General features: G+C 45.3%; 2 protein-coding genes across 2 annotated transcripts; one reads left to right on the top strand and one right to left on the bottom strand.

The window, feature by feature from the left end:
• Nucleotides 1–24,843: 24,843 nt before the first annotated feature.
• Nucleotides 24,844–34,617, bottom strand: LOC137437650 (microfibrillar-associated protein 3-like). Its single transcript, XM_068132130.2, has 2 exons — nt 34,154–34,617; nt 24,844–26,331 (listed from the first exon to the last, which is right to left on the bottom strand). Exons 1-2 carry the CDS (start codon nt 34,431–34,433, stop codon nt 25,469–25,471), a joined length of 1,143 nt encoding a protein of 380 aa, XP_067988231.2. The 5' UTR covers nt 34,434–34,617; the 3' UTR covers nt 24,844–25,468.
• Nucleotides 34,618–35,164: 547 nt separating this feature from the next.
• Nucleotides 35,165–55,182, top strand: LOC137437656 (trafficking protein particle complex subunit 2B). The gene is made up of 4 exons (XM_078766110.1): nt 35,165–35,408; nt 41,136–41,280; nt 54,146–54,231; nt 54,911–55,182. Exons 1-4 carry the CDS (start codon nt 35,319–35,321, stop codon nt 55,007–55,009), a joined length of 420 nt encoding a protein of 139 aa, XP_078622236.1. The 5' UTR covers nt 35,165–35,318; the 3' UTR covers nt 55,010–55,182.
• Nucleotides 55,183–72,089: the final 16,907 nt, after the last annotated feature.

Here is a 72,089-nt window from a genome sequence, read left to right as displayed (position 1 = left end):
TCCGTCCGTCTGTTCGAAGGTACCGTAAAAACTGCTGAACCGATCGCAAAGATATTTTGGGTGGGTAATCCTGGGATCTCCAGGAGTAAAATAGGCTATTTAGTTTTCCAAATTTCAGCTTTGGTCTCTTGTATTCTCAGGTTTGGACTCCCGCATAACATTCGCGTTCACATAACGTTCATTGTGACGATGTTCTCATTGTGACGATGTATGTGTTCACGGTAGTGTTTGACGTGACTGTGTGAACGTAGTTTCGTAATGTTTTTCGTTTCGTAATCCTTTAATGAACGTTTAATGCCCTTCGATGTCCGGGGCCGCACGCGCGCTGCACTGGACGGGCCAGCGTGTACCTTGCCCTTCGCCGTCAGGCTCGGGTAAACCGCTGAGCCCCATCCGTGATGGGGACTGGGGCTTGAGACAGTGTCCCATGAATGAGGAATTCACAGTAAGCGCGAGTCATCAGCTCACGTTGATTAAGTCCCTGCCCTTTGTACACACCGCCCGTCGCTACTACCGATCGGACGGTTTGATGAGATCCTCGGATCAGCCCCTGCACGGGCCGTTCACGGCTCGAGCCGGTGCGCCGAAAAGATGAGCGAACTTGACTGTCTTGAGGAAGTAAAAGTCGTAACAAGGTTTCCGTCGGTGAACCTGCGGAAGTATCATTATCGGGACAACATGAGAGCGAGCGAGACGCGAGACGTACGTGGTACGTGATCGTCCATGTACTGTTTAGATTTTGATGATTTGCGTGTGAAATGATTCAACGGATGTTTATATGAATCGTTGAAAAAAAAAAAAAAGCCTTCAATTTCTGATATTTTACCTTTTCATTTGGGCTTCCCAATTGAAGCCCCGCCCATAAGGCGGGTACTGTTGCTAGTATTTTAAATTATATTTTTATGTGTGCCCTTGATACTTTTCACTTTCACAATTGTAAAATATTTCTTTAAACAATAAGTAAAAGAATACAATATCACTATTCACAAGTTATTTCGATGTTTGAATTTGAATTTAGAAAAATCAATATTTTTGTGTGCCCTTGTTACTTTTCACTTTCACAATTTCTGTACATGCTCAGTTTCAGAGACCAGACACCATATCGGCACCACCTTATGATGAGCCTCTCTGTGCATGTGGATGTGGAGCCAACTGGAGGCCCCAGTGTTAGTGGTGCCAGCAGTTCCAGTGGTATTGGTGTCAGTGGCAAGGGCAAAGGTGTAGGTAAGGGCAAGTCCTCATCTTCAGTGGTGGCAGGGTCCAGTGAGATGCAGAGTCTGAAGAGCACACTAGACCAGGTAAATGTTTGTGCAATGATATAAATGTTTACTTAAAATGCTGTGTTTACATGGAAGTTTTGGACTCTTTGAAACTTGCAGTTTTTTTTTTTTCCATTGTAGAGAAAGTATTAATTTTCTTGTGTACATTTGAATATTATTAATCTGTTATACCTCTATCATACACATGTACACAACATTTTGTCTTTTGATGACCTTTTGTCTGCTGTAGATAGACCGTGCAGACTTCAACCAGTTCATTGGGAAGAATGGTCTTTTGTCTTTTGATGACCTTTTGTCTTTGTAAACAAAGTATATTAACACTATTTTTTTTTTCCAGCTGTTGGGGAAGGCCAGTCAGGCAGAAGCATCCATGCAGCAGCAGATGGCTCCCAAGACAGGTTTCGAGAGGAAGGTGGCTGATTGTCAGTCTGCTGGAGGGAATGCTGCTGGAGATCGACCCTGCAGATTTCAACCAGTTCATCATGAAGAACCTGGCTATGGTGAGTGAGTTCCAGGAGAGGGTTGCACAGAGGAGGCAGCAGCAGTTTGGTCAGCAGCAGCAGCAGCAGCAGCAGCAGCAGCAGTTTGGTCAGCAGCAGCAGCAGCAGCAGTTTGGCCCGCAGCAGCACCCAGTACAGCAGGTAGCAGCAGTAGCAGTATGCCCCCTCCTAATCATAGTTACTTTGACCACTCTGAAGACCATGCAGCCACCAAATCCACAACTGGACAGCCCTGTAGCATCCCCTCTGGGATCACCACCACCACACGGACCTCCTCAGGGCTCCAGCACCCCCACCTCAGACTACCCACAGATGAACACCCCTCTGCTGACCACTGTGTCAGCATCACAGGCAAGTTCTGCTGGTTTCAGGGGTGCAGGTGTTGGTGATGATAGCTTGGACATTTCTCTTGGTAGTGCTATGCGGTTGTTCGATCAGAAGGAACAGAAGAACACCAATGCTTAGGATTTTACTTGGAACTTTTTCTTGCTTTTATATTTTTGTGTAATTGTAACTTGCACATTGCTTGTACTTTTGTAGTTTTCTATTGTAATATTTTCACTATGGGTGCTGCTGCTGCTGCTTATTTTGTTCATATTGTACAGTACAATACAATACTTCAGCTGATAAAAGTAAGGTAATGTAAGGTAAAGTAAGACTTTATTTATCCTGACTGATTGTACAATACACTACAACATATTGCCAATATTCATTGAAGGGTGCTTTGCTTTCAATTTTGACAACGTTTTGTATGAAAACTTTATATAATTATTACTTTTCTCAGTGCCAAGCTACGTGTGCCAAGTAGATATTGTACAGTACAGTACATCGCCAATATGAAAGGTGCTAACTGCAACAAATGTCGTATAATTTGTTTTGTTTTATGTTAATAATGTGCCATTCTATTGATTTATTATTGTGATGTTTTCTTTCTTTAGGATGTGTGTAATTGTTATACTGGTTGGACATAGTCATTTTTGTTCATGAAACTTGTAAATTTTCTTTTTCTTGTAAATATAGATATTTTGTAAATAGTTATTTGTAAATAGTTATTTTTGTTTGCTTTTGGCCAACCATGTCATGCAGGCCCATAATTAGAAGGTTTTATGACTGTAAATATTTGTAAATATTAAAGAACTAATAACTTGAGGAAAACAAAAGTTTAATGTTCAATAATATTTTCATAATGCGACGTCAAAGTATCGTGACACAAAAGGAGACACTTGAAGAATGACCCTTTTGTCTCAAAGGCAAATAAAGAAAAATAAAAAATAAAAATTGTGCAAGGAACTTGAATAAATAAAAAAAATTCAGCAAGGAACTTAAAGAAAAAGAAATATATTTCATCAAGAAAACTTGAAGATAAAAAAAATTCAAATTTTATAGAAACTTGGAAAAAAACAATCTACCTCTTGCATACCATAGTCCATAATTCAATAGGTAAAAGTATTCTAAATTTGAACCAAAAACAAGAGGGCAACTGGCCTTGAAGGATAGCCTTATGAAAAAAAAATACAATTTTTATTGATAATAGCACCAGCATTGCATTATTTTGGGAGTGTGTGGGTGGCCCTTACAAGGGCCTTTGTTTTTGGACACTCGTCTTGTCGTTTGTTGGTCTTGGTCTTCAGAGAGATGGAACTCTTCTTGGTGGGTCTAATCATCATAATCACCAAAATCATACACCCTCCTGTCTTGCCAAGATACAACACCTGCTGGGCTGTTGTAGTACTCTGCCAAGTAGTCTCTGCAGCTTTCCTGCCTTGGAAGATGTGTTGCCAGGTAGAGCCTCCAAGCCCAGCCCCTCCAGGCTGTCACTGATTCTTCATTTCTCCAGGTTCCTGGTACTACCTCGTGGTTGGCATCTTCGTTGTCAGCCTCCACAATGATCCTGCCTGGTTTTCGTAGCTGATCAGGTTGTGTAGTACACAGGCAGTCAGGACAACAGATTCCACATTCTTCATGTCGAGGCACATTGAGGTGAGTAGACATCTGAATCTGTTTGATAGGATGCCAAAAGCATTCTCCACCACTCTGAGCCCTGGAAAGCCTATAAAGTCACGTGAAAAAGTAAGTACACCCCATGTAAAGTTGACTTTTTCAACATATTTCAACATACAGCTATTTGATCTTCATTTCAACAATATCGACAGATAAAGGTGATATAATAACAAATATCATGAAGCATTAACATTTTGTAGTCAATTGTATAATTTAAATAAACATAAATGCAAATTTCGCATGTGGAAAAAGTAAGTACACCCCATGAAATGTTTTTTAAAATCTTTTTAACATATGTGGACATATCAATATTTGATCTTCATTTAAACAGTATCTACAGATAAAGGTGATATAATTGAACAAAAAACAATGAAGAATTGACTTTGCAATCATTTATTCAACAAAAAATTGTTGCACAGCATGCACAATTGCATGCACAGCTCGTTTCAAATCCCCCCACAACATCTCGATGGGATTTAGATCCGGGCTTTGACTTGGCCATTCCAGAACCCTCCATTTCTCTTTTCAGCCATTCCTTGGTGGATTTACTGGTATGTTTAGGGTCATTGTCATGTTGCAAGGTCCGCCTTCGGTTGAGCTTCAACTTTCCGACAGATGGCCTTACATTATCCTCAAGCACCCTCTGGTACAATGAAGAATTCATAGTGGATTCTATGATGGTGAGCTGCCCAGGCCCTGATGCAGCAAAGCTGCCCCAAACCATAATATTTCCACCACCATACTTTACAGTTGGTATCAGGTTTTTGTGGTCAAATGCTCTTTGGTTTTCGCCAAACATGTCTTCTGGTACTGTGGCCAAATAGCTCTACCTTTGACTCATCTGTCCAGAGCACATTGTTCCAGAAGTGCTGGTCTTTGACTAGGTGTTCATTGGCAAACTTTAGTCTTGCCCTGATGTTCTTTCTGGACAGCAAAGGTTTCCTCCTGGCACACCTCCCAAGTAGATCAAATTTGTGCAGCCTCTTTCTCATGGTCGACTCGTGCACTTTGACATCAACAGTGGCAAGAGCTACCTGTAGGTCCCGTGATGACATTCTGGGGTTCTTTGAGACTTCTTTCAGCATCTTGCGGTCTGCTCTCGGGCTAATCTTGCTGGGGCGGCCTGGCCTGAACAAGTTGGCAGTTGTTTGGAATCTTCTCCACTTGTAGATGATCTTCCGGACAGTCGAATGATTGATTTCTAATTGTTGATCTTTTTAAATCCCTTCCCAGACTCGTCGGCATCTATAACCTTCTTTCTGAAGGCCTCAGAGAGCTCTTTTGATCTAGGCATGGTGACGCCGCACACTTCAACAACAAAGAGCAAACCAAACTAAAAGTCTGAGGTTTAAATTAGACAGGTTCCTCCAAGATCCTCTCTGACGATGTTCTAATCATTTGCACCTGAGCTGGTGCACCTGATTCTAATTTTAGGTATTTGAAGTAGTGATAAATGTAGAGGTGTACTTACCTTTTTCCACATGCAAAATTTGCATTTATGTTTATTTAAATTATACAATGGACTACAAAATGTAAATGTTTCATGATATTTGTTATATTATATCACCTGTATCTGTCATTATTGTTGAAATGAAGATCAAAAAGCTGTATGTTGAAATATGTTGAAAAAGTCAAAACTTTACATGGGGTGTACTTACTTTTTCACGTGTCTGTAGTTGAAAATGCGTTGTTTCTTGTTCATGCCTCTGAAGGAGAAGGGCTTCTGCATCCAGGTCCGAAGGGCAAAGGCATCGTCTCCAATCAGGCTGAAGGGCATGGGCTTGTCATCTCCTGGCAGTGGTTCTGGTTCTGGCAGTCCTGCATATCCACCTTCTAGGGCTTCATAAAGTTCTGTGCCTCTGAAAACTCCTCCATCGGAAGTGCCTCCTTGTGCTCCCACATCCACAAGAAGAAACCTGTACTGAGAGTCCACAAGAGCCATCAGGACTATAGAGTGGAACTTCTTGACGTTGAATTAGACAGAGCCAGATCCTGGTGGACACTTCACTGCCACATGCTTGCCATCTAGTGCCCCACAAACGTTGTGCAAGTTCCATCTCTCTGAAAAGCCTTGTGCCACTTCGTCCCACTCCTCTGGTGTCTTGGGACATTTGATCACCTCTTCCATGTACTCAGCAATGATGGCCTCACGTCTCAGAGACGATCAGGCTGATGGTGTTGAGGACATCTGAACTCGTGGGCCAGGCTGTGGTAGGATATACTGGTGCCAAGGAACCTCAGGGTGATGGCCACCTTGAGACCAGGTGACAGGGCTTTCCTGAAGAATGTGTCTTGTTTCTGGATCCTTGGCCCAACTCTTCTGACTATCTCATGGTACAGGTCAGGTGACACCCTTGCAAAGGACTGGAACTCCTTGGCACTCATCTTCTAGCTCCTTCATCAAGGTGTCATAGACACCCATCTCCTGGAGATCCACCTCCTCACCCAGAGTCTCTTCTTCTTGGCTTTCCTCTGGATCTCTCTTGCCTGCATCTCCTGCAGGACAGGTCCAGCAGCATTGTACAGGGCATGCTGATATCTGAGGACAGCAATCTGCAGTCTGTCTTCTTGGTACTCATGGTGATGTTGCTTTCTTGAAGGTCAAGATGCTGAATGACTGGAAGGGGCTGAGGACCCCCTTTTTATAGGATTTTTAACGCGACACTTTTACGTGTTTCTTACGGGACACGTGGCTCCCACGTGGCACTACGTGGCCCATACGTGGCCCATACGTGGCGTATACCTGGACATTACATGGCCTTACGTGGGGGATACGGCCAATTTTTACGAGTGTCTGACGTGGCGAGTACGTGGCTATCCCGTGGCTCTACGGCAGCTACGTGGCCCCTATGAAGCCCGCGGTTTACGGGGTGTTTATGGCGCCGTAATTTTTTTTTTTTAAATTGGCCCTACGTGGCCCCGACGGCTGGCTTTACGTGATGGTGTGACCCCGGCATAACTCTAACATAAGTCACATGGTATGGCAGCCATATTGGAATAAAGGAAAAAAAAAAATGGACATCTTCTCCGAAACCGCAAAAAATGTAAACTTAGCATATACCATTAAATCCCCATGGGGTGTATAACGAGATAACAATGACATCATTGGTGAAGTTGTATTCCAGCCAGTATTGGTTGAATCTAAATCCTTATCCGAAAAATCTGAAACGTCATATTTCTGATCGACCCGATGCAAGTGAAGAATTAAATTTGACGTCATAGGTCACATGGTCTGGTGGCCATATTATATTGAATATTAAAGCATAAAAAATATATTCTCCTTAACCACTTTGCAGATCGATACGAAACTTGCATATGTTTGACTACCTATATGGAATGCAGTTTGAAATTATTTTCATATTTATCTTCATTGATGCAATTTATTCTTATGTGCATAAAAGTGGTTGCAAAATATCCTAATAATCAATAAACAAAGGTTCGGGTAATGGGAATGCTTGTGACAATGGAATGCATGGATGATATGGGTATATTGGCCATAATAGCAGCGTGTTCAGTTAACAATGGTATTTTTGTTCAGAATGAGTGTGCGAGGTGAGATTATGCACTCCACCAAGTGTCGTTCTCTTTATTTTTGTTATATGCTCTGATAACATGCGTAGGATTCCAAAATGACAGTCATTAGTTAAAAAAAACACGAACATTTGATTTAAGAAGTAAACGTGTTAAATCAGTAACAGGATAACCTAGAACTGTCACTTTATAACTGCTGGCAGTGATAACGGTGCACCACAACATCCCGCTTTGATACAAACCCACTTTGATTGGACACGTGACACATGACGTCCTCTTTTTAAAAAAAAACTGGATTCAGAATTGGAATAAAAAAATTCAATTTAAAGGATTTTAAAAAACAAGACCGAAAGTCTAACAACAGCATAGCCAGGCTTGTTTTATACTTTGGTTGAGGAGGATAGTATGATCTGAGTGGGGATAGCAGTTAGCAAATAATGTAAAAATTTTTTTTTTTGGACTTCAGGCATGGACAGCCGGTTCGTGAATGACTTGGATTTTAAAAAAACAGCGAATGGCAAAAGAACGAATACATTCCACATTTCTGTGCCACCTTAAGTCGAACGTCAGGCATTGACAGAACGTTCCCCATATTGTCATTCCAAACAGCAGTAGCCATCATTACAATCACAAATTAGTACTACTAGCAATGGTACCCGCCCTATGGGCGAGGCTTCAATTGGGAAGCCGAAATAAAAAGGCAATGGCCTCTCCAATATTGTACCCGTTTGTGACGTTTGTCACATTGTCTCCAGTACCCGTTTGTGACAGTTTTCATTGTGACGAAAATATTCGAATTTGAATTTATTTATTCGTATTTATTCGAATTGCACGAATATGTGAATTGCGATTGTCTTTCATTGTGATGTTTGTGCGGCGACGGGCGGTGTGTACAAAGGGCAGGGACTTCATCAACGCGAGCTGATGACTCGCGCTTACTGGGAATTCCTCGTTCGTGGGACACTGTCTCAAGCCCCAGTCCCCATCACGGATGGGGCTCAGCGGTTTACCCGAGCCTGACGGCGAAGGGAAAGGTACACACTGGCCCGTCCAGTGTAGCGTGCGTGCGGCCCCGGACATCGAAAGGCATTAAACATTAAACGTTCATTAAAGGATTACGAAACGAAAAACATTACGAAATTATGTTCACACCGTCACGTCAAACACTACCGTGAACACATACATCGTCACAATGAACGTTATGCGAACTCGAATGTTATGCGGGAGTCCAAACCTGAGAATGCTGGAGACCAAAGCTGAAATTGGGAAAACTAAATAGCCTATTTTACTCCTGGAGATCCCAGGATTACCCACCCAAAATATCTTTGCGATGGGTTCAGCAGTTTTTACGGTACCTTCGAACAGACAGACGGACATTTGGTGAATTATATATATAAAAAAAAAATAACCACCTTTAGAGGCCATTTTTCTCCGCAAAGCGGGGGTTGGCCTTTTTCGGGCACCGTGGTTGTTGTTGTTTTTTTGGTCCCCTTTTTGAAACAATGTTTTACGGCCGGATGCCCTTCCTGCCGCCAACCCTGTTTGTCGCCTTTTACAACAAGCAGGGAATTACCAGTGAACTGGTACTCAATTAGCCGACCTCGGAAGGATGACAGGCTGAGTCAACCCCCCTGGCGTTAATTCAGCGATCGATCGGGATTCGAACCCAGGATCCTAGGATCCTAAGCCGGCACCCTAGCCGCTAGCCCAACACCAGGGTATAAACACCAGGGTATATTTGGTGAATTATAGTGAGATGATATTAATATATCAAAATATAATGTTAAATCCCCCTGTCAAGTGACCAGATCCTCATCTCTCATTGGTGTATGTTTGTGGGGACATAGACACAAACGCTGTTCTTGCCAGCATTGCCCCTCGAGCTATGCTGTGAAAACCTCAGATTCAAACTAAGTTTTTTAAACGGCTGCCAGACCATACGACCGATAACGTTAGAATTACCAAATATATTCCAAAACACTCATTGATCATGTACGTGAAGTTTTTCACATCAATCTTTTAAGCTGTTCTGGAGAAGATAAAATTTTAAGGTTTCTTCTTCAAATAATTACACAATTCGAATTATGTCATAATAGCTGGGCAGCTTAGCTAAAAAATTCGGATCGATTGTGCCTTTTCCCTTAAAAGCATGAAACTTGGCACATGGCTAGAATACCCGAAAAGAAAGATTTTTAGTCCAGGGGGCATCCCCAATTTCACCCCATGTGGCGGCCATCTTGAAATCCAAGATGGCCGTCATACAAGACCTATTTTGATGAATATCTCCATAATTAGAACAGATATCAAAATGGTTGAAGTGCCTATACCTACATTTTTAGGGTCTAGGAATCCAGTGGCAACATAAAATATTCAATAGTATATGGCAGCCATCTTGAAATCCAAGATGGCCGCCATAACAGACCTGTTTTGATGAATATCTCCATAATTAGAACAGCTATCTAAATGGTTGCAGTGCCTATACCTACATTTTTAGGGTCTAGGAATCCAATGGTAACATAAAATATTAAGCAGTATGTGGCGGCCATATGAAAATATTAATTTTGCATAGTATCATGCAAACTGGGAAAGCACATAAATACTCTTACCAGGTTGGCATTCTTCTGTGATTTAAAGCGTCTATGAAAGTAATTATTTTTTCAACGCTGATGCCAATTTTCTGGGTCAATGATCAAATGAAAACGTAGAATATTGGTTAATGTGTGGCATCACAAGATGGCCACCATCTAGGGACCATTTTTATTAACGTCGTATTATGTAATGCATCAGAGTATTGTAAGATATTCAGGCCTAGGTTTTGGTTCAGTGGTCAAGAAATCTCTGAAGCTGCACTTTCGTGACCAAATGCAATTTGTATTTATATTGTTAAGCTCATTTCAGATGCCCTTTGATGAACCTATTTTTGTTTTCTTTTTCTCTCATTTCAGGACAATCATCTGCTTCTGAGGTAACCGTTAGAAGTCATCACCGTGTCCGCCGTTGAGGATGTCAAAGCGGATGAAACTCGTAGACCCTTCACAGCCGCTTGCTGAACGGCATCGGGAGATTCAATGGGAACTGTGCATTTTGTGCCGGGAGTCAACAGCTGAGGATGTTCAGCATCCGAAAAGGGGAAAAGGGGAAAAGGGTGAAACAGTGCTTGCTGGTTACAAAACAATGACTGCAAACCTCCGTGAGTTTAATAAAATCGGTCTACTACCAAGGACAATAAACATTGATGCGTTAAATGAAGGTGACGGTATTGAGGCAGCCCTTATTGCACATAATGGCTGTTGGCATAGGTCCTGCAGACTGACGTATAACAATACGGAACTGGAACGTGCAAGGAAACGTTCTAAAGATAGACCTGCATTGGCTGATGATGCAGGCGAGGGTCCATCTGGTGTTTCTAAGCGCACTCGTCAGTCGACTTCTGCATTGTCAATTCGTGAAGACCTCTGCTTTTTCTGCCAGAAGTCATCTGGAAAAGACCAGCTTCATGATGTTTCCACATTCAAGACTGACAGACGTGTTCGGGAGTGTGCTGCACTTGTAGAAGACGATGACTTGCTAAGACGTCTCAGCGGTGGAGATATGATTGCACTGGAATCAAAATACCATGCGAAGTGCCTAGCATCTCTATATTATCGTGCATCCACCATTCAAACAGAGCAAGCACCAGCAGACTATCGCGATAACATGCGCCACAGCACTGCATTTGCAGAACTTGTGACATTCATTGAAGAGAGCCGCTTTGAGGACCCCGCCACTGCTCCAGTATTTAAGCTAGCTGACCTTTCAAATCTGTATTCTTCACGGCTGGAACAACTGGGTATCAAGCATGAAAGCCGCATACATTCTACAAAGCTCAAGCAGAGAATTCTTTCCCGTTTTCCTGATATGAGAGCGACTAAAAAGGGCAGAGATGTTTTGTTAGTCTTTGATGAGGACATCGGGCATGCCTTAGCGAAGGTGTGTAAACAGGACAGCGATAGTGATGCAATCCACCTTGCTCGGGCAGCTGAAATCGTCCGCCGACAGTTGTTTGATAAGTGTAAGCCATTTGATGGTTCATTTAGTGAAACATGTCAGGAGGAATCTGTGCCTGATTTGCTGGTATCGCTAGTCAACATGATTCTAGAGGGTCCAAGTATTAAGGACCAGGCATTCCAACCTTCCAGTCCAGCTGCACTAAGCTTATGGTCCGAGAGCTAGGTGGATTTTATTTGACATGGAAACTACAAAAGCTTTGTCATGCTGGTGTGGTACAGGTAGCTTACCTGACCCCAGAAAGCCAATTCTTAAGTGCAGCTAGCGGTGGGTGGGGTAGGGGGCGCCACTCAAAGTACCCCCCAGATTGGTTTTATTTGACATAGAGACTACAAGACCAACTCATATGCCAAGTGGTAGGGTGATCTCCACCGACTACAAATCTGCAACTTAAGAAGAAAATTTCTGGTGGGGAGGTCACTTAAGAACAACATTAATTAGTGCTAATTAGGCCTTTATTTGACATATAAGCTACAAAACTGGAATCACATACAACATGTAGAGAATGGTCCCCTCATCAATAAACCACAACTTAAGAACAGAATATGTGGTGGTAAGGTTACTTAAGAAGAGGTCAAAGGTCACGGAATAGGGGTTTTCTGCACTTAATTACATGAGAAACTTGTAAACTGTGAAGACAATGTAAAAGCTGTAACATTTATTATAACAATTTCTGCTAAATTAGTACAGGTAAAATTTCTTCTAAATTACTACAAGTAATTTCTTAGAATTGCCTGTACAAACTATACTTCAACAATTTCCGAGAAATTATATTTGAGGAATTCCCTGTCCAGCAATTTCCTGTAAATTATAAACTCCAAGGATTCCTCATCTAACATACTCGAAAATAATTCACCAAATTCCGAGAAATAATATTTGAAGGACCCCACCCACCGCTAGCTGCACTTAAGAATTGGCTTTCTGGGGTCAGGTAAGCTGCTGTACTACACCAGCATGACTAAGCTTTTGTAGTTTCCATGCCAAATAAAATCCACCCAGATCTTGGACTATTAGACCTGTCAGACATGTCAACGATTAACGACATACCTAATCTAATTTACATTATAATGCCCTTAAAGAGAGGTTTTGCGTTTCTGATTTCCACACAATCTGATAATAGGAGCATTATAATCGACACATGCAAAAACCTTCAGAGATCCATGTTTCATTTTCTCCGTAAGAAATAACATGCCCCCAACTTTTGTTGATTTTCGAACCCACTAACATGTCATTTTTTTAAATTTCAGGTGAGGCCTATGCTTGATTATGGAGTATGCTAGCGGGGTAGCTCCTGACCCTGGCAGGAAGTGTATCCTCCATGTGGGAAAAGCAGATGAGACCACTGGCAACATCGCACCCATCACTGAAGACCATTGGTCATCCATCATCAATGTAGCAGCAAGGAGGAGACAAAAACGAAATTTTGTCACATCCAAGTACTATACGATAATTCAGTCGCTGCCAGATGAATCCGACAGTAGCCATGGCTATCACGTGAACTGTTACAAAAACTTTACTGCCGTGCCACGTGATGATACAACAGAAAAAACCCAGACACATGCATCAAGTGAGAAGACCCTGCGTTCATCATGTGATTTTGCCCCGTCAACGTCTACCTCGGGTATTTTCCCACGCATTTGCCTGTTTTGCAAGAAAGCTAGGAAGAAGAAGGGTGGTAGAGAAGAACATCTTGGTGAATGTGAAACTCTCGAAGCTGAGATAAAAATAAAAACTGCTGCAGCTGATAAAAAGGACAACAGCCTTCTTGGACTGATCTCTGGTGTAGACTTTCGATGTAAAGAGGTTCGGTACCATCACAGTTGCAGAAGTACTTACCTTTCCAATGCACAGTCTCTCCATAGGCCTACTGCTATTGCAGGTAGCATTTCTTTGTTAGGTTTATATGCTTACATCGAGAAATCAGTTATATTTGGCAAAAGGCCTGAACTTCTTACATCCATCTTCACTCGGTACCAAGAGCTTTGTGAAGACGCCGGTGAGACTCCAATTTCTACAGCCAGAAATTTGGCAACAAACTTACAGAATAAATTTGGTGACATAATTAGGGTAGAGTGTAAAGATAGGGCTAGAAAGGCACGGGCCATTGTTTATCCCACAGGTTTAGGTGAGCACCTTATCCATACAGCCTATGATTATGCAGCATCGCCTGAAGCTGTCATTCATAAGGCTGCCTTACTCTTGCGTAAAGCAATCAAACATGCACAAATCACACCTCTACCTGAACCTCCCACTCTGCAAAACCTGTATGAGGGTGAAGTTACTGTCCCAGATATGTTGATAGATTTCTTTCAGGTCTTGTACGGGGGCCCCAATCAAAACTTGTACACTCCAAAACTCAAACGTCGTGCCTTGTCCTCAAGCCAGGATGCCTTATTCGTTACTCAAAGGGTGAAAGTAAAACCAGCCAAACAGATAATTCTCGGAATGGCAATCAAGTCTATGACTGGTAGCAGGAAGCTGATTGAAATGTTGAACAGATTTGGCCATGTTGTCAATTACCACACCATTGAGACACTGGAGACATCCTTAGGAGATGCCATTCAGAGTACGGAGCAGACCTGTCCGGAGGGAACCCTTCTTGATCAGGTGTTTGGTTTGGCGTTCGACAATTTTGATGAACTGTCTGAGACATTGTCAGGAGCCGACACTCTTCACGATACAATGGGTATCTTGTATCAAAATAAAGATGTGGTAGGGACAAGCAGACCCGTTAATCAAGTTGCGCCAACAACATCACAGCCAGAAAAAGTATCAAGAAAGAGAAAACTGCATGTTCGGGAACAGCCCCTTGAGCCATACCGTAAAAAACCCCAAATGGGCACATTTGATTATGAAACCACCGATGTTGACAACCGGCCTGCTAATCGGAAGCTAGCTCTAGACAAGGACCTTGCATGGATGATATGTCATGCCTTGCAGATGGCTAACATTCCCATGTGGGTAGGATTCAATGCTTTGATATGCCCAGACACAACTCCAGAACAAAATGTCTTGTATATGAAAAACTTGAACAAGCCGATAACGTCGCTTGATGTTATACAGGATACCCTAATCACCACACAGAATTGTGCGCAAGAGTGTGGTCAGCAGTATGGTGTTGTAACCTATGACCTCAATGCTGCCAAACCTGCCATGCAGATTCAGGTTACCGAGTCGCCCAGGTTCGACAAGGTCTTCATCATGCTTGGTCCATTCCACATAGAAATGGCTTTCTTTAAAGCCCTAGGGAAACTGATCGATGCATCTGGTGGCCCAGAAATGCTGCGAGACACAGATGTCCTAGCTGCTGGATCCCTGAATGGTTTTCTGAGTGGCAAGCACTTCAACAGATGCAAACGGTTGCACCCGATACTGGCCTTGGCATTTGAACTGATACACTTCCAAGCATTCCTTGAGACATTTGAAGGCAATGATGAAGTTGAACATTTACTTTCAAGGTTACAAACAAAACAGGATGAAGAGACATGGACACAAATAGAATCATCTTCTGCGTTCACAAGATGTGTCACGTCATACAAGGAGTAAGCTGTCCAAACCCGATCAGGGACACATGGACCAACTGCCCAATTCTGGATGATTTACATCGACTTTATCCACGACTTCCACCTTCTGGAGCGAGCAATTCGAACAAACGACGTGGACCTGTTCACTCATGCACTAACACCAATCATACACTTGTTCTTCGCCACAAACCATGTCAATTACTCACGGTGGCTCACGAAGTTTCAGTTGGACTTGGTAAACGTGGACAGTACTCACCCAGGACTTCGTTCTATCTTGGAAAATGGTGTCTTTACGGTTAAAAGGACTGACAAGGCATTCAGTAGATGCCCAGTAGATCTTACACTGGAACAGACAGTAAATGCCGATTCTGCATCCAGACGGACTGGTATATCATCCATGACAAAACTTCAGTGCACGTCTTCGCTGGATGTTAACCAAGTCCACCAGAGCAGCAATTATATCAAGGGCATTAGCAATGACCGGACTATCTCAAACGGAAGACATCACAGCTGAACTCCGCCCAGCCCGCATCAGAAGGGACACAAGCGATTTGCATAAGGTTGTAAACCAGATAAAAGACTCATGCAATCCATTTAAGTACACTGAAATATCGGATAGGCTGTACAACATCAGCACTGGTAAGGCAGCGACAGATTCCATCAAGACATGTTTGCTGGCCATCCGGGAGAAAGGACAAGCCAGATACAACGAATTTGTTGATGCCTGCATTGAAGATCCAAATCGGTTTGAACGGCCAATCAAAAGGGAGAAGCTCAGAACCTTCACGGAAAATGGCACAGTAAATAAGCGTAACAGAGACAAACGTGTTGCATCACTCGTGTGCACTCGTGACCTTATGGGACGCCTGGTTGTCATTGCTTGTCAGAGAAAACTTGATTTGAAACATATCTTTTCATATCCACTGACACCGGTTCCACTGTCCATGTGCAGCACAGACGGTTGTATGGTCAAGACGGAAAAGAGTGGCCTTCTGGAGCTGTTAGAGAGCAAAGTTCCCTCTGTCACACCAAGCTCAGTTGATGCCTATGTGGTTGATGGTATGTTCCTGCTACATGTTCTTCCACCCCACATTCCAGGAACGTATGGAGCCTTGGCAGCCGGCATTTTAAGACAAGTCACCGCTCTCTCCCGTGGAAGAGTGCATCTCATCTTTGACGCATATCCAGTCCTATCAATAAAAGACTGTGAAAGAGCAAGAAGAGGTCTGGATGACACAGACAAGAAAGAATACGCCATATCTGGACCTGAACAGCACCGCCCGAGAAATATCTTGGATTGTCTAAAGTCAAGATCATTCAAAGAGCAGCTACCAAAATTCCTGGCAATGGAATGGGAGGCCCAGCAATATGCAGACATAATTCAAGGACGACTTGTGTATCTCTCGTATCTTGGAGCATGCTACCTTTTCTACGTGAAAGATGGGAAAGTCATGAAGGAAGAAGTAGAGACCTTGAAAACCAATCATGAAGAAGCTGACACCTTGATCTGCACTCATGTTAGTCACATTGACAAGGAAAATGCGAAGAACATAGCAGTCAGGGCATCAGATACAGATGTCGCCGTCATTCTGCTGTATCACTGCAGGCAGTTCAAAGCACATATTTGGATGGATGTTGGGACATCGGGAAGGAATGACAGGCGATTCATTGACATCACTGCAATTAGCAAAGTCTTGGAAACCCCACTCTGTCAAGCACTAGCTGGCTTCCATGCATTTACGGGATCAGATTACACATCTGCCTTCTTCAAAAAAGGAAAGAAACGTCCCTTCAAAATTCTTGAGGGTTATAAGGATGCTCAAGACGCATTTGCAGAGATGGCAACGGACAACTTGGGATTGGATTCAGTGGAAGTAATCATGTCTTTCACTGCAAGAATGTATGGAGCCAAGCCAATTCAAGCACTTTCACTCAATGCACACCGCTATAAAGTGTTTCAGAAGACATATGCACCAAAGGCCACAGCGAAGAATCCTCTTGAGAACCTTCGGGGCATCTATGCAACCATGATACCACCGTGTGAAGCCGAGGTCTCCCAGCAAATCAAGCATGCATCATTTGTTGCCAAAATGTGGGCGGATGCCAACAAAAAGATGATATGTCAACAGCCAACTGCAGAAAATGGCTGGGAGGTTCAAGGGCAAGCCTACGACGTCATATGGTTTGATGGACCACAGATACCTGGATCTCTTGTTCCTGATGAAGGAGAAACTGAAACTGATGCCGAGGATAATGACAACTTTGAACCCTGCTCTTCTGATGAGGACATTTTGCAATCCGATGAAGATGACGAACAGTAACTCTTAATTTCAAATCTCAGATACAATGTATGTTACACTTACAGGAGGACAAGGCACTGCAAACAGTTTCCAATACGTTTTCTAACATTCTAAACACTAGGAATTCGTCGAAGGATGCATTCAGTGTTTGGTTCTTGTGCAGGAGTGTTTTGTGCTCGAGTTTTAGGCCTACTTAATTATCCAGGTGTTATCGATGTACAGTGTACAGTAGTTGCCATTTAACTTTCCAATCAGATCGAGAGGGTTAAATGCCCTGTTCTTAAGTGACCTCCGCACCACAATTTTTTTTTCTTAACTTGTTGTTTATTGATGAGGGGGCCATTCTCTATACATTTTGAATCTGGTTTCAGTTTTGTAGCTTACATGTCAAATAAAACTAGTTCAAAGGTCATTCAGTCAAAATTGGCATTTTTGACCTGTTCTTAAGTGACCTCCCAAGCACAAATTTTATTCTTAAGGTGGTGCTCGTTGATTAGGGGACCGTACTCTACATTTTCCATGTGGTTTCAGTTTTGTAGCTTACATGTCAAATAACAGTGTAAATAGCCATGGGGGCCAAATAGGTACATTTTTAAATGTTTTCGCTGATTGAAATCAAAGGAAGTGGTAAGATTGGAAAAATTTCTGCTTCTCATGTATCTCACTTCAGGCTCCACTGATATAGGTTTCATTGACAACGCCATGTGTGTATCATGTGGCATGTTGTAATCGAACAGTAATTAAGAGCTGGAAACCCCTATTCCGTGACCTTTGACCTCTTCTTAAGTGACCTTACCACCACATATTCTGTTCTTAAGTTGTTGTTTATTGATGAGGGGACCATTCTCTACATGTTGTATGTGATTTCAGTTTTGTAGCTTATATGTCAAATAAAGGCCTAATTAGCACTAATTAATGTTGTTCTTAAGTGACCTCCCCACCAGAAATTTTCTTCTTAAGTTGCAGATTTGTAGTCAGTGGAGATCACCCTACCACTTGGCATATGAGTTGGTCTTGTAGTCTCTATGTCAAATAAAACCAATCTGGGGGGTACTTTGAGTGGCGCCCCCTACCTCACCCACCGCTAGCTGCACTTAAGAATTGGTTTTCTGGGGTCAGGTAAGCTACCTGTACCACACCAGCATGACAAAGCTTTTGTAGTTTCCATGTCAAATAAAATCCACCTAGCTCTCGGACCATTAGCACAGCTTCTTAAGTTCAATGCTGTAAAGCATGTCCGCAAGCAAAAGGATAAATCCACCTATGTAAGACACAGTCAGGAACGGGAAACCCCAGTGCCAATTTATGTTGGGTTGAAGTTGCATGCAGAAACTAGGAAAAGAGAGTTGGTCGAAAAGCTATCCCAACTTGGTGTCAGCATTTCGTATGATAGGGTTCTTCAGATATCTACCGAAATGGGGAATAGTGTTTGCCGGCTATACAGATTGGAACAGGTCGTGTGTCCACCTAAACTTAAGGGGAACCTGTTCACTACATCTGCCGTTGACAACATAGATGTCAATAAGAGCTCGACAACAGCAAAAGACCATTTCCATGGAACTGGCATCTCATTATTCCAGCATCCAAAGGAACATGATGAGGGTACTGATCGTGGAAGAGCCATACTTGGTGGTGCTGTCGGCATGAAGAAACTTGAACCTTTGCCAAATTACTACACGAACGTACCACCTATTCAGACGAGTGTAAAAGGATCTGTAGTTCCAGACATAGGTCTGAAGACCCTTGCACGGGAGAAACCGGATGAGAATGAGGACAAATGGCTCCAGAACGTAATAGAACACGTTGAAAACGACACTTCAACCTCCCGTGCAGAGAACATTTCCTGGGCTGCATACCATGCTCACAACCTGTCTCAGTCAACTCGACCAACATCTGTAACGGCTCTAATGCCGCTGTTTCATGAAAGTGCACACACTGTGGCCATGATAAAACACTCCATGGATGTCATTGGGAGTGCCGTGCAACATCTAAATCCAGGACAGACTCCTTCCTTTCCAATGAAACAATTAAATCATTTGAAGACCAGCGCAAGGAGCTAGTTGTCACACTTGATACAGAGGTTCTTACTGCTCCACCACGCATTGATCTAGAATCACTCTCCCCGTGCACTCAGGAAGAGGCAGATGGTCGGATGTTCCGACATGCTGCTGATGCAACACAGAGAGGGCATAGTAAGGTCCTCATACAAACTGTGGACACAGATGTTGTCGTGCTTGCAGTTACAGCATCCCAGAAGCTTTCAGTGATGATATGGTTACAATTTGGGACAGGCAAGAACATGCGATTTATCTCTGCACATGATATAGCCACAGCTCTTGGCCCTGAGAAATCTAAAGCCCTCCCCATGTTTCATGCACTAACAGGGTGTGACACTTCTTCAGCGTTTAATGGGCGTGGAAAGGTGACTGCATGGAATGTGTGGGAATCATTCCCTGAGCTCACAGAGGTACTAGCAGAAATTTGCCACCAGAGCACAGAGATAACTGAAACCTGCATGAACGTCATTGAGAGATTTGTTATTCTGTTGTATGATCGCACAAGTACTGCTACTGACATCAACATTGTACGAAAGAAACTGTTTGCAAAGAAGGGCAGACCTGTGGAATCAATTCCACCAACACATGATGCCCTTATGCAGCACATAAAGCGGGCAGTATACCAAGGCGCACTATGCTGGGGGACAAGCATTGCATGCTAAGTCTGATCTACCAAGCCCCACTGAATGGGGTTGGCAAAAAACGTCTGCTGGCCAGTTCAAACCAATATGGACAACACTTCCAGAGGCTGCAAAGATCTGCAATGAACTAAAGTGTGGGTGCAAAAAAGGATGTACTGGTCATTGCCGGTGTAAGAAAGCTGCACTTCCCTGTACTTCTCTCTGCGCATGTGATGGAGAATGCAGCAAAGACTAGAAAACCACAAGATGGCACAGTTACAGTCTGCGATGTCATAGACACTTTTAATCACTGAAGAATGCCAACCTGTTAAGAGTATTTATATGCATTCCCAGTATGCATGATACTATGCAAAATTAATATTTTCATATGACTGCTTAATATTTTACGTTACCATTGGATTCCTAGACCCTAAAAATGTAGGTGTAAGCACTGCAACCATTTAGATAGCTGTTCTAATTATGGAGATATTCATCAAAACAGGTCTGTTATGGCGGCCATCTTGGATTTCAAGATGGCTGCCATATACTATTGAATATTTTATGTTGCCATTGGATTCCTAGACCCTAAAAATGTAGGTATAGGCACTTCAACCATTTTGATATCTGTTCTAATTATGGAGATATTCATCAAAACAGGTCTTGTATGACGGCCATCTTGAATTTCAAGATGGCCGCCATATGGGGTGAAATTGGAGATGCCCCCTGGACTAAAAATCATTCTTTTGGGGTATTCTAGCCATGTGCCAAGTTTCATGCTTTCAAGGGAAAAGGCACAATTCATCAGTTAAGCAGCCCCACTATAATGGAGGCACCTATGGCATAATCATTAACATGTTATTCCCCATGGGGAGTACTTTACAATGAGCTCTGCTTCAATTTTTCCATGCAGCGGTTTCGGAGATATTGATATTTTGGGCAAAGTTTTTTGGCTTTTCCAAGATGACGCCCATACCACGTGACCTATGACATCAAATTAGCAGTTAAAAATTCTACAGGAGGAGGCGCTCCTTTGGTGAAATTTCGTGTCAATCGGACCAATGTTTGCAAAGAAATTGGATTTTAAAGTGAATAAACCTGCAAAAGCCCAGCAGAAGAATAATAATCCTAGCAAAAACAACAGGGTATCAGAGCCTGAAAGGCAGTTGGATCTGGAGGACAAAAAAAAAAAAAGGATCTGGAGTTGGAAGGAATGAAGCACCTGCTTATAAATGAATTCTCTTTCTTTCTTTGTGTTTTTTCTTTGTGTTTTTCTTTGTTTTATACCTCTTCCACCCCCCCCCCCCCCTTCCCACACCTCCTCCCCCCAAGCTCTCTCCCTCCCACAGATCTCTCAATGTCCCTGCTCTCAAATGTTGTGTTTGTGCTTCCCCTTCTCTCCCCATCTTGTCTACCACTACCCTTATTATGTTTTTTATGTCTGTTTGATTTTTTGTGTGATACATGTTAGCTATTTCACAAGCCTCGAATGCTCGATCCTGTATACAAAAAAAGAAAAAGAAGAAAAAAAGAAAGAAAAAAAAGGAGGAGCAATTGGAACAGGATGGTCTTAATGTAAACACAAGGGTGCATGTCCTTGCACACATCTCCAAGCTCACTGCAGTGTGGGGTCCAGACTATCACGTGGTTCTTCAAGGCTCCTTATTCACCAGAATGGGTTGCTATGGAGGTTTGATGCAAAATATTAGAATAATCAAATGAATTGCAAATTATAGTGGCAACTTTCAATTTAAAATGTTTTATAATGCAATTTTGAGATAGATTCATGGTGGAGTTAACTTTTTGTAATAGCGACACTTGTTCTACAGGGTGGTCCACGTGGCTTGTTACCAAATATAGGAAATAATATTCTCGGGTTTGTGATGCCCACTGACAGTTATGTGTATGAGGTTCATTTATCTTGAACATGAATTTGTGATATGTTCAATATAAATCAATGGAATCGATTTCAAAATGGTTAAAATATACAGTCACGTGAAAAAGTAAGTACACCCCATGTAAAATTTTGACTTTTAACATATTTCAACATACAGCTATTTGATCTTCATTTCAACAATATTGATAGATAAAGGTGATATAACATAACAAATATCATGAAAGATTTACATTTTGTAGTCCATTGTATAATTTAAACATAAATGCAAATTGTGTATGTGGAAAAAGTAAGTACACCCCTACATTTATCACGACTTCAAATACCTAAAATTAGAATCAGGTGCACCAGCTCAGGTGCAAATGATTAGAACATCGTTAGAGGATCTTGGAGGAACCTGTCTTATTTAAACCTCAGACATTGTTTGGTTTGCTCTTTGTTGTTGAAGTGTGCGGCGTCACCATGCCGAGATCAAAAGAGCTCTCTGAGGCCTTCAGAAAGAAGATTATAGATGCCGACGAGTCTGGGAAGGGATTTAAAAAGATCTCCAAACAATTAGAAATCAATCATTCGACTGTCCGGAAGATCATCTGCAAGTGGAGAAGATTCCAAACAACTGCCAACTTGTTCAGCCCAGGCCGCCCCAGCAAGTTCAGACCGAGAGCAGACCGCAAGATGCTGAAAGAAGTCTCAACGAACCCCAGAATGTCATCACGGGACCTACAGGTAGCTCTTGCCACTGTTGATGTCAAAGTGCACGAGTCTACCATTAGAAAGAGGCTGCACAAATTTGATCTCCATGGGAAGTGTGCCAGGAGGAAACCTTTGCTGTCCAGAAAGAACATCAGGGAAAGACTAAAGTTTGCCAATGAATACCTTCGCAAAGACCAGCACTTCTGGAACAATGTGCTCTGGACAGATGAGTCAAAGGTAGAGCTATTTGGCCACAGTACCAGAAGACATGTTTGGCGAAAACCAAAGACAGCATTTGACCACAAGAAACTGATACCAACTGTAAAGCATGGTGGTGGAAATATGGTTTGGGGCAGCTTTGCTGCATCAGGGCCTGGGCAGCTCACCATCATAGAATCCACTATGAATTCTTCATTGTACCAGAGGGTGCTTGAGGATAATGTGAGGCCATCTGTCGAAAAGTTGAAGCTCAACCGAAGGTGGACCTTGCAACATGACAATGACCCTAAACATACCAGTAAATCCACCAAGGAATGGCTGAAAAGAAAGAAATGGAGGGTTCTGGAATGGCCAAGTCAAAGCCCGGATCTAAATCCCATAGAGATGTTGTGGGGGTATTTAAAACGAGCTGTGCATGCAAGAAACCCCTCAAACATCGCACAGCTGAAAGAATTGTGCATGGAGGAGTGGGCAAAAATTTCTCCCAGTCGATGTCAGAGACTGGTAGACTGTTGTAAGAACCGCCTACTTGAGGTTGTTTCTGCCAAAGGGGGTAATACCACCTATTAGAGTCAAGGGTGTACTTACTTTTTCCACATGCGAAATTTGCATTTATGTTTATTTAAATTATACAATGGACTACAAAATGTAAATGTTTCATGATATTTGTTATATTTTATCACCGTTATCTGTCAATATTGTTGAAATGAAGATCAAATAGCTGTATGTTGAAAAAGTCAAAACTTTGCATGGGGTGTACTTACTTTTTTCACGTGACTATGTATACATGGTAACAATACATTATGGACCCCCGACATAGATTACAAATGTATCCAAGTAGTCTGTTAAAAAAAAAAAAATAATAATAATGCGAGAGAAAATACCTCTCTCTGATGTACTTTTTTGTGTTCACGACATTATTAAGCGTGTTGGTAAGAACCTGTTGATAGGCGTGTAAATGTATGATGACCGATATGTGAATCAAATGTCCGTGAAGTCTCACACTCCGAACCCTAAAAAGTACTTTCATAATATATTCCAGGGTAAATTAAACGGATCCCTCGTTCACAGAAAGACACAGCAGTGTGTACGGTTCAATGTAACTGAGGATCCAGATGATATATATATATATATATATATATATATATATATATATATATATATATATATATATATATATATATATATATATATATATATATGTGTGTGGTTTGCTATGCCGGGTGGTTTACCATTACCTTCCCAGCAGTCAGCCAGGCGAGGAACTTACAATTCGTTGAGGGTGCCGGTGATAACTTGCCTACTCTTTACCAAAGTCAAGGTGGGATCTTTAATGTCCACCAATGACCAGTGCTAGTAGACGGGTTATCTGGCTTTATGTCCTTCCGATAGACGTTGCACACATGGATGTCTCGCGGTACATTTGAAACACCAGCCTAAATTTATAGCTGGGTCTAGATTCGAACCCAGGCTAGACACGCTCAAAAACAAGTGTGCATACCTATATACTATCCTGCCAGCCCTACATTTTTACATAATTACTTGATGAAACAACACATTTCAAAGAGAGGTGGAAAAAAAGAAAAACCTTTTCGTATGAGAGTTAATGCCTTTTCTTGCCTGTTAAGTCTTTTCTGGCCTTGCCCCCCCAGCCCTCTCTGGGCTCTGTCCCCCAAATATTCCTACAGGTCGCACAAGATCTGCCTGCAACCCTCTTATGGTTAAACTGCCAAAATCAAGACTTTCTGCTCACCTTCCCTCCTTCATTCCTCTTTTCTCCCGCCTCTGGAACAAACTCCCTCACTCTCTTCAATTCCACTCCACCCTCCAGGTCTTTAAAACAGCTGTTCACCACCATCTCTTATCCTCCCCCATCCAAAACCTTGATCTTTTCTACCCCCGCTAATTTCGGTCCCCTTGTGTTTTATACCTCTTCCCCCCCCCCTCCCCCTCCCCTTCCCACACCTCCTGCCCCCAAGCCCTCTCCCTCCCACACTTCTCCCTGCTCTCAAATGTTGTGGTTGTGTGCTTCCCCTTCTCTCCCCATCTTGTCTTCCGCTCCCTCTTTTTGTATATTTTGTTTGTCTGGTTGATTTGTTTGTGAAATAAATGTTAGCTCTCTCACGAGCCTCGATTCAGTATACAAAAAAAAAAAAAAAAAAACTACTTTCATTCTTGGAAATAAACTGTTATTTATTAATTTTCAAACATGCAATGGTAGAGATTTTGCTTCAGAGATTAAATGCACTCGAAGAAATTGATCCATTGATCTAACCTTGATAACATGCAGTATGGACGTTATATGATGGAGTTCTGTTCCAGCCAGACCCGATAATCCACCACCAAGCATTGATTTTCTGTACAAGGAAATCGGGTCCAACAACCATCCACGGTGACTTTGATCCACTGGCCTGATAACAAGTCACTGTGCAATGTATGCAACTTTCATTCATTTCTACCATTGCATCAAGGGCAATCTTCATATTCCATAAGCAAAATATCAGTATCTATCTTTGGCCTATAATCTCCTCCTTTTAAAAATTTTTCCCACCTCTTTTCCCTTTTCTATTCTTCTTGTTACTGCTTTTCCTGTCTCAAATATATCTTCCTTGCTAAATGGTCACTCCAAAAATTAAACTTTCATACATCAATCATTGCATGCACATTTCTGATACTTCCGCCAAACTTTAACATCCATTGAGGGATTCCGGGTGAATGGGCTTGTCATGCCAAAATTGAGATCTAGAACATTGGTTGCTTTAAGGCCTCTTCAGGGTTCTCCTCTTTGTAATCGGCTCATTTGTTTCAAATGTGAGTCTCGTAGCAGATGCGTGGGTTATAAGTAACCGGAGAAGCAACGACAACGGGAACGGGAACGGGAATGGGAACGGGAACGGGCACATTGGGAGTTGAAGTCCCGCACAAGCTTGCGTCTTCTTCGAGACTTCCAAGGGAAATAGACTCCCGAGAACCCAACTCGGGACGATGTACGGACACTTGGATGGCAACATGATGGCGCCCGGCCGGCCGTCCCCACCCGACATCATCGGAGTCGCAGCACGACGCGGCGGAGGATGACACCCCGGATGGGATGGTGGCCGTGACAAGTCGGGGGGCTAAGGTGAAAACGGATCGTCGACATTCGCCGTCGACCGCAACGTTCCTGGCTGCTCCCTCCACCCAAACGGCACCAACTATCTCCTCCATGATGGTGCGGCAGTTGGTGATAAGTGGCGGGAGAGGGACACTGCGTGCAAGCTCCTCTACATAACGAGCAAACTCGAGTGTCTTGAACTGCGTCGTCTTGGCGAGTTCCAACGTCTTAGCAGAAGTGATAATTGGAATGCGCTTGGCTATTTCAAATGCTTTTTGCAACCGCTCAGCACCCTCCGTGCGCAAGAAATCATTTATAGCCTTTTCTGTCTTTTTGAGGTGGCTGCTCATCATGCAGAGACGCGTCACATTGAGGATCATGACGATGGTGAAAGCCACCAGGCAGACAGCCACATAATAAACGCCCATATCTCCACCGGCAAAGATGACACGTAGCGTGAAGGTCGTGTTCAGCGTACCAAACCTATTTGTGGCCATGCAGATGTACTTGCCGCGGTCTTGGTAACGGACCATGGTGATGTTCAGCACACCAGTTTGTGCCATCATCCGTTTCCCTGCACGGACAAAACTCGCTATCAACTTTCACACAACATTTATGCTTTTGATTTTAAATGACTGGATCTCAACGGAAGGTTACTTAGATCATCCACATTATTATATCATTATACATACTTGTACCATGTTTCATTTAAATCCCTTCAGCTGTTCTCAAAAATCACTTTTACCTGGCATGCCCTCTGACCTTTGATGCCAAAATCTAATCAGTTCATCATTGCATCATGATATATACTTATAACAAGTTTGGTCAAAATTCCATGACCGGTTCACAAGCTAGTTGGTAACAGTATTTCTACCCAACGTCTGACCTTTGACCTCTTGATTCCATAATCTAATCAGTTCATCTTCGCATCATTATATATACTTGCACCAAGTTTGGCTTGGATCCCTTCACCCGTTGTTAAGTTATCACAGGAACGAAAACCCATCACGGACGGATGGACAAACCCTAAACATAATGGCTCTGGCGACTTTGGTGGCAGTGGCATTAAAAAAAAATGCACCAGGAAGTGCAACTTCAGCGAGTTTCAGGATAAATTGTGCAGGAGAAACTGTGTATAATATATAACACATTTTGCAACCAAGGGTGGCCTAAAAAGCATCATTGCGGACGGGTCATGGCTGCCTGTACATAAAGAAACATGAAATTTCTGATTTGACCGTGTGTTAAAGGATTTAAAAAAAAAAAAAAACACCTTTAGAGGCCATTTTTCCCCGCAAATTGGGGGTTGGCCTTTTTCGGGAACCGTGGTTGTTGTTTTTTTTCGGTCCCCTTTTTGAAGCAATGTTTTACGGCCGGATGCCCTTCCTGACGCCAACCCTTTTTGCCGCCTTTAACGACAAACAGGGAATTACCAGTGAACTGGTACTCAATTAGCCGACCTCGGAAGGATGACAGGCTGAGTCAACCCCCCTGGCGTTAATTCAGCAATTGACCGGGATTCGAACCCAGGATCCTAGGATCCTAAGCCTGCACCCTAGCCGCTAGCCCAACACCATGTGTTAAAGGATGTAGAATGAAAATTTTTATAATCACATTTTATGCTTCGTTGTTGATTTTTTTTTTTTCCTGCATTTCGCTTTCTATGTGCAGTAATCCATTCAGCATTATGGCATCATCATACCAACTCCATTCCTGGTTCCCATTCAAAGCAAAAGACAGCCGTTCATACATGACGTGCAAACAATCTGGGAGCATGGATTGGTTTATATTGTAAGAGCTGAATCAGACACCAACCACACACTGGGACCGCAAGTGGTGTAACCTGGTTTCAGGGGATATCAGAGAATACCAAACCAGTTGCTACCCGAAGTATTTATTCAGGGTGCCGACGATAACTCGTCTACTCTTCACGAAAGACACCGTGCGTTGTTTAACGGCCGCCATTGACCAATGCCAGCAGACGGGTTGTCCGGCTTAACGTCCCTCCGACAGACGGTGCACACATTGACACCTCACCTGCTTGCAAAACAACAAGGTGACACTTTATAGATGTGTCGAGATTCGAACCAAGGCTATACTATCTGTGTCACCTGAGATTATTGTAAGATACACGTGTTGAGATATGATGCTCACCATGATTGGCTGCAGCTGTCACCCATGTCTTCAAATACAAAAACAGGCAAAACAGGAAAGGCCATGTCATAAATCATGAATAAACAATTAACTTAACGTGTGATGGCCAATGGCCATAAATATTTTAACAGCTATTATTAATTTCTTAACACTGTAAAACCACCACCATCATGTAGCATCTCAGGTGAATAAAAACATTTCCCTTTGAGAGGTTCAAGGTGATGGGCTCCACGGCAAGGCACTTGAAATGTCACCCCTACCACGTGCCATCTCCCCCCACAAAGGAGCAGTGGTTAAACATCCGGTATGGGAATAATCGAGACTTTTTTTCGAGTTAAAACTGCAAGAGACGTTCCATTTTGTTGCTGAAGGAAACCAAACAGCAGTATCAGGGACACATTAAAGCCCACAGAATCTTGTTTCTCACAGTCCGAGAGTCCTTTAGGTGCTTTTTTGCAAACTCCAAGCAGGCTTTCATGTGTCTTTCACTGAGGAGAGGCTTCCGCCTGCCCACTCTGCCATAAAGCCCAGATCGGTGGAGTGTTACAGTGACGGTTGTCCTTCTGGAAGTTTCTCCCGTCTCCACACAGGATCTCTGGAGCTCAGCCAGAGTGACCACCGGGTTATTGGTCACCTCTCTTACCAAGGCCCTTCTCCCCCGATTGCTCAGTTTGGCCGGGCGGCCAGCTCCAGGAAGAGTCCTGGTTGTTCAAAACTTCTTCCATTTAAGAATTATGGAGGCCACTGTGCTCTTGGGAACATTCAATGCAGCAGAATTTTTTTTGTCGGCTTCCCCAGATCTGTGCCTCGACACAATCCTGTCTCTGAGCTCTACAAGCAGTTCCTTCGACCTCATGGCTTCGTTTTTGCTCTGATATGCATTGTCAGCTGTGAGACCTTATATAGACAGGTGTGTGCCTTTCCAAATCATGTCCAATCAATTGAATTTACCACAGGTGGACTCCAATCAAGGTGTAGAAACATCTCAAAGATGATCAAGAGAAATGGGAGGCATCTGAGCTAAATTTCAAGTGTCATAGCAAAGGGTCAGAATACTAATGTCAATGTGATATTTCAGTTTTTTCTTTTTAATAAATTTGCAAAACTTTCTAAAATCCTGTTTTCTCTTGGTCATTGTGGGGTATTGAGTGTAGATTGATGAGGGAAAAAATGAATTTATACGATTTCAGCATAAGGCTGCAACATAACAAAATGTGAAAAAAGTGAAGGGGTCTGAATACTTTCTGAATGCACGATATATATTGTTACGGTCCGCGGTTAAGGATGGTATGTTTGCCGAGCGGAGGCTCCGCGGACCGAACAGTTGTTCCCCGACTAAACCCGATTCACACAAACGTTGGCCGTATCGCGCCACAGATATTCAATGTGGAAAAGACTAAGACGAATGCAAAGAGGAAGAAGAAGAAGGCGTACAGAAGAGTAACGGGGTTTATTATTATTTACACACGCATAAGCAAAAAGAGCAGTCACGGGTATTTACAGCAGACATGAAAAAGCAGGTAACAGTGCAAATTACTAGCTTATACTGACTTAGTTTACTACCCAGGACAGCACAAACAGAACAAACTCACGTACGCAAATGGATGGAAGGGTAGGAATCGTTTGGAGGGATGAGCAGGTGGGATCACAGGGCACAGCGAGCAGGTCCACTCCGGGCGGGAAGCGAGGAGCCGGCAGCTCCTTGTATTTAGCTTTACAGCGCACGCCGGCAGCTCCTTGTATTCGGCTTTACAGCGCACGCCGGCAGGGTCACTCGGCAGGTTGAAACGGGGCTGGTTGAAGCGGCTCTTTGTCAAAGGCTTTTCGTATCTCTCACGCAACTCCGGTGCAACTCTCAACTCTCTCCCGGTGGACTGCCAACCCTCTCACGCAGCTGGACTCATCTGCCGTATCTCTGGTGTAGCTTGTTCCAGCGATCGTCGCACCCTTCTCTCCAAACCTTCAGTGCGGGTCTGACACGCCCTCTTCGGTTTCGGTACCGCCCCCCCCCCCCCCGTGCTCTGTTTCGTGACCTTGTATGGTAATCCCATGGGCTTGTCTCCTTATTTGGGCATGGCGCCGACGGCACGCCCCTCGTGGCGAGCCACGGGCTTGTTTCCTTATTTGGGCATGGGGCTGAACAGCCCCGCCCTTCGTGGCGCGCCCTGGGCTTGCCTCTCCCGGGCGACCCCGCCCCTCCTGTTCAAACAGAGCACGGAGCACATATTCACTATCGCAGCGAAATGAGAGGGCGTGCATCCCACGCTTGTGAACTGCTTTACCCACAGATGGAGAGTTTGGCTGGGAAATGGAATTATTGAAGGGGAGCTATTCTTAATTGATTCGGTGCAATGGAGTGTCGTTCTAATGGAAGACAAGGCCTTACTCTAAAACACATAATAAGATATAAGCTACTGAACAAGGGTTTTATCGTGTCCTTCAATGTGGTGTTTCATGGAATAACTACCGAGACGCCCTTTTTACCTTTACACAACTCTGGAGGCAGGAGGGGCCATATCCAACCAAGGCTACACAACAATTTACCACTACAATACACACAATCAAAAAAATGCAATCCTCATATCCGCAACAATATATATATACAGGGTCCGGCTGGGAGGTGTGACGATTTTCAGAAAACTCATACACAGTTATTTTTAGTCGAATTTCAATTTTTTTTTTTTTTTAAAGACTACATATATAATGCCATTTAATACACTGTAACAAAGACATTTTAAAAATGTAATTCATGTTTGAATTGGGTATAACAATGCAAGTGGGGGGTCTAGCGCATGCGTGATGGCTGTTGGTTACTCGTTGTTAGGTGCCATTTCAGTAGCCATGGAGCTGTGGACGATTGAACATCGCGTCTTTGTTGTTGAGACGTTTATTCAAATGGGTAGTTCGGTGGTGCTTACACAGCGCAGATTTCGTACTCACTTCAATGTTGGTCGACGTGGCGCCGTTCCGTCTCGAAACACAATATTGAAATGGGTAAAAAACTTCAGGACAACTGGATCTGTGAGGCCGGGAGCAGCTCGGGGAGGTGATCGAACCGTTATAACCCCGGAAAACATCGAAAGGGTTCGACAAGCTGTGGAGGCCAGCCCTCGTCGGTCAGCGGTACGGCACGCTCGCGCTCTACGGATGTCAGACAGATCAGTTCGTCGAATTTTGCACTTGGACCTTCATTATCACACGTACAAAATCATGGTGGTTCAAGAACTGCAGCAGAATGATTTCGTACGGCGGTTTACGTTCGCAGAAAGAATGCTGGAACTGCTGAGGGATGACACTGTTCTCATCATGAGTGATGAGGCGCATTTTCACTTGTCGGGAAGTGTAAACAAGCAAAATTCCCGATATTGGTCAGCAACAAATCCACGAGAACTCCATCAAAGACCCCTGCACTGCGAGCGAGTCACTGTGTGGGCCGGAATAGTCCGATTCGGCATAATTGGGCCTTATTTTTTCAAGGAATTGAAATTCCATTTCATTCCAATTCAAATTTCCATTTCCCCCCCTCCCCCCCCTCCTCCCATCCCATCCATCGGGACGGGCCCCGGGAAGGTTATAGGCTAGGTGGCGAGACCGGTCGAGGCCCACCTCGGCCAGGCTGGGGCCATTTCACAATTAAAAGCTGAGCTGAATGAAATGTAGTTGATCTTCTACGGCCACGAGTAAAAAAAAAAGCTGAATTATAGTAGTAAATTCATTCAAGAAGAACCTGGGCAACGCCGGGTGCTTTCGGGTAGTATATATATATATATATGTATATATATATATATATAGTAAAGGATAGCACACCGAGCAGAAAAATAATTTTAAATTCTTTATTAATAGCCTGACGTTTCGAGAACGAACTAGTTCTCTTCCTCAAAGGCGTTGAGTGTTGTGTTAACCGTTAAGTTCCATTGGGGACGGTTCACGTCATGGATTGGTACAAGTTCTTGCCAATCACAGGGCCTACCTGCATTCAAATGACTGCTGTTTTTGACGTTTTAATTGATTGCGCAGTGCTTTGTATGTGGGGTGTAAGTCAATGTGTCGGTTGATGGAGTTTTTATCAGAGTACCAGGCCTTGATAATCTCGCAGTTCACTCTGAAAGAGCCTGTGCCAAGGATCGTGGTCTGATTCCGTGTGTGTGTGTGTGTGTGTGTGTGTGTGTGTGTGTGTGTGTGTGTGTGTGTGTGTGTGTGTGTGTGTGTGTGTGTGTGTGTGTGTGTGTGTGTGTGTGTGTGTGTGTCGCAACCAATGACAACCTGTCTTGTCGTCTTACAGCACGTCGGTGTTCAGTTAGCCTTGTGGTTAGGCACTTGGATGTTTGGCCCACATAATTGGCTTCACAATCTTCACATTGTATGTTGTGGATGACATTCGTTCTGTCAAATTTGTTCACCTGGTCTTTTGGCTTTGCCAGCTGTGCTCTAAGGATGTTTGTGGTTTTGTGGGTGATGTTGATGTACTCTTGTAATATGCGGCTCGTGGTTTCAGAAGCATATTGTATGTATGGAAGTGCCACCGTGTGTGGTGTGGTTGGATTGTTATTTAAAATTATTTTACTACTCAGTGTGCTATCCTTTACAATATGAATCCTGAGCTGCAAATCTTTCGACATGTACGTATGTATATATATATACGTATGTATATATATATATATATATATATATATATATATATATATATATATATATATATATATATATATATATATATATATATATATATATATATTAGTATCTGTAATTTCCGTTCCCCAACCTAATGAGCGCACGCCGTGACTGATGGTATGGAGTCGCATAATGACTGACTGACACAGACACACCGTTTAAGCTACTCACTGCAGTAAGATAAGGGAAAGGATCTATTTGTGAACTTGTGATCTGGTGCGTTTGGTAACCGATAGAAGACCCACTTCCTCATCATGTGGGGTGTAACAATCTCCCATTTGGTCCAACTTCTGCTTTGTATGTGTTTGTTTTCAAATAGGGTTACATTGATTAGTGGTCGAGAGGACTGCGTGATTACATGAGATAAGTGAGTATTTATGCCAAATTATATTTGTATTCAGAGCTTCGCTTCTCAATTCCATCCGGGCAGCAGCACTTACTGTATCGTTCTCCAAGAATGCAAGTTGCGAAGGCCAAGGGCTTGGGACCTCCAACACCAACCCAAGAAACTAAAGAGGATCGGTTACCGATAAGCAGTGAATATCGGCTATTTTAGACCGGACCTCCACACGCCGGATTCATATTATGCTTTCGGGTTGTCCTTCCGTCCGTGATAGCTTCTTGTTGAGCCTGTACAATGATGTAACTTAATGGCTGAACGGATCAAAGTCCAACTTGCTACATGTACAATGATGTAAACAGTCATAAACTGATTAAATTTTGGGGTCAAGAGGTCAGAGGTCATGTTAGGTTAAACTTGTGTTACTGCACTAACCTGTGAACCGGTGATGGTATTTTGACCAAACTTGGTACAAGTACATGTTGTGATGAAAAGATGAAGTGTTAAATTTCGGCATCAAGAGGTCAGAGGTTATGTCAAGTAAAAAATGTGATACCTGAGAACAGCTGGAGATTTTTTTATGAAACTTGGTACAAGTATGTATAAACCTCCCTCAGTGCGTTTAGATTTATTTGTTACTAAAAGGTCAAGAGGACAGAAGTCACATTAAAAGTCCTGTTAATGTGACACCATTGGCTATGGGATTTGAATTAAACTCAGTACATGTACCATGGCACAGATTAGATATCGAGGTCAAATGGTTTTGGCTCAAAATTAGGTCTATATTCCTGTCATGTGTAACAGGAGAACAGGGAGCTTGTGGGAGGGTGTATGTATACCAGGATAACATTAACAGGTACACCAGGATAACAGATATACCAGGATAACAGGGAGCTTGTGGGAGAGGGTGTATGTATACCAGGATAACATTAACAGGTACACCAGGATAAGATATACCAGGATAACATTAACAGGTACACCAGGATAACAGATATACCAGGATAACATTAACAGGTACACCAGGATAACAGATATACCAGGATAACAGGGAGCTTGTGGGAGAGGGTGTATGTATACCAGGATAACAGGTACACCAGGATAACAGATATACCAGAACAGGGAGCTTGTGGGAGAGGGTGTATGTATACCAGGATAACATTAACAGGTACACCAGGATAACAGATATACCAGGATAACACTACAGGGAGCTTGTGGGAGAGGTTGATCTCACCGCTGCGTATCACGTTCACTCCATACGAATCCAACCACACGATGGACGGTTCAGGATCTCCGCTCACATTGCACTCGATAAGGGCGCTCTCCCCCTCCCGAGCCACCACGAAGTCGGCCTGCCAGAGCGGGTACGGCCGAGACCTCGCCGCACCGAACGGAGCACCGGGCTCGCTGACCGGATGAGCCACGGTCACACACTCCTCGGGGCTGGGCCTTCCAGGAAAGGCTGAAGCGCCAGATAGGCCCAGACAGCCGATAAGCAACAAGCGTGACAACATGTCTATACTTGCATTTGTTGAGTCTTTCGAACGAATAAAACAGGAAGCTTTTACACACTCCTGTGTTTCATTATTGCGATCCGCTGCCGGGCACCGCTTACTGAACGATCAGCACACCGACAGGAACTCGGAGGACCAGTGCTTGACGTGCGCCTCAAGCACCGCATCAAAGCGATACGTGGGCGGAGTTTCAGACAACTGAGCTAAGTAGGCGGAGCTATATGAAAATACGGGTTGACGTCACACCAAAATGTTCTCTTGGAGAAGCTCGAGGAAGTTGCGTGGTATTTTTCGAGGCGGTGTATGGTAACACTAAACCTGCCAATATTTCCTAGTTCGGTGATGCACAATCAATTATTTTTTTAATTAATGAATCGTTATTCTATTATCCTTGCGGTAATGGTACGTAATTTATGTGTTCCTTTCCATGAATGACTTCTGTACTATTAATAATAATATTGTTGGGTAAACAGGGGAATAAACATATTCTTCAATTTACTCGGCAGCTGCTTCCAAATGGGGTACATAACTTGTATTTTCCTCAACTCAGCTGTTATTTACCTTTTAAATCTTTTATTTTTTGATTTCTTCAGCAACAAATGAATTATACTGCAATGATTAGGTGAGAAATGTAAAATAAATCAACCCTAAGGGAAACTTTGATTGCAATTTGCAAGGCAAGAAAGTGGATCCGTTCAGGCGGGAACGCTTCTGCGAAGTGTCATTCGTTCTGTGTTGCGAGTTACGTAGGCGGAAGTGGTGATCGGTCGGTGATTGACGTCTGACGTTTCTTGTTTTTTCGGCGCGACCAGCGAAGAGCAAGAGCTTCATTGCGGCGAGTATTTTGTCGGATTAAAACTAAAAGGGCGTCATTTCGCCTGAGAAATGGGAAGTTTTTACTTTGCGATTGTTGGACATCATGATAATCCCGTGTTCGAGATGGAATTCGCCACACAGAACAAAACGGACACCAAGGTAAGCACCATTCCTTTCTACTGAATACTGTACACCGCACATCCGTTTCTACTGTAGCTTGTGGGAGAGGGTGTATGTATATCAGGATAACAGGTATACCAGGATAACACCTGTTTTACTGCACAGACACACCATTTTACTGTACGGCAATCACCCGCTTCTACTGCACAGCACTCACCCGTTTTAGTACTTTTACTGTACGGCTCGCACCCGCTTCTACTGAACGGCGAGCACCCGTTTATACTGTACGACAAGTGCCCGTTTATACTGTACAGCGAGCACCCGTTTCTACTGTAGCTTGTGGGAGAGGGTGTATGTATACCAGGATAACACCTGTTTTACTGCACAGACACCATTTTACTGTAGGGCAATCACCCGTTTTACTGTACAGACGCACCCGCTTCTACTGTACGGCGAGCAACAGTTTCTACGATACGGCGAACACCCGTATCTACTGTTCGGCTAGCACCAGTTTTACTGTAAGGTGAGCACCCGTTTTACTGTACGGTGAGCACCCGTTTTACTGTACGGCGAGCACCCGTTTCTACTGTACGGCGAGTACCCGCCCTACTGTACGGTGAGCACCCGCTCTACTGTACGGCTAGCACCCGCATCGACTGTACGGCTGGCACCCGCATCGACTGTATGGCTGGCACCTGCTTCTACTGTACGGCTAGCACCCGTTTATACTGTACAGCTCGCACCCGCTTATACTGTATGGCTAGCACCCGCTTCTACTGTACGACTCGCACCCGCTTCTACTGTATGCCTAGCACCCGTTTCTACTGTACGACTAGCACCCGTTTCTACTGTACGGCAAGTGCCCGTTTCTACTGTACAGTGAGCACCCATTTCTTCTGCACAGCGAGCACCCGTTTCTACTGCACAGCGAGCACTCGTTTCTACTGTCCGGCTGGCAACCTTTTCTACTGTATGACGAGCAACCGTTTCTACTGTACGGCGAGCACCCGGTTTACTGCATGGGGAGCACCCGCTCTACTGTACGGCTATCACCCACATTTACTGTACGGCTAGCACCCGCTTCTACTGTACGGCTAGCACCCGCTTCTACTGCACGGCTAGCACCCGTTTCTACTGTATGGCAAGTGCCTGTTTCTACTGTACAGCGAGCACCCATTTCTACTGTATGGCAAGTGTCCGTTTCTACTGCACAGCAAGCACCCATTTCTACTGTACGACAAGCACCCGTTTTACTGTATGGCGAGCACCCGCTCTACTGTATGGCTAGCACCCGCATCGACGATACGGCTAGCACCCGCTTGTACTGTATGGCTAGCACCCACTTGTACTGTACGGCTAGCACCCGCTTCTACTGTACAGCTAGTACCTGCTTCTACTGTACGGCTCGCACCCGCTTGTACTGTATGGCTACCACCCGTTTCTATGTACGACTGGCACACATTCAGACTGTACGGCAAGTGCCCGTTTCTACTGTACAGTGAGCACCCGTTTCTACTGTACAGCGAGCAACCGTTGCTACTGTAGCTTGTGGTAGAGTGTGTATGTATACCAGGATAACACCTGTTTTACTGCACAGACACACCATTTTACTGTATGGCAATCACCCGTTTCTACTGTACAGCACTCACCCATTTTACTGTACAGATGCACCCGTTTCTACTGTACGGCTGGCAACCGTTTCTGCTGTACGGCTCGCACCCGCTCTACTGTACGGCTAGCACCCACATCGACTGTACGGCTAGCACCCGCTTCTACTGTACGGTTCGCACCCGTTTCTACTGTACAGCTAGCACCCACTTCTACTGTACGGCCAGCACCAGTTTCTACTGTAGGACAAGTGCCTGTTTCTACTGTACAGCGAGCGCCCATTTCTACTGTACAGCGAGCATCCGTTTGTACTGTAGCTTGTGGGAGAGGGTGTATGTATACCAGGATAACACTTGTTTTACTGCACAGACACATCATTTTACTGTACGGCAATCACCCGCTTCTACTGTACAGCACTCACCCGTTTCTACTGTATGACGAGCACCCGTTTTAATGTACGGCGAGCACCCGCTCTACTGTACGGCTAGCACCCGCATCTGTACGGCGAGCACCCCTTCTGTACGGCGAGCACCCATTCCCATTTTTACTGTATGACGAGCACCCGTTGTACTGTATGGCAAGCACCCTTCTACTGTACGGCAAGCACCTCTTCTACTGTACAGCGAGCACCCCTTAAACTGTATGACGAGCACCCTTCCACTGTACGACAAGCACCCACTTGTACTGTATGGCTAGCACCAGTTTCTACTGTATGGCGAGCACTTGTTTCTACTGTACAGTGCGCACCCGTTTTTACTGTACAACGAGCACCATTTTCGACTATGGCGAGCACCAGTTGTACTGTACGCCGAGCACCATTCTACTGTATGGCGAGCACCCGTTTCTACTGTATGGCGAGCACCCGCTTCTACTGTATGGTGAGCACCCGTTTTTACTGTACAGCGAGCACCATTTTCGACTATGGCGACTGGCGAGCACCAGTTTCTACTGTACGGCTAGCGCCCGTTTCGACTGTATGGCTAGTGCCCGTTTCTACTGTACAGCTAGCGCCCGTTTCTACTGTACTGCTAGCACCTGTTTCTACTGTACGGTGAGTGCCTGCTTTACTGTACAGACACCCATTTTATTGTACAGCGCGCACCCGTTAATATACAGTCACGTGAAAAAGTAAGTACACCCCATGTAAAGTTTTGACTTTTTCAACATATGTCAACATACAGCCATTTGATCTTCATCTATCTATAATTCCAGTAATCTCTGTACGTTTGTACGTTTGTACGTTTGTACGTTTGTTTGTCTGTGACCGCTGTTTCTCGACAACTACCGGTCCGATATACTTGAAACTTGCCAGGTATATTGCTGGGGACCCGAGGATGTGCCTTTTCAAGGTTTGAAATTAATCGGACAAGTACTTACCGAGCTATGGCGATTTAGCCGTTCGCCGTTCGCTTTGGCTTTGCGAATGGACCAAACCATTCATGTAAATAGAGGGGGGGGGGGGTGTTCTGTGGTCGTTCGCTTTGGCTTTGCGAATGGACCAAACCATTCATGTAAATAGAGGGGGGGGTTCTGTGGTCGTTCGCTTTGGCTTTGCGAATGGACCAAACCATTCATGTAAATAGAGGGGGGGGTTCTGTGGTCGTTGCGAATGGACCAAACCATTCATGTAAATAGAGGGAGGGGGGTTCTGTGGTCGTTACTGCCACGTGGTTTCAAAGTTTTTTTTTGTTGTTGTTGTTTGCACGCATGTTTTTTTGCACCCACGTACGGGCACGCCCTAGGATGTTTACACACACACACCCCTACACAAATATTTTTTTTTTTTTTTTTTTGGCAAGGAACGGGCACCCACGTACGGGCACGTCCTAGTCTATCTATAATTCCAGTAATCTCTGTGTGTCTGTATGCGACCGCTGTTTCTCGACAACTACCGGTCCGATATACTTGAAACTTGCCAGGTATATTGCTGGGGACCCGAGGATGTGCCTTTTCAAGGTTTTAAATTAATCGGACAAGTAGTTACCGAGCTATGTCCAAAAAACGATTCAACCAATCAGAGAGCAGCGAGCTATCACGTGTGCCGAACGTGCCGAACAGACTCTGCCTCGGACGGCACATTTGAGAGCGTATTCATTTATTTCACGTTGGCAAACTATGTTGGCGTTAAACTATGTTTTAAAACTAATTAAAACTAATTTGCGATTCTTTCGCTTTCCTGCGCGTTTGTGCACGCTATGGCGATTTCTTTACCAAACTCCGCAAGCCGTTCGCTTTGGACCAAACCATTTCATGTAAATAGAGGGGGGGGGATTGTCACCGTACTCGCAAGCCGTTCGCTTTGGACCAAACCATTTCATGTAAATAGAGGGGGGGGATTGTCACCGTACTCGCAAGCCGTTCGCTTTGGACCAAACCATTTCATGTAAATAGAGGGGGGGGATATAATTTTAGATATATATATAGTACGGGCATGCCCTAGTTTCAACAATATTGATAGATAAAGGTGATATAATATAACAAATTATCATGAAACATTTACATTTTGTAGTCCATTGTATAATTTAAATAAACATAAATGCAAATTTCGCATGTGGAAAAAGTGAGTACACCCTTGGCTCTAATAGGTGGTATTGCCCCCTTTGGCAGAAACAACCTCAAGTAGGCGTTTCTTATAACTGTGCACCAGTCTCTGACATCGACTGCGAGAAAGTTTTGCCAACTCCTCCATGCAGAATTCTTTCAGCTGTGCGATGTTTGAGGGGTTTCTTGCATGCACAGCTCGTTTCAAATCCCCCCACAACATATCGATGGGATTTAGATCCGGGCTTTGACTTGGCCATTCCAGAACCCTCCATTTCTTTCTTTCCAGCCATTCCTTGGTGGATTTACTGGTATGTTTAGGGTCATTTTCATGTTGCAAGGTCCACCTTCGGTTGAGCTTCAACTTTCCGACAGATGGCCTCACATTATCCTCAAGCACCCTCTGGTACAATAAAGAATTCATAGTGGATTCTATGATGGTGAGCTGCCCAGGCCCTGATGCAGCAAAGCTGCCCCAAACCATAATATTTCCACCACCATGCTTTACAGTTAGTATCAGGTTCTTGTGGACAAATGCTATCTTTGGTTTTCGCCAAACATGTCTTCTGGTACTGTGGCCAAATAGCTCTACCTTTGACTCATCTGTCCAGAGCACATTGTTCCAGAAGTGCTGGTATTTGCCTAGGTGTTCATTGGCAAACTTTAGTTTTGCCCTGATGTTCTTTCTGGACAGCAAAGGTTTACTCCTGGTACACCTCCCATGTATATCAAATTTGTGCAGCCTCTTTCTAATGGTAGACTCGTGCACTTTGACATCAACAGTGGCAAGAGCTACCTGTAGGTCCCGAGATGACATTCTGGGGTTCTTAGAGACTTCTTTCAGCATCTTGCGGTCTGCTCTCGGGATGAACTTGCTGGGGCGGCCTGTCCTGAACAAGTTGGCAGTTGGTTGGAATCTTCTCCACTTATAGATGATCTTCCGGACAGTCGAATGATTGATTTCAAATTGTTTGGAGATCTTTTTAAATCCCTTCCCAGACTCGTAGGCATCTATAACCTTCTTTCTGAAGGCCTCAGAGAGCTCTTTTGATCTAGGCATGGTGACGCCGCACATTTCAACAACAAAGAGCAAACCAAACGAAATGTCTGAGGTTTAAATAAGACAGGTTCCTCCAAGATCCTCTCTAACGATGTTCTAATCATTTGCACCTGAGGTGGTGCACCTGATTCTAATTTTAGGTATTTGAAGTCGTGATAAATGTAGGGGTGTACTTACTTTTTCCACATGCGAAATTTGCATTTATGTTTATTTAAATTATACAATGGACTACAAAATGTAAATGTTTCATGATATTTGTTATATTATATCACCTTTATCTGTCAATATTATTGAAATGAAGATCAAATATCTGTATGTTGAAATATGTTGAAAAAGTCAAAACTTTACATGGGGTGTACATTCTTTTTCACGCGACTGTACAATGAGGGCTTTATTTTTTGCTTGATGGCATCATTGCTGTCTGCACAATATTCCGTTATTAAACTGTATATTACATTCCATTTGTGTTTAACTAGAGTATAACTACAATTTTGCCGTACAGTGCACGTACCATTTTATGAATGTTGCTGTTGAATGCACCTCGCTTGTGTATGCAGGAAGATTACCGACACCTGAACCAGTTCATAGCACATGCAGCTTTGGACCTGGTTGATGAACAGATGTGGACGACGAACAACATGTACCTGAAAATGGTGGACAAATTCAACGAGTGGTTTGTGTCTGCCTTTGTGACCGCCAGCCATATCCTTTGTAAAACGATTATTTGTGAAATGGTGCAATTCTACAGAACCACAAGTCGTGGCCAAGACAAAAGATCAGTGAGACAAACCATGTCCTGAGTGCATCATGTGTGGAGACCCTTTACAGCTATGTACCATGTTCACCTCACACGAATCCAGCCACGTAATGGCCGGCTCGGGTTCTTCACTCACATTGCACTCCAACGGCACTCGCCCTCTTGAGCTACCACAAAGTTTGCCTTCCAGAGTGGGTACAGCGGGAGCCTCATGATACTCAATTCGGTGGAGTAGTGTATTGGATACCCTTTATTCAAGTGACAAACCCAATTTAAGAGACATAGAGATCGGAAACAACCCTTTACTGCATCCATTACGTATGTGCCAGCTAAAACATTTAAACAGCGTTGGTTGATGGTGTAGATAATGCATGTAAAGAGTGTAGTGTGATTCTTCTGTAATCATGCGACCATCACTCATGCACCCCATCGATCATTCAAACTTCTATTTTAAAATGAGCAAAGGTGCCCAGCGTTGTCAAAGAAGGTAGAGTCCCTCCTCGCACCTCTTCCTGTCCTTCATCCCACCCGTTTGCCTGCCTCCTCCCCCCCAGTGCCATAGAATACTTGAGTTTGGCAAACTTAACAATAGGTGCCTTATTGTTACCCAACTATTCACGTTTGTGTAATGGCAATGATGTACTATTGGAACCTTTTCAAACGATTAGACTTTTACAGACCTTTTACTTCAGACATTTTAACCCCTTTGGACCTTTACCAACCGTTGACTCTTCAACCCTTTGAGCTTTAACTTTTGACCCTTAAGATAATAATAATAATAATAATAATACATTTATTTTATATAGCGCTTTTCAAGAAGCCCAAAGGCGCTTTGACAGAGTACAAAAAACAAGTGCAAAAAGACAAAAATCAATAAGTAAATAATCAAAGCAAAAGGAAGGAGAAGGAGAAGAGATAGTCAGGGGTTAAATGCTGTGGGTTAAATGTTGAATGCAGTGTTGAACAGGTGGGTCTTGAGTGATGTTTTGAATGTGGTGAGTGAGGAGGAGTCTCTGATGGTGTGAGGTAGTGAGTTCCAGAGGGTGGGAGCAGCGATGGAGAAGGCCCTGTCCCCCCAGGATCTGAATTTGGTCCGGATGGGGGGGGGGGGGGTCAGGAGGTTGGTACCAGCAGAGCGGAGGTTGTGGGTGGGAGTGTGTCTGGAGAGGAGGTCAGTCAGGTAGGATGGGGCCAGGTTATGGAGGGCTTTGTAGGTCAAGAGGAGGATTTTGTACTGGATTCTCTGGGGGATGGGGAGCCAGTGAAGCTTATAAAGGACGGGGGTGATGTGGTCACGGGTCCGGGAATGGGTGAGTAGACGGGCAGCGGAGTTCTGAATGTATTGGAGTTTATTGTTGATTATTGAGGGTGAACCATAGAGGAGGCTGTTGCAGTAGTCCAGACAGGAGGTGATGAAGGCGGTGATGAGGGTTTCTGCAGCCGTGGAGGAGAGGGATGGACGGAGACGGGCGATGTTTTTCAGGTGAAAGAAGGCTGTCTTTGTGATTTGTTTAGTGTATTTGTCGAAGGAGAGGGTTTGATCAAAGATGATGCCAAGATTCCGGATGTGAGGGGTGGTGGATACTGGGAAACCGTCAATGTTGAGGGCGAAGTTATGGGTGGATTTGGTGAGCGTTTTTGGGCCAATGATGATTATTTCAGATTTATCATAGTTAAGTTTGAGGAAGTTGATTTGAAGCCAGGATTTTATTTCAGGGATGCAGTTTGTCAGGATAGAGTGGGTGGCGGTGGAGATGGACCTGGTGGAGATGAAAAGCTGGATGTCATCGGCGAAGCAGTGGAATTGGAGACCATGACGGCGCATTAAGTGACCAAGGGGGGACAGGTACAGGATGAAGAGGAGGGGGCCAAGAACTGAACCTTTGGGGAGGGGAGCAGTGGGGGATTTGCAGTTATTGATGGAGATGAACTGGCATCTGTCAGAGAGGTATGATTTGATCCAAGAGAGGGCAGTGCCGGTAATGTTAAAGGTGGTTTCAAGTCGGGTGAGGAGGATGGTGTGATTGATGGTGTCAAAGGCGGCGCTGAGGTCGAGGAGGATGAGAATGTTGAGGTTGCCGGCGTCAGAGGAGAGGAGAAGGTCGTTGGTGATTTTGAGGAGAGCAGTTTCAGTACTGTGGTTGGAGCGGAATCCGGATTGGAATGTTTCATACAGGTTATTGGCAGAGAGGTGATGTTTGAGTTGAGTGGCTACAGCGCGTTCCAAAACTTTTGACAGAAAGGGTAGGTTGGAGATGGGTCTGAAGTTGTTTAGGGTGTCAGGGTTTAGTCCAGGTTCTTTCAGAATGGGGGTAACAGCACCTATTTTGAGGGATGGTGGGACAATGCCTGTAGACAGGGAGGAGTTTATTGTTGCAGTGATAAGTGGAGAGAGAGCAGGAAGGGAGGCCTTGACAAAGCTGGAGGAGATGGGGTCAAGAGTGCAGGTGGCAGTTTTCATTCCTATGAGGAGTTCAGAGAGGTCAGTAGGGGAGACTGGGGATAACTGAGACAGAGGTTGGCAGGATAAGGGGGGGGGGGGCAGGTGGTTTGAGGGGGAGCGGGTGCAATGGTGGTTAAGCTGTTGTAGATGTTGTCAATTTTGCTTTGGAAGAATGAAAGGAAGGAGATGCAGTTTTCTACTGTGAATGACTGGGTGGTGGTGTTCAGGGGGCTGAGGAGTTTGTTTATTGTAGAGAAGAGTGCTTTTTGGGTTTCCAGAGCCAGAGTGGATAATTTGAGAGTAGTAGGCGGAGCGGGCGCGGGAGAGGGCATCTTTGTAGTGCTGTAGGTGGTCCTTGTAGGCTTGGGAGTGAATTGTGAGACCTGTTTTATTGCAGAGTCTTTCAAGTTGGCGAGCACGAGTTTTCATCAGGCGGAGTTCAGGGGTAAACCAGGGAGCAGAATGGGTGAAAGAAACTGTTTTGGTTTTTATAGGTGCAAGCTGGTCAAGGCAGGAGGAGAGAGTGTGGTTGTAGTAGTCAGTGAGGTCAGAAGGGGTGTGGAGGTCAACGAAGGGAGAAGTGGACATTTTTTCAGAGAGGGTGGATGAGAATGAGGTAGGTGAAAGAGTGTTTAGCTTACGGAAGTTGATAGTGCGATAATGCCTTGGTGCTGGGGTGTGGATGTTGATGGTCATAGTGATGGCTAAGTGGTCAGAGAGGGTGAGGTCGGAGCCAGAGAGATGGTGCAAAATTAATCCAGTAGAGCAGACAAGGTCCAGAATGTGCCCACAGTTATGGGTAGGAAAGTTGACATGTTGAGTGAGGTTAAAGCAGGTGAGTAAATCAGTGAAGTCAGTGGTTATTGTGGAGTCAGTGGAGTCCATGTGGATATTGAAATCACCGAGGAGGAGGCTTGAGGGGGAGAGGGAACAGAGCTGGGTCAGAAAGTAGGAGAAGTCAGACAGGAATGATGGGTGTGGTTTGGGAGGGCGGTAGACGACAGCCATGACTGACTGCGTGTGACCAGAGAGTTTAAAAGCCAGGTGTTCAAATGATGGAGCAGATGAGATGGAGATGAGGCTGGTCTTGATGTCCTGTCGGTGTATTACGGCAATTCCACCACCTCGGCCCTCCGAGCATGGTTTATTGATGTATGAATATCCATTGGGTGTAGTGAGGTTGAGTGAGAAGTCGTCCAGAGGTTGTTGCCAGGTTTCAGTGAGACAGAGAAAGTCCAGTTTATCATCCAGAATGTAGTCGTTCAGGATGAGGCTTTTGTTGTTGAGGGACCGGGTATTGAACAGAGTGAGCTTCATGTTTGTTTGTACGGTGGGGATGAACTCAGGTGATTTAGCCTGGGTTTGCAGACAGGAGGTGCGATCGTGTGCGTTGCTGTGACCAGGTGCGCTGGGACGATGAGTGGGTGTGTGCTGAGCCGACCAGAGTACGGGAATGAAGTGACCTGTTTGTAAGTAAACAAACTTACGACCAGAGCCTCTATGAATATATCTGGGTCGTCGCAGGAGTCCGTGGTATTTGATTGCTGAGATGCATGATGGGGTGGAGTAAGTGTTGAGCAGAAGTAGCCTTGCAGCGGAGTACCTTAGAGCCATGTCAGGCAGGAGCGAAGGGGACGAGGACAAGGCCAAGGTCGAGGAGGACGAGTAGGCCTTGCCAGTGGAAGCGGCTTGCCAGAAGCGGCGAGCAAGACAGTAAAGGCCGAAGCGGCAGACGAGGCGCAGGACAGTTCGGGAGCGGGCCTGAGGCAACGGTGGAAGAGCCGGGCAGGCGAAGCCAGGAGCAGAGCCGGGACCGAGCAGAGAGCAGACCAACGGCCAAAAAGCCGCCACGACCACCAGAAAAGCAGACTATGTACAATGACCCAGTCGGAGAAGCGGCGAGCAAGACAGTAAAGGCCGGAGCGGCAGACAAGGTGCGGGACAGTCCGGGGGCGGGCCTGAGGCAACAGTGGAAGAGCCGGGCAGGCGAAGCCAGGAGCAGAGCCAGGACCGAGCAGGGAGCAGACCCAACGGCCAAAAAGCCGCCACGACCACCAGAAAAGCAGACTATGTACAATGACCCAGTCGGAGAAGCGGCGAACAAGTTACGCCAGTGTCCTCTCCAGACCGGACCGGAAGCGGGAGTTCCTTTATACTCTTTAACCGCTCAATACCCTGAAGACACTTTGGACCCTTTAACCCCTCAAGACACCTGAGACACTCGAACCCTATTAGGCCCTTTGCTGTGAGCCTAGCTTCTTGTCCCCCGTCGCACCGCGGAGCGAAAGGGGGACTATGGTTTTCCCCTCCGTGCGAACGTGCGTGCGTGCGTAAGCGAAGGACCGAATTCTAATTTGGTGTGTGGGTGCAACCCACGTCAAAATCCAAGATGGCCACCGCCATGTATGTCTGAACCTTGTAAGCGGAATATCTTGTAAAATAAGCGAAGTACCAACTTCTAATCTGGTGTGTGGGTGTATCTAGGCATAAGGAAGAACGCTTTTGAAAATTGGGTCGCCATGTCAAAATCCAAGATGGCCACCGCCATGTATGTCTGAACCTTGTGAGCGGAATATCTTGACAAATAAGCGAAGTACCAACTTCTAATCTGGTGTGTGGGTGTATCTAGGCATAATGAAGAACGCTATTGAAAATTGGGTCGCCACGTCAAAATCCAAGATGGCCGCCACCATATAGATGTCTGAACCTTGTGAGCGAAATATCTTGAAACATAAGCAAAGTACCAACTTCTAATCTGGTGTGTGGGTGTATCTAGGCATAAGGAAGAACGCTATTGAAAATTGGGTCGCCACGTCAAAATCAAAGATGGCCGCCACCATATACATGTCTGAACCTTGTGAGCGAAATATCTTGAAAAATAAACGAACTACCTAATCAGGTGTGTGGGTGTATCTACGCATAAGGGAGAACGCTATTGAAAATTGGGTCGCCACGTCAAAATCCAAGATGGCCGCCGCCATGTATGTCTGAACCTTGTGAGCGGAATATCTTGAAAAATAAGCGAAGTACCAACTTCTGATCTGGTGTGTCGGTGTATCTACACATAAGGAAGAACGCTATTGAAAATTGGGTCGCCACGTCAAAACCTAAGATGGCCGCCACCATATATATGTCTGAACCTTGTGAGCGAAATATCTTGAAAAATAAACAAACTACTAACTTCTAATCTGGTGTGTGGGTGTATCTACGCATAAGGGAGAACGCTATTGAAAATTGGGTCGCCACGTCGAAATCCAAGATGGCCGCCTTGCGTCTTCCAATTTGTCAACTCACATCACTTCAACGACGGGGGACCTAGGCGTAACGCTTGTTTTTTTTCTAATAAAGACATATTCTGTCATTTTAAAACCACCAAAGTGTGTATTAGGTTTCCCTGTTTCATAAAATGTATCGTTTGATACGTATAATGCTTTAAAACTGTTTTTTTTTTTTGTTTGTTTTTTAACCTCAGAAGAGATATCAACATTTAGCTCAGCGAATGTCAATATTTGATGTCAGTGTCAGTATTTGATGAACTTATAAAGACTTAGTTCCAGATTTGTCAATGGCTGAGGTATATTAACAAACGAATAAAACAGATTTGGCAAAATTCCAACTTTTTTTCTAAAAGATCGCATATTCACCCAGGGTTGTGAGAGGCTAAAGAAGAAGAAACCTTGCATGGGCTTCCCAGACCAAATAAATAATTCTGGTTCTGGCTCTGCGATCTTCAGGTTTATTACTCCCGCTAGGGAGTAATGCAATGCATTCGATCGTGTCCGTCCGTGTGTGTGTGTTCGTATGTTCGTGTGTTCGTGTGTTTGTGAACAAGATATCTGGAAAAGTTCTGAACGGATTTGGATGAAAGTTGGTGGGATGATTGCCCTTGGGATAAGGAAGGATTGATTCGTTTTTGGTGAAGCTCAGGATATTATTCTGGATCCAGGAATTTTTTGGGGAATTTTTTTTGGGAAAGATTTTTTCTGTTTTACTGCATGAAAGCTTTTATTCTTATTCTTAAATGATGTTTTTCTCCTCTAATTCCGAGATATATCAAAATAAATTATCTGACAGTTAGGGCTTATTTTCGATTTCATTTATTGTTTTGGGGAGAGGGGATGTTAAACAAAACGTATTATTCCAACTAAACCCACGGCGGGAGTATGCGCTCTACTGAGTGGCGTTCTAGTTGTTCTTAGAAATAATTAGATTTCAAGCAGGTGATTCTCCTTTACTTTGGAATTGAACTCACCTGTAGTGAGTTGCAGGAGCTTGCAACATAAAGATCACTCATTCAACCAGTTTGAACAGAGAAAAGGAGTCATTCTGCTGTTTTGTGTCACTGTGTGTACCAGTACCACAATGAGCATGGAGAAAAGAAAGAAAACCAGAGAATTGTCTGAGGACGTCAGACACAAGATTGTAGCCAAGCATGGACTCTCTCAAGGCTACAAGTCCATCTCCAGAGACATTGATGTTCCTGTGTCCACCGTACGCAATGTTATCAGGAAGTTTAAGGCCCATGGCACTGTAGCCAACATCCCTGGACGTGGCCACAAGAGAAAACTTGATCTAAGATTGCAGCGAAGGGTTGTTCGAATGGTGGAGAAAGCACCTCAATCAACTGCCAAACAGATTCAAGTTGACCTTCAGACACAAGGTACGACAGTTTCAACTCGCACCATCCTGTCACCAACTCGATGAAAGGGGGTTCTCTGGTAGGAGATCTAGGAGGACCCCACTGCTGAGAGAGAGACAAAAGAAAGCCTGACTGGAGCTTCCCAAAACACACCTGAACAAGCCAAAATCCTTCTGGGAGAATGTCCTGTGGACAGATGAGACCAAATTAGAGCTTTTTGGTAAAGCACATCATCTCTATGTTTGCAAAACAACAAAATGAAACCTTAAAAAAAAAACACCTTCCCTACAGTCAAACATGGAGGAGGTTCAGTGATGTTTTGAGGTTGCTGTACTGCCCCTGGCACTGGGTGCCTTGAATGTGTGCATGGCATCATGAAATCGGGAGATAACGATGGCATTTTGGAGCGCAATGTTGAAACCAGTGTCAAAAAGCTGTGTCTCCGTCGAAGGGCATGGGTCTTGCAGCAGGACAATGACCCCAAAACACACTTCAAAAATCACACAGGAATGGTTCAAGACAAAACGCTGGACTGTTCTGAAGTGGCCAGCAATGAGTCCAGATCTAAATCCCATTGAACACCTGTGGGGAGATCTGAAAACAGCAGTAAGGAGAAGGCACCCTTCAAATCTGGGAGAACTGGAGCAGTTTGCAGAATAAGAGTGGGACAAACTGCCAGTAGAGAGGTGTAGGAAGCTCATTCATGGCTATCGGAAGCGCTTGACTGCATTTATTTTGTCCAAAGGCTGTGCTATCAAATATTAAGTCTCGGGTGTCAATAATTTTGTTAATGCCTTTTTTATTTATTTAAAAGGATATATTAAGTTATGAATCAAAAACAAAGGTTCTGTCATATTAACAGTGAAATAATGAGTTGTGGAGACCACATTATTTTGTCAACTTCAACTTATTTTTCGAGACAATTTTGAGTTATTTGAGAAAAGTGCAATGGTGCCAATATTTTTTGCCACTACTGTATGCCAATTCACAGACAAGGTTTCTTTTAATTCAGCTTACCTTTGCTGAAACAAAACATCACCATCACACGTCAAATTCCATAACATTTCTTAGTTTTATACAACAACAACAACAGGCATTTTAAGGCCATTTTCCCTGCTAGAGCGGCATTCATTTCCTAGCATTCATTTCCATCACTCTTCTCAACCAGTCACTTTCATCCTTCCTCAACACATGACCAAACCATCTCAACCTGTTTCTCTTCACAGCATCCATTACAGACTCTATTTCCATCATCTTTTGCAATTCATCATTTGTCTTCCTCTCTCTCAACGAAACTCCACACATCCACCGAACCATTCACATTTCCACCCTTTCCAGCCTTCGTTGCTGCTCTACGTTCATTACCCATGTCTCGCTCCCATAAATCATAACACTTCTCACACATGCAGCATACACCTTTCCCTTCAGCTTCAACGACACTTTTATACAGTAGTAATATTGCTTTGATGCATGTGATGTATGATTCACTCATGATTCTGTGTGGTCCCTTGTCTGTAATAATAAGCAAAGTTACATTACATGCATGTTGGCACATACAGATTATTTTATTATTTTGACCACAACTTGTCTTGCATTCATTATGGAAAAGATTCCCCATTATAAGATCGTATTATCACCATCTGTGTGATTAATTTTCGCTCTTTCACGAGCCTCGATCTTGTATACAAAAAAAAAAAAAAAAAAAAAAAAAATCCTGGTGTTGGGCTAGCGGCTAGGGTGCCGGCTTAGGATCCTAGGATCCTTGGTTCGAATCTCGGTCGATCGCTGAATGAACGCCAGGGGGGTTGACTCAGCCTGTCATCCTTCCGAGGTCGGCAAATTGAGTACCAGTTCACTGGTAATTCCCTGCTTGTCGTTAAAGGCGGCAAAAAGGGTTGGCGTCAGGAAGGGCATCCGGCCGTAAAACATTGCTTCAAAAAGGGGACCGAAAAACAACAACAACCACGGTCCCCGAAAAAGGCCAACCCCCGCTTTGCGGGGAAAAATGGCCTCTAAAGGTGGTTATTTTATATATTTATATATTATCATAACACAGGATGTCACGTGATGCAACTCATGATTCTACTTGGACTGTAATCGCTAATTTCAGCACTAAATTGGTAAGCGGTGTGGCGAGAAAGAACAGTTAAAACTACAACGGCACTCAGTAGAGCGCATACCTCCGCCAGGCTGAACAGTTTGTATTGTATCCCACTGATAGGCCGGATCTGGATCTGGATCTTAACCACAATCTAATCGGCTTGTTCTTGTCACCTTAACCAACTCATCTACCAAGTTTTGTCATAACCCATCCACAACTTTTTGAAATATCATGTTTTATATCGTTTTTGGTCTCATCTTTCAATGGTGAAGAATCACTTTTTAAAAATTATCATATCCAGATTCGGATCTTCACCAAAATCGAATCAATTCGGCCTCGTCACAAACCCAATCTGTCCACCAATTTTCATTTGAAGCCATCCACGACTTTTTGAGACATTCTGGTCACAGACAAACAAACGGGTGAAAATATAACCATAGCAACCATCCACCTTCGGTGGCGAAGGTAACAAATAACAGGTGAATACTTGTCAACCCTCGACTCTGATTCTGCAACTGGTCCTGACGGCATCAGCCCACGGGTCCTAAAATCATGTTCTTCCGCTCTTTCACTCCCTCTCTCTGTTCTCTTCACCCTCTCATTTGCTCAAGGTCATCTGCCATCTGCTTGGAAATCAGCCAACATCACCGCTTTGCACAAAAAAGGTGCAAAAACAGATCCTAGCAACTACAGACCAATCAGCCTTCTCCCAATTATCAGCAAAGTCATGGAATCCATCATTGCTTCAGATATGAAATCCTTCCTCTTCTCCAATGGCTTGATCTCTGACCATCAATTTGGTTTCAGACCTGGTCACTCGACTCTGGACATGCTGCTTCTGCTTTCTCAACAATGGATGGAGGTCCTCAACGCCAAACAGGAAATTAGAGCTGTCTCCCTTGACATTTCACGTGCCTTCGATACGGTCTGGCACCCCGCTCTGCTCACCAAACTCTCCTCCTTTGGTATCCATGGAAATCTCCACGCATGGCTGGCGGACTTCCTCTCTAGTCGTAGTCAACGTGTGGCCTTGAATGGGTTTCTCTCATCTCCTCTTCCTGTTCAGGCTGGAGTTCCCCAAGGCAGTGTTCTGGGCCCTGTGCTTTTTCTGGTCTTCATCAATGATCTCTCTGACTCCCTTGAAAATCCTCTCTATCTCTTTGCTGACGACTCTACTCTCTGTCGCTCCATTCCTCATCCCTCAGATCGGCAGTCTGCAGCCTCCTCACTCTCTGCAGACCTGGACAAAATCACAGACTGGGCAAACAAGTGGAACATGTCTTTCAATCCTGACAAATCTCACACTCTTACGATGTCTCTCTGAAAAGACCGACTGGACAACCCTCCCATCCACTTTCTGAATAATCCTCTCCAAGAAGTTCTGTCACTCAAGCTTTTGGGTCTCACTATCTGCCATGATCTTTCCTGGGAAAACCACATTTCAAATCTGGCCTCCAAAGCCAGTCGCCGACTGGGCATCCTCCATCGTGCGAAGTCCTTGGTACACCTGAGCTCCTCACCACTTACAAGGCTTTCATCCGCAGCTCTATGGAATACTGCTCTCCCCTCTGGTCTGGTGCTCCTGCCTCACACCTAGCTCGTCTTCACGCTGTTGAAACCAAAGCATTCAGAATCATTGGAATCCCCCGCGATGAAGCTAACTCCAAGGGCCTTTCACTCACTCACCGCAGGCAGGTGGGTGGTCTTTCCATCTTCTACCGACTCCTCTCTGGCCTTGCCCCCCCCCCCAGCTCTCTCTCTCTGGGCTCTGTCCCCCAAAATATTCCTACAGGTCACACAAGATCTGCCTGCAACCCTCTTATGGTTAAACTGCCAAAATCAAGACTCTCTGCTCACCTTCACTCCTTCATTCCTCTTTTCTCCCGCCTCTGGAACAAACTCCCTCACTCTCTTCAATCCCACTCCACCCTCCAGGTCTTTAAAACAGCTGTTCACCACCATCTCTTATCTTCCCCCATCCAAAACCTTGATCTTTTCTACCCCCGCTAATTTCACCCAAAATCCTACACGTTTTTTTTTTTTTTTAAAATACCAACCTCTGTCCTGGAAGTCCTTGGTACCCTTGTGTTTTATACCTCTCCCCCCACCCCCCCCCCATCTTGTCTTCCGCTTGTCTTCCATGTTTTATACCTCCCCCCCCCCCCCCCTTCCCACGCCTCCTCCCCCCAAGCCCTCTCCCTCCCACACTTCTCCCTGCTCTCAAATGTTGTGTTTGTGTGCTTCCCCTTCTCTCCCCATCTTGTCTTCCGCTCCCTCTTTTTATATATTTTGTTATACACGCCAATCCCAACCTATTTAATACTTTGAAATAAACGCAATCTGTGTCCGTCATACAGAGGGAATTTTAAAAACAGATGGTTCATATCTTCAGGTTTCCTACAAGTATCGCAGGTCCCAGTAGAGTGACACTCTTTCCTATTAAGGTATCAATTAAGACGACAGAGCAAGAGAGATAACAGCCTTTCTTAAATAATAAATACGCTTTGTTGTTGTACAGCCCCGGGACAGTTCTCTCAAACAAGCTCGCGGCATGGAGACAGCCAATCGATGTCGCCGAAGCGACACAGAGATCCCCCACATCCAGGATGGCGTACGCCCACCTTCACAAAGAGTTAGACAAAGAAAGAAAGAGACAAGCGGGAAAGAGCCGGTCCATGGGGACTGATGGGCACTCTGACCATGACTGCGCTGCCCTGATGAATCCAGGCAGCAAGGAAGAATGGGGAAGATTTGGCCCCAGACTTGGGCTGGGGAGTGGGGAGGGGGGGGGTACAGCCACCGCAAAGAGGCGTCCCGATAGTTGCAAATACGCTTAGTTGTAAGAATCGGTAACGTCATTAAAATTTCAGGTTTAACTCCAGATTTTGCAGTGTAATTTAGTCCACCAGCTCTGTTCCTCAAAACCGAAGATAGATTTCGATTCGAAGATAGACATCGATTATACACTTTTAATTAGCCCGTGAGAGGCCATCTTGGAAAGTCGCATCATATCATGCATAAAATCGCCCCAAGCTCCTAATTTGAAAACTATAGCACCTACAAAAGCAATGTATAACCGCGATTTATAGGAATGAAGATCGGGCATTCTATGATGTGAGTGGGGGAAAGTGAAAAATAAATTTTGAGTGCTTAATCATGCAGAAACCGGTGTGCAGCCTTTTCCAAGGCAAGGCGTTTTTGCACAGGCCGAAACGAAACGTAAGACCCCTGCAAGGGATAGCGGGTCTGACCAAGGATGAAGTCAGTTTTTGTTTTAATTTAATCATCCCATTAATTATCTTCAAAAGGGGTGTTTAAATTTACCCAAACACCCAGTTTTCATTCACGCACTCCCTTGGCGTTCCCTTCCTATGCATGCAAAGTTTCGGGCCGCTAAGTTTCATGGTTTTGGACTTGTGGAGGAGACACACTAACTAACTGACTGACTGACACACATTCTCTTTTATTATTATAGATGGATAAATATCAATCCATCTTCATGAACGTTTTGTTTTAAACCTTGGACTTGTCGTGCAAGTCGTTGTAACATCATGGTACTTTGTCTATTGTATAAGAAATGTACGAGTATAAGCTGTATGAAAGCTCTTCCTTATCTTAGTGCCACACACATGCGATTTGTCATGCTACACGACATCAGACATGAAGATGGCATCAAGAACTTTTTCAACGACGTGTACGAGTTGTACATTAAGGTGAGCCTTGGATTATTTTGTGTTACCAGGTTGGACCTTTATTGGTTTGGGATACTCGGTGATGTTTTCGTTTTAAATATACTTTTTACCTTTGTACTGTTGTACCACATCGGTTCTCCATTCCTCCTTTTGGCAAAATGGTTTTGTCGTGGCAAGCAGTGTTGTCACGTGTTTCTTTCTCAAAGTGTTCATCCAATGATGTGGTACAAGAAACCGGTACGAGTCGATGTTAAAACGAATGGCCGAACCCAGCACAATCACATCAGTGTCTGTGCCGACTCTTCCTGTTCTCGGCCAGGTTTGCGCCATTTCTATTTTCGTTGGGGAAGGGTTGGTTTCAGAGTAAGGGGCACGGTGGTGGTGATTTTGTTGGCAAGGCGAGCACTCTACCAGGCCAGCACGTGAGCCGCGGAACCCCGTGTGTTGCATTTTGACATTGCCTCAACAGCAGCCCTGAGTTTGGGCCAATTCTGTTACATTCTCATTGGCGTACTGCGTCTGCAGAGCGTCAGCACACTCTTTTCACACATCGCTTGTTATGTTATGAGTAAAACGAAATGCACGTGTTTTTGATTCTGGTTTTGGGTGTGCCATAAAATGTGACCCGTGTTTGTCCTTTCACACTTTCTTATAATTGAATTTGATATTGTTTTTAATTTTTACTTTTTTTTTTTGCAGTTTTGCTATGAATCCATTCTATGAACCCGACACGCCGATCAGATCCACGGCTTTCGAAAGGAAAGCTCAGTTTCTTGGTCGAAAGCATTTGACGGCGTGAGCTCCTCGTTCACCCTGTTTCGGATGTGCGATCCATTTTGCAGTAAATCGCCGCATGTCCACTCGTGATTGCTAAGGTGTTACGGTGAGCTATATGCCTTGCTACATCAGGATTTGCCTTGTGTGTGGCCAATTCGATATGGAAATAAAACGTTAGTGCTGTCTCACAGTGTACACAGCCTATTGCTTCGGTTTCTAGACGTCGTGCAAATCTATATGTCTCATTTGTGCCGTCTGCCTGTAATCCTTTTACGTACAATATGCCTTTCCAACGATGTCATAGACAAATGTAGTGTTAAGTTTGAACACGTGCACGCGAATGTGCTCGACCCATGGTTTTTATGGAGAGCTGTTGCAGATTTGGAGGAAGCTTTTTGGGGGGGGGGGGGGGGCAGCGTTACTGTGCCGTGCAAGCCCCCACACTAAACGATCCCCTACCCCTCCCTTGCTTGATCGTAGGGGCCTGCAAACAGTAATACTTCAAGTATCCAAGCCAGCTAGTGGCCACTTGGCCTGTCTAACCGTCGTGGCTGTCTTGTGTCTTAACTGCTTTGTTTCAGCAAAACATTTGCGGTCCATTTTGGTTGTTTATGGCCATAATCATGTGGTATGTATTTGTATTAAGTCTGTAGATAAAGTCGATTGATCATAACCAGAAATCTACTGTGTACGGTAATAGTGAACAAACATTGTTTTCTTACAGATACTCGTGCGTTCTCTGTTTTCTGTAACGATACTTTTTCCCATGCTCGTCAAATTTACAGAAAGGATGTATTTTGTTTGCTTGTTCTGTTAATAATAATAATAATAATAATAATAATATTATTATTATTATTACTAACAGAAAATCCCGTCAAAATGACGGGCGACTCTTGTATTTTCACACTACGAGGCCTTGAAAGGTCGAGCTGAACCCAAATTATGCACAAAATTTTCCTTTGTTAGAAAAATTGTTCATCCCTTTATTTGGGCAGTGTATAGGCCACAGACCACTGCCGTGATTGCTCCCGAAAATTATAAAAATAACCCACGTTACATACATGAAGTAAAAAACATGCCAATTGCTTTGTGTTTTATATAATACCTCGTGTTTATGTAGCACGGATAATTCCAATTGCCCTGGGCGCGTGTGGGCTGACACCAGAGGCCTGAGGCCTATGCACCTTCACAAAATGGTGGACGTATGATTATTATTATTATTTTTCAGGTTACATTTGTGGGTGGTCGGGCCAGCTGTCCAACCAATGAGCACAGAGGGGATATACATACCCACATTTATGCCATATCTCCATTATAGTATGATTAATAGCTATTCGAATCAAATGAGGCACAAATTGGTTTTTCCAAGTACAAATACTTTATTCCTGTGTAAACATTTTGCTTTGACAGAATGCATTCATTTTCACTTTGGTTATGTATTGAAGACTCTGTGAAGTAAATCGTTTCATTACACAATTGTTTCCCCTCTTAAGAATTGACATTGATTTGCATTCATTGGGAAGGGGTGGGGGAGGAATGGATGGCAGTAGTGGATGCTTGGAGTGGACAAGTTGGATACAGAGGGAAAATCTCAGGAGGGAAAACTGGAAATTTGGAAGGAGGAGGGATTGGGGGTGGGAGTGTGGGATGGGTGGGGGGGTCGGGAGGGATCTGTGGAATGGGGTTGTGTTTTGGGATGGGATGGGACGTGGGAACAAAGTCTTCATTTGAAACCCTCAGCATCATCCCGTTTTGGCCTTCTAACCTTGATACGATCAGCTAAAGTGGGCCACCAGAGGCACATACGCTTCCACATGCAGCAACTACAGTTGGATGCATGCGTACCCTTACCCCCAGTCAGTGAGAACACCCCCCAGTCAGTGAGAACACAAACTACAACAACAAAATAACAACAACAATCGGGGACGCCTATTCCTGGTGTTTGTACTCCCCTCCCCCCCCCCCCCCCCCAATGCACGTCGGGGGCCAAATCTTCCCCCATCCTTCCCTGCTGCCCGGATTTGTCAGGGTGACGCGGTCACTGTCAGAGTGCTGACCCGTCCCTATGGACCGGCCCTTTCCCTCTTGTCTCTGTCTTTCTTTCTCTCTCTGTCTCTCTTACTCTGCCGTGGCCCTGACTTCGTGAAGGCGAGGGTACACCATCCTTCGTGTGGGGGATCTCTGGGTCGCTCCGGCGAGATCCATTGGCTGTCTCCTTGACTCAGCCTTGTTCAAGCGTACTGTCCGGGCCTATACAACAACAACAACAACAACACCAAAAAAACAACGGCTTCCATTCCCCGAATCCACAGCACCGAAAAAAAAGTAGAGATGCATTCAAAGTGCACTGCCCCATGCCAAATAAGTAAATAACATATCCTCCAGCAAGCTACATTTCCAGGTCGCCTTCGGTACTCGGGGATGCCACTATGCAGCACATGGAGATGGATTTGGGAGGGAGCAGTGTGCAATAATTGATTGATTAATTGCATAATTACAATTAACAAATAATAATCGTAAAATAATGAATTTATTGATCAATTGGATAATAGCATACTTAAACCATTACTGCTTCATCCGAATCTGTAACTTTTTGAAAATATATGAAATAAATAAATAATCGAAAGAAAATGATGAATCGATGAAACCAAAATACCCTTTAGAGCCAAATGAAACAGACAGACAAACAAACAGACAGAATAATGCACAAGACCAACCAATATACTTGAAAAATCTTAGATTTTTGCAAGTAACAAGAAGGCAAGAGTACACCAACACTCTTCCTCACTCGCCCTTGGAGATCTTTGTCGGCGAGGGCACGGTTGTTCGAAGCTGTCCACGCTCTCACGCTTTCGAAGTTAAGTAATTGTTCAAATTGTGTATTTTGTCGAAACTGTATTTATCCTTCGGTGTGAGTGTCCCTCGGAAGTTTTTTTTTTTGTTTTTTTTTGTACACTGAATCGAGGCTCGTGAGAGAGCTAACATTTATTTCACAAAAAAATCAACCCGACAAACAAAGTATACAAAAAGAGGGAGCGGAAGACGAGATGGGGAGAGAAGGGGAAGCACACAACCACAACATTTGAGAGCAGGGAGAAGTGTGGGAGGGAGAGGGCTTGGGGGGAGGAGGCGTGGGAAGGGGGGGGGGGGGGGGGGAGAGAGGTATAAAACACAAGGGGACCAAAATTAGCGGGGGTAGAAAATATCAAGATTTTGGATGGGGGAGGATAAGAGATGGTGGTGAACAGCTGTTTTAAAGACCTGGAGGGTGGAGTGGGATTGAAGAGAGTGAGGGAGTTTGTTCCAGAGGCGGGAGAAAAGAGGAATGAAGGAGTGAAGGTGAGCAGAAAGTCTTGATTTTGGCAGTTTAACCATAAGAGGGTTGCAGGCAGATCTTGTGCGACCTGTAGGAATATTTAGGGGACAGAGCCCAGAGAGAGCTGGGGGGGCAAGGCCAGAGAGGAGTCGGTAGAAGACGGAAAGACCACCAACCTGCCTGCGGTGAGTGAGTGAAAGGCCCTTGGAGTTAGCTTCATCGCGGGAGATTCCAATGATTCTGAACGCTTTGGTTTCAACAGCGTGAAGACGACCTAGGTGTGAGGCAGGAGCACCAGACCAGAGGGGAGAGCAGTATTCCATAGAGCTGCGGATGAAAGCCTTGTATGTGGTGAGGAGCTCAGGTGTGCCAAGGAAGGACTTCGCACGACGGAGGATGCCCAGTCGGCGACTGGCTTTGGAGGCCAGATTTGAAATGTGGTTTTCCCAGGAAAGATCATGGCAAATAGGGAGACCCAAAAGCTTGAGTGACAGAACTTCTTGGAGAGGATTATTCAGAAAGTGGATGGGAGGGTTGTCCAGTCGGTCTTTTCGGAGAGACATCGTAAGAGTGTGACATTTATCAGGATTGAAAGACATGTTCCACTTGTTTGCCCAGTCTGTGATTTTGTCCAGGTCTGCAGAGAGTGAGGAGGCTGCAGACTGCCGATCTGAGGGATGAGGAATGGAGCGACAGAGAGTAGAGTCGTCAGCAAAGAGACAGAGAGGATTTTCAAGAGAGTCAGAGAGATCATTGATGAAGACCAGAAAAAGCACAGGGCCCAGAACACTACCTTGGGGAACTCCAGCCTGAACAGGAAGAGGAGATGAGAGAAACCCATTCAGGGCCACACGTTGACTACGACCAGAGAGGAAGTCCGCCAGCCATGCGTGGAGATTTCCATGGATACCAAAGGAGGAGAGTTTGGTGAGCAGAGCAGGGTGCCAGACCGTATCGAAGGCACGTGAAATGTCAAGGGAGACAGCTCTAATTTCCTGTTTCGCGTTGAGGACCTCCATCCATTGTTGAGAAAGCAAGTTCTTGGTGTTAATCTTTCAAACCTGTATAGAAAATCGTCGGTTAATTCGTGTCGCATCTTTTGAGGCCTTGTACCGTGTCCTACGTTGAGACTTTGTTTTTCTCTCAGCGTTCCGTCGATTGTGCTCCAATTACTTTCGTTCTCAGTTTATCCCAGTCTTTTCACCCCATACTTCCTTGCTTAAAATCTCAACTAAAAAAAAAACCCCAAAAAACATTTCCTTCTCTGTTCTCATTCGTTGTTCTTATTCGCTTATTCGTTGTTCTTATTCATTTATTCGTTGTTCTTATTCGTTTATTCGTTGTTCTTATTCGTTCGTTCGTTCTTCGACCACGTGTTTCACCCCCATTTCCCCCAGATAGTTTTCACTGTAAAATTTTAAAATGTTTAAACTTTCCCCTGAAGTACTGTATTCTGTCGTATATTGTAACACCTTTTTCTTCTTCTTCTTTAAAAGGGCGCTTTGGACTTGCTCACCAAATCTATTCATTCCAAAAAAAAATTCCAACTCTTACAGTTCCTCTTTTCTACATTCCCTAAATTCACCTGCACTCCACCCCCCCCCACCCCCCTCCCTCCAGCGTCCTCAAACGTATTTTTGACTCGAAGGTCACAAGAAACTCATTTTGCAATAAATGTTCGTTTCCCATTAATCGTACACTTTCTAAAATCCAATCTCACCCCTCCCCTCCCAATCTTCCCCATCACCCCTCCCCTCCAAATCTCCCCTCCAAATGTTCCCCATTACCCATCTCTTTCAAATCTTCCCCCTTGCCCCTCCCCTCCAAATCTTCCCCATCACCCATCCCTTTCAAATCTTCCCCCTTGCCCCTCTCCTCCAAATCCTCCCCATCACCCATCCCTTTCAAATCTCCCCCTCGCCCCTCTCCTCCTAGACTCCCCCCTCACCCCTCCCCTCCAAATCTCCCCCATCTCCCTTCCCTTTCAAATCCCCCCCCCCCCTTGTCCCTTCCCTCCTAAACTCCCCCCTAACCCCTCCCCTCATAAACTCACCCCTCCTCCTCAAAGCGTCCTCCCTGCTTATTCCCCCTTCCAACTCTCACCTCCATCTCCCCCAACCTTCTGCCTCGCTCTTCCCCCTCCTCAAATAACACCTCACTGTTCCTCACCCAATCACCATCAAACCTTTTGTCTGCCCCATCCTTCCCTTTCTCCGAGCCATTCTGAAATCTCTGGCACACCTTCAACAGCTCTCCCTACCTCTTCCTCCTCTTCCACATCTAACCCTACCCCTCCGCCTCACCCCCTGTTCTGTATCCGATGCTCCCCCTTCCTCTTCATTAACGGTATGGACCTCAAACATCCGGGGCCTTCGCTCAAACTTGACTGATCTCTCCATACAGGTTGCTTCTGACAAACCAGACGTGATCTGCTCAACAGAAACTTTCCTCCTTCATGATGTCTCTGATTCCTTAGTATCTCTCCCGGGTTACTCCCTCCTCCGGCATGATAGACCTGAGCCTCGTCCTGGAGGTGGGGTTGCAATCTTTATCAAAAACTCTCTTCCTCACTCGCCCTGCACTGTCCTCTCTCCACCTCACCCCCAGGAATACCTCTGGCTACGGCTTCCCCTTCGTTCCCACCTTTTGTTCAGATGTGTGTTGTACCGTCCACCAAATAGTGATGACTCCATCTACATCTCGCTGTCTGATAATATGGACCAACTTCTATCGACTCATCCCAACTCTCTCTTCCTCATATGTTGTGATTTCAATTGTCACCATGCCAGTTGGCTGGATGTGGGTACCTCTCTCACCAGCCATGGCTCCTCAGCAAAGGACTTCTGCGACTCAATGGGACTGACACAATCTGTCAATTTCCCGACCCGGATCTCAGTCAACGGAGCATCTTCTCTTCTGGACTTGGTTATGACTAACTTCCCTGAAAATGTCTGCTGCTCTTCTTCTGCTCCAATCGGCTCATCTGATCAGGTGCTTGTTGAAGTGGACATCTTTCTGACCATTCTCAGAGAGCCTCCTCAACGTCGACGTGTCTGGCATTTCACTCAGGCCAACTGGCACGGTCTTCAAGCAGCCATCAATCATCTGGACTGGTCTCCCATCTCTACCGCCTCCGACATCAACTCATCATGGGAATTCTTCCAAAGTAAATTGCTCTCACTCATGCACAGATTTATCCCATCTCGTCTTCAGTTGTCATACCCTTCCTCCTGTCCATGGTACACAGAATCTTGTGGTGAGGCTGTTGCCCAGAAACAACTTGCCTTCGTCTCCTGGAAAGCAAATCCAACGGAAGGAAATCTCATTTCCTTTCACAAAGCCCTAAACAAGTGTGTGTCCACCCTCAGGAGAGCCAGGAAACACTATCTCTCCATTCTCAAGACCAAACTCTCTTATCTGTCTCCCTCTTCCAAATCCTGGTGGCATCTGGTCAAATCTGTTTCTGGTGTTTGTTCCCCCTCCCTCCCCTCCCTTACCTCAAATGGCTACACAGCTGACTCCGCATGTGAAAAAGCTGAATGCCTCAACTCTGTGTTTGCCCCTAAATCTTGTGTCCCAAACCCATCCCTCTCTGTATCCACCGTACCCAGTTGTACCCAGCTGCTCCTGGACTCTGTGGCCTTTCCTCCTGACGAGGTGGAAAAGTTTCGGTCAACCCTCGACTCTGAATCTGCAACTGGACCGAGTTCTGGGTGAGGTGGATTTCCACCTGGTCAGCTGGATCTCTGGCTGATTGGATGGTAGAGGCTCTCTCTGACCATGAGAGGGTTGTGACGGTCTGTCCGCCTCTACAATGAGAGTGTGAGCGATTAGGATGTGCATTATTGGTTGTCTCGTTTTAGCGATGTGAAAAGCCCACTAGGGTACATCCGAAATGGTTCGGGTATATGGACCGGAGGTCGGCAGTATCGCGTTAAGTTCCGGGTCAAGGATGATGGCACGGTCAATCACATTCCTAATGGGATTGTAATCTGGATGGACCATGCAGAAGTGTTTTATGCGGATCAGCCCAACGTATACCGCAGGTGCGGGCAACTGGACCACTTTGTATCTGTGTGAAGACCCGTTTTGCTCGCAGTGTGGCCAGTTGGGACATTTGAGGGAGCACTGCACCTCTGAGGTTCGGTGTAACCTTTGCAGTGCCATGGGGCACACCTTCCGCTCCTGCCCGCAGAGCTACGCAAACAAGATGCGTGAGGGTGAGGGTGTTGACCCCTGGACTAGTGGAAAGGCGGTGGCTGGTGTGGTCCCAGTGGTCCAGGCAGACTAGACAGATGGTGGTGGCAGGGGGTTCGGGGTTGTTGTCCTGCTCCAATGCTCGGGAAGAGATGAAGCAGGAGGGAAAGGAGGGTTCTGCGGTGTAGCATGTCGATCCACGATCGTTGGATCGACCACGTGAGTCGACCACGTGATCGACCACGTGATCGACCACGTATGCAGGCCGAGCCCTCGAGGAGGGGAGGATAACGTCTCCTCCTTGGGCTATGGGGATATAGATTCAGGGGGCTGAGATGAAGAAACGTGGTAGGAGGGGCCGCAATAAGGGGAAGGCCCCAGTGAAGGTAGTCCCCTGGCCCATTTATAAGGCGAAATGCCTGAGGGTTAAAGAGACTGGCCTCAAGGAGGTGAGAAAGAGCTGCCTGACCTCCAAGTGACTTTGGAGGCAGAAATTCAGAAACGGCTGCATGAGCCTCTTCCTCCTCCCCCCCCCCCCCCCCCCCTCTTCCCTATCCAACTCTTGGTTATTTTTATTATTGTCTTGGTTTGATCTATTGTTGTTGACTTGTTTGTTTTGGAATTATTTTTATTTACTTGTTTGTTCTTGATTTAATTGGTTTTGATTATGGCTTTGATTTCTAGTTTGATGTTTTGATAGTTTTTTTTTAACCCTTTTTTTTTTATGCCTCTGCCGACAAAGTCGCCGGAGGCATTATGTTTTCGGGTTGTCCTTCCGTCCGTACGGGCCTCGTTTTTCTCAGCAACCATCTGTCCGATTGAGACGAACCTTTCAGGGTAGGAGTGACACCCATGCAGGATGTTATTTTTATGACAATTGTAACGTCATAGGTCACATGGTATGACAGCCATCTTGGATTGAAAGTAAATAATTTTAAAAAGTATTTCTCAGAAACCGCTGAATGGAAAAATTTGAAACTTGGCACATTGTCAAGTAACTCCCAATGGGGAACAAAAGCATGATAATGATATCATCGCTGAAGTGGTATAAAAAAAGTTTTAATCGAATTCCTTATTCTAAAAATCTGAAATTGCATGCACATGATCTATGACCCATTTGTATTGAAATATTAAATTTATGACAGGTCACATGGTTTGGCAGCCATGTTGGATTGAAGGAAAATATTAAATAATTATATCTCAAACGCTCACCCTATCCATGCAAAATTTTACAAATATCATCTAACAGCACTGTTGCATATAGTTTGAAAATGATGTCATAGGTCATGTGATTTGGCAGCCATCTTGGATAGAAAAACGAACCTTATCCGATCAACAAGACTTCACAAACGTGATCCCCTACCCATACATATGCAGAGTGATGGCATCTACCCGTTGTGGGACTATGTGGAGGCAAAGTGGCGACAGTCACATTGTTCTTGTTTATTAATAAAAAAAATAAAAAGGCTTAGGCCATTAAAACAATAAGTACCAAGGAGTTTTGAAAGGACCTGTGGGATAAAGTTGTGGAAAGGCACAGATCAGGGGTTGGGTATAAAAAAATATTTCAAAGGCTGGTGGATTAGCGGTTAGGGTGCCGGCTTGGGATCCGAGGATCCTGGGTTCGAATCCCGGTCGATCGCTGAATTAACACCAGGGGGGTTGACTCAGCCTGTCATCCTTCCGAGGTCGGCAAATTGAGTACCAGCTTGCTAGGATGAATGATCCCGGTGTGTACCCCGGCCTAGAATAGGTACACCGTATCCCTGCGCATCGTAGGAGGCGACTCAGGGTTGGCGCCAGGAAGGGCATCTGGCCATAAAACATTGCCTCAAACAGGGAACCATGATTGTCATGGGGCCCGCAAGGCTAACCCCTGCTCTAGCGGGGAAAATGGCCTTAAAACGGTCATTCATATTCATTCATTCAAAGGCCTTGAATATCCCTTGGAGAACAGTCCAGACAATCATGAATATGTGGAAGGCATATGGTACCACCAAGACCCTGTCTAGGTCAAGCCATCTCTCCAAAGTGGATGACCAAGCAAGGAAAAGACTGATCAGAGAGGCCACCAAGAGGCCATTGGTAACTTTGAAAGAGCTTCAGGCCTTTATGGCAAAGACTGGTCACTGTGTGCATGTGCCAACAATATCCCAAGCACTCAAGTCTGGCCTGTATGGTAGGGTGGCAAGAAGGAAGCCATTACCGAAAAAGCTCACCTGGAGTCCCTTTGAATATGCAAAAAAACTCCAGAGATTCTGAAGCTATTTGGCAAAAAGTTTGGTCTGACGAAACCAGGATGGAACTTTTTGGCCTTGATGAAAAACGTTACATTTGCCGCAAACCCAACACAGCACATCACCCAAAAAACACCATCCCTACTGTGAATCATGGTGGGGGCAGCATCATGTTATGGGGATGTTTCTCATCAGCAGGGCCTGGGGCACTTGTTCGAATAGAAGGGAAAATGGATGGAGCAAAATACAGAAAAATGCGAGAGGAAAACCTGCTCCCCTTTGCAAGAAAGCTGAAATTGGGACGGAAGTTCACCTTTCACCATGGCAACGACCCGAAGCACACAGCCAAAGCTACACTGGAGTGGATAAGGAACAAAAATATAAATATCCTTGAGTGGCCCCGTCAGAGCCCCGACCGAAATCCAATCGAAGATCTGTGGCATTATGTGAGTATTGCTGTCCATCAACGCCACCCATGTAACTTGACTGAGCTTGAACAGTTTTGTACAGAAGAATGGACAAATATTGCCCAATCAAGGTGTGCAAAGTTGGTAGAGACCTATCCCAACAGACTCACAGGTGCAATTACTGTCAAAGCTGCTTCCCCAAAGTATTAACTCAGGGGGGGTGGACACTTATCCAACCAAGATATTCGAGTTTTGTATTTTTAATTAATTTTCAGAAATTTGTATTATTTGTTTTTAACTTGGAAGTTGTGGGTTACGATGTGTAAATAAAGGTGGAAAAAGTCTGATTTGATGGAATTTAATTCCAGGTTATAAGGGAACAAAAGGTGAAAATTGTGAAAGGGGGTTCAAAGTGTGCACATACTCTTTGGACTTTCTATAACCACCTTTAGAGGCCATTTTTCCCCGCAAGCGGGGGTTGGCCTTTTTCGGGAACCGTGGTTGTTGTTGTTTTTTGGTCCCCTTTTTGAAGCAATGTTTTACCGGATGCCCTTCCTGACGCCAACCCTTTTTGCCGCCTTTAGCGACAAACAGGGAATTACCAGTGAACTGGTACTCAATTAGCCGACCTCAGAAGGATGACAGGCTGAGTCAACCCCCCTGGCGTTAATTCAGCGATCGACCGGGATTCGAACCCAGGTATTCTGGGATCCTAAGCCGGCACCCTAGCCGCTAGCCCAACACCAGGGTTTCTATAGGCACTATATATATATATATATATATATATATATATATATATATATATATATATATATATATATATATATATATATATATATATATATATATATATATATATATATATATATATATATATATATATATATATATATATATATATATATATATATATATATATATATATATATATATATATATATATATATATATATATATATATATATATATATATATATATATATATATATATATATATATATATATATATATATATATATATATATATATATATATATATACTGTATATATATATACTGTATATATATATACTGTATATATATATACTGTATATATATATACTGTATATATATATATATATATATATATATATATATATATATATATATATATATATATATATATATTTATTTATTTATTTATTATTACACACACTAGGTGCGTCCCACGCCCAGGAAGAAAGCATCAGGGATAATGGTATACGAGGGCCGAAAGGCAATTTCAAAAGGAACAACGTTTGGGATTATAGATCCATTAGGAGGGTAATTTTTGTATCGGGGAAACGTGTTGGGCACGTTGCTGCCAGACGTTTTACACAGCGCGATCATGGCTTGCATTAACGGCTGCCCTGGTCCATCGATCTCGGTTGACAGAGGAAGGCAGACGAAATGCTCACAGGGCACCGCGCTCCGTTTGATGGATCCCATTATTTGAGCCGCTTCGGCATCCTGAAAGCGTTTCGAGTGTTACAAACGTTCACACTCACCGGGGCCGAACGCGCGACCCTCGCATTCTGCCCGAGCTCCGGGTCGTTCCGACTCGCTTTGATACCTTTGCGAGGGTCTTCGGAGTACACCTGGGGTCGCACCGTGATCGGATGAGCGCTGCGGATCCTCGTCGTTCTTCCTTCTATTCGTATCGAAAGTTGTTTTCTTTCGCATTTGCATTCCGGCCTGAAATAAATAGCGGTTGTAATTATTCTAATTGTCCATTTATTTGCGGTGTTGTAGTTGCTGACAGTTTCCAAATGGTCGCGGGTAAAATTAAAAGGATAATTGTTCACATTGGAATGTGTAGATAAATTGACTAAGTCGCCTATAAATTTGGTGTGTGCGGTAATGAGCGCAACGCGTGATTTCTTTATCCTCACATATGCCTGATATGGACATGGTGCATGCAGCGGGTTTTGGGTTTGGGACCGTGCGGGGTAACAGCGGGTTTTGGGTTTGGGAACGTGCAGGGTAACAGCGGGTTTTGGGTTTGGGACCGTGCGGGGTAACAGCGGGTTTTGGGTATGGGACCGTGCAGGGTAACAGCGGGTTTTGGGTATGGGACCGTGCAGGGAAACAGAGGGTTTTGGGTATGGGACCGTGCAGGGAAACAGCGGGTTTTGGGTATGGGACCGTGCAGGGAAACGGCGGGTTTTGGGTATGGGACCGTGCAGGGTAACAGCGGGTTTTGGGTATGGGACCGTGCAGGGTAACAGCGGGTTTTGGGTATGGGACCGTGCAGGGTATCAGCGGGTTTTGGGTTTGGGAACGTGCAGGGTAACAGCAGGTTTTGGGTTTGGGACCGTGCAGGGTAACAGCGGGTTTTGGGTATGGGACCGTGCAGGGAAACAGCGGGTTTTGGGTTTGAGGCAGTGCAAGGTAACAGCAGGTTTTGGGTTTGGGAACGTGCAGGGTAACAGCAGGTTTTGGGTTTGGGACGATGCAGGGTAACAGCGGGTTTTGGGTATGGGACCGTGCAGGGAAACAGAGGGTTTTGGGTATGGGACCGTGCAGGGAAACAGCAGGTTTTGGGTATGGGACCGTGCAGGGTAACAGCGGGTTTTGGGTATGGGACCGTGCAGGGTAACAGCGGGTTTTGGGTATGGGACCGTGCAGGGTATCGGCGGGTTTTGGGTTTGGGAACGTGCAGGGTAACAGCAGGTTTTGGGTTTGGGACCGTGCAGGGTAACAGCGGGTTTTGGGTATGGGACCGTGCAGGGAAACAGCGGGTTTTGGGTTTGAGGCAGTGCAAGGTAACAGCAGGTTTTGGGTTTGGGAACGTGCAGGGTAACAGCAGGTTTTGGGTTTGGGACGATGCAGGGTAACAGCGGGTTTTGGGTATGGGACCGTGCAGGGAAACAGCGGGTTTTGGGTTTGGGGCCGTGCAGGGTAACAGCAGGTTTTAGGTATGGGACCGTGCAGGGAAACAGCGGGTTTTCGGTTTGAGGCTGTGCAAGGTAACAGCAGGGTTTGGGTTTGGGGCCGTGCAGGGTTACCATTACTGCAGTTGGGACGAGGTCGGTGCTGCATTGCCTGTTCAAACTGTGCATGTTGGCCGTGCCTGTTCAAACTGTGCACCCCGTGCCTGTTCAAACTGTGCACCCCGTGCCGGTTCAAACTGTGCACCCCGTGCCGGTTCAAACTGTGCACCCCGTGCCGGTTCAAACCGTGCACCCCGTGCCGGTTCAAACCGTGCACCCCGTGCCGGTTCAAACCGTGCACCCCGTGCCGGTTCAAACCGTGCACCCCGTGCCGGTTCAAACCGTGCACCCGGTGCCGGTTCAAACTGTGCACCCGGTGCCGGTTCAAACTGTGCACCCGGTGCCGGTTCAAACTGTGCACCCGGTGCCGGTTCAAACTGTGCACCCGGTGCCGGTTCAAACTGTGCACCCGGTGCCGGTTCAAACTGTGCACCCTGTGCCGGTTCAAACTGTGCACCCGGTGCCGATTCAAACTGTGCACCCTGTGCCGGTTCAAACTGTGCACCCGGTGCCGATTCAAACTGTGCACCCTGTGCCGATTCAAACTGTGCACCCCGTGTCGATTCAAACTGTGCACGCTGGCCGTGCCTGTTCAAACCGTGCACCTGTGTCGGTTCAAACTGTGCACCCCGTGTCGATTCAAACTGCACGCTGGCCGTGCCTGTTCAAACCGTGCACCTGTGTTGGTTCAAACTGTGCATGCTGGCTATGCCTGTTCAAACTGCACCCCATGTCGATTCAAACTGTGCACCCCATGTCGATTCAAACGGTGCACTCTCTGCCTATTCAAACTGTGCATGCTAGCCATGCCTGTTCAAACTGTGCACCCCATGTCGATTCAAACTGTGCACCCCATGTCGATTCAAACTGTGCACCCCGTGTCGATTCAAACTGTGCACCCCGTGTCGATTCAAACTGTGCACCCCGTGTCGATTCAAACTGTGCACCCCGTGTCGATTCAAACTGTGCACCCCGTGTCGATTCAAACTGTGCACCCCGTGTCAATTCAAACGGTGCACTCTCTGCCTGTTCAAACTGCCATGCTGGCTGCCATGCTGGCACTCTCTGCCATGCTGGCCGTGTCCGTTCAAACGGTGCACTCTCTGCCTGTTCAAACCGTGCATGCTGGCCGTGTCCGTTCAAACGGTGCACTCTCTGCCTGTTCAAACTGCATGCTGGCCATGTCCGTTCAAACGGTGCATTCTGCCTGTTCAAACCGTGCATGCTGGCCGTGTCCGTTCAAACGGTGCACTCTCTGCCTGTTCAAACCGTGCATGCTGGCCATGTCCGTTCAAACGGTGCACAATCTGCCTGTTCAAACCGTGCATGCTGGCCGTGTCCGTTCAAATGGTGCACTCTCTGCCTGTTCGAACAGTGAGGTCTGTGCTGGTTCCAATGGGGCACACCACTGTGTCGGTTCTAACCATTGATGCAGCATCTTTTACACCACCTTATTTGACACGTTACATTAGTTATTCATGCTTGTTGTTTGTGTCCTTTATGGCTTCCTTAAAAATAGTAAGTTTCCTGTTTGGAACGATTTTCTTGTTTGTTTCGCAGGCAGACAGAATAAAGGTTACCTTACTCCTTCCTGTGTGAGCATGCGCGATCGTGACGACATTTCGTGTAACTTTCCAAGTTCAGAGCGAAAGTACTGCAGGTTCGTGTTCCCAATTCCGATTCGTGCTCCACTCGGTGTAAATTGTACTTGAGTAGTTCCTCGATCATAAACCGACGTCCGCAGACAGACAACGTGCACCAATTGCTCAACCCCGCTCTTCGCTTCACGCGTGGGCGGCGCTTGGCGCAAGAGGGAAAATAGCTTTGCAATAGGTGTGCCCCTACCGGTCCCAATGAATGTTCTTCCAAGGAAAAAGAGCATAACTCCGTGAAAAAATGGCGAAAAGCCCTGAAACTCGAACCTGTTCTGTAACTTGTCATGATAAAGCCATGTACCAAGTTTCAGTTGAATATGATTAAGGGTATGGGTGCTCCAGACAGTGCCGTGGGTGGTGCTCCAGATAGTGGGCGGTGCTCCAGATAGTGCCATGGGTGGTGCTCCAGATAGTGCCGTGGGTGGTGCTCCAGATAGTGCCGTGGGTGGTGCTCCAGATAGTGCCGTGGGTGGTGCTCCAGATAGTGCCGTGGGTGGTGCTCCAGATAGTGCCGTGGGCCGGGCTCCAGACAGTGCCGTGGGTGGTGCTCCAGATAGTGGGCGGTGCTCCAGATAGTGCCGTGGGCGGTGCTCCAGATAGTGGGCGGTGCTCCAGATAGTGGGCGGTGCTCCAGATAGTGCCGTGGGCGGTGCTCCAGATAGTGCCGTGGGCGGTGCTCCAGATAGTGGGCGGTGCTCCAGATAGTGGGCGGAGCTCCAGATAGTGCCGTGGGCGGTGCCCCAGATAGTGCCGTGGGCGGTGCTCCAGATAGTGCCATGGGGGTGCCCCAGATAGTGCCATGGGCGGTGCTCCAGATAGTGCCGTGGGCGGTGCTCCAGATAGTGGGCGGTGCTCCAGATAGTGGGCGGAGCTCCAGATAGTGCCGTGGGCGGTGCCCCAGATAGTGCCGTGGGCGGTGCTCCAGATAGTGCCGTGGGCGGTGCCCCAGATAGTGCCGTGGGCGGTGCTCCAGATAGTGCCGTGGGCGGTGCCCCAGATAGTGCCGTGGGCGGTGCCCCAGATAGTGCCGTGGGCGGTGCCCCAGATAGTGCCGTGGGCGGTGCCCCAGATATTGCCGTGGGCGGTGCCCCAGATAGTGCCGTGGGCGGTGCCCCAGATAGTGCCGTGGGCGGTGCCCCAGATAGTGCCGCGGGCGGTGCTCCAGATAGTGCCGCGAGCGGCGCTCCAGATAGTGCCGCGGGCGGCGCTCCAGATAGTGCCACGGGCGGCGCTCCAGATAGTGCCGCGGGCGGTGCTCCAGATAGTGCCGCGGGCGGTGCTCCAGATAGTGCCGCGGGCGGTGCTCCAGATAGTGCCGTGGGCGGTGCTCCAGATAGTGCCGTGGGCGGTGCTCCAGATTGTGCCGTGGGCGGTGCTCCAGATTGTGCCGTGGGCGGTGCTCCAGATAGTGCCGTGGGCGGTGCTCCAGATAGTGCCGTGGGCGGTGCTCCAGATAGTGCCGTGGGCGGTGCTCCAGATAGTGCCGTGGGCGGTCCTCCAGATAGTGCCGTGGGCGGTGCTCCAGATTGTGCCGTGGGCGGTGCTCCAGGGCGTTTAGTCCCTCGTCACGGCACGACTTGATCAAGGAAACCTTGCTCAGAGGAGCAATTCCAACGCCACGTGTTTTAATCGTATCAAATTTACTATTTCGTGGAAAATATTAATTGTTTCGAAACAAGCAGGATGCAATCCAATACAATCCTATAAAAACGTAAACTCGGTCGGTAACGATTATCAGAAAATACCCTCTAAAGTCAGAGGCAAAAACCCCAAATATGTCGAGCTTCCTGGCAATTCCCGAACACGTGACCGTGTTATTTTTTTAACATATATTAATTTTACCTCTTATTTACCAATCACCGTGACACTATAACCTACCTGTACCTGTACGTGTACGACCCTCGTAATAGTCGTATACCATCATATGAACATGATTATAACACACGACTCACCAGCTCACCTCCATAAGGGAACGAAGCGACTCTGCGCAGACTGATCGGGATTTACTCGGAGCGAACAAAAGGCGATCGACACCGCATTGCACGTTTACCTTTAACCAGGTACACCTCATCGCGTCGGTAGGTCCATGGTAGACCGTACAGGGGTCTGGGTCAAGCCCTTTTATGATCACTGTAAACAATACAAGTTGGAATGATTTTCCAGCCACGTGACGATCTTCACAGTCCCGGTCGATGTTGTCCGATTCGTTCATAATGAAAATAACAAAATACGCCATTTTGAAACGAGCACCTGAACTCACGCTCGCCCTGCAGACCTCCC

The sequence above is a fragment of the Myxine glutinosa genome, chromosome 12 (genome assembly GCF_964187855.1).
Source record: "Myxine glutinosa chromosome 12, kmMyxGlut1.1, whole genome shotgun sequence".
Classification (NCBI taxonomy): domain Eukaryota; kingdom Metazoa; phylum Chordata; class Myxini; order Myxiniformes; family Myxinidae; genus Myxine; species Myxine glutinosa.
Note: the sequence above shows the minus strand (reverse complement) of the source record. Positions and strands in the feature narration are given on the sequence as shown.

Coding starts and splice junctions, on each gene's coding strand:
- LOC137437650 (XM_068132130.2), bottom strand. CDS start 34,433: ATGTTGTCACGCTTGTTGCTTATCGGCTGTCTGGGCCTATCTGGCGCT. Junction 26,332..34,153: donor AGTGAACGTGATACGCAGCG/GTGAGATCAACC, acceptor TTGTCCGTGCAG/GGAAACGGATGATGGCACAA.
- LOC137437656 (XM_078766110.1), top strand. CDS start 35,319: ATGGGAAGTTTTTACTTTGCGATTGTTGGACATCATGATAATCCCGTG. Junction 35,409..41,135: donor AGAACAAAACGGACACCAAG/GTAAGCACCATT, acceptor TTGTGTATGCAG/GAAGATTACCGACACCTGAA. Junction 54,232..54,910: donor TGTACGAGTTGTACATTAAG/GTGAGCCTTGGA, acceptor TTTTTTTGCAGT/TTTGCTATGAATCCATTCTA.